Consider the following 72,089-nt stretch of genomic DNA (forward strand, 5'->3'; position numbering starts at 1 on the left):
GATAAGGGTTGAAGATGTGAAGGAGCAGTAATGGGTTTTTTGTACTAGCAAAACGCACTACTGAATTACAGCTTTACGAATGCATGAAAACATGTAATAGGAAACAACGGGTTAGTAAAGGGTAATGAATGGAAAACTGTATCAGTGAGTTGGAGAGTGAGTTAGTAAAGATATCTATACCACAATATGTCACAGTTAAAAATCACACACCAAATTATAATCCAACAGGTTTATTTGGAAGTACAAGCTTGTATCAGGTAACTCCTGGGACAGGATCACAGGACACAAAATTGATATTAAAAGATCAAAGGGTCATACAGTTGATGCGATGAACAGACCTCGATTGTTGTTAAGTCTTCCATCACTTAGAGTGGGGATGCAGGTTTTAATTGATTAATATGTAAATCCTAGAACTTCTGTCAAGTCACAGCCCTGAGATAACTTCAGGTTTATTAAAAAAAAGTGGCAGCTCAACTCAGACAATGCATCACGTGTGTGAGGTTAGAGACTTTCTATATCCCAATCTTGAGTCAGACTGGTTCTACTTCCAAAGTAGGAATTTATAAAGTGGCACATGACTGCCTACCTACAGAAGTGTACTTTTTGAACAAAATGGAATGTATCTCAATATTTCACAGTAGCCCAAACAGCTTGTTCTGTTCTACATTCATTGGCAACATCAGTATTTATCGCCCTGAAATAGGCAGTAACACACCATCAGCTTTATTGCTACAGTCCATTACATACAGGGAAGGAGTTCCAAAAATATTGATCCAGCAACAAAGGGACAGCAATCTTTGTCCTTTCCCCCAATTCCACTGTAATCACTGTAATGTGATGTTCTCAGCAATGTTTTATAAACCTGTGCAAGGAATTTACATAGTTGGACTTAAGTCTTCACCTGTTGCATCAGACAACTTGTCCCCAGTTACAAAAATCAAAATCAACAAGGGATTAATATAAACAGAAACTTCTGCATTAGTGGTGCTGGAAGAGCACAGCAGTTCAGGCAGCATCCAAGGAGCAGCGAAAAATCGACATTTCGGAGATGAAGGGCTTTTGCCCGAAACGTCGATTTCGCTGCTCCTTGGATGCTGCCTGAACTGCTGTGCTCTTCCTGCACCACTAATCCAGAATCTGGTTTCCAGCATCTGCAGTCATTGTTTTTACCTCGTTGATAAACAGAAACTTGGCAAGTCTCATCTGTTATGGACCAGGCCAGACGCCCCTCAAAACATTTCAAAAAAGTAGCTCAGACCCTAACTTTTAAGCAGGTATATAGTGGACATTCCAGGACTGATGCAGCTGGTCAAAACCCCTCAGTTTTAAACAAAACAAATTTAGAGTACCAAATAAAACACACACACACACAAAAAAAGACCAGAATACAGAACAACCTATCCGAAAACCCAGACCATCCCAACTTAAATGATGCTGCTCCGAATTGCTACAACAATCCCCATAAACACTACTTAGGAAAGAAAGTAAAAATCAAATACAGGGTCTCTCAGGAAGGAGAGAGACACAGCAGAAAGATTCAGCATGGAACACTTTCCACGTAGCTGCTTCTTTGACCAGCAGCCTCAAAAAACCTGACTGCTTTCTAAAAGCAAACCAAACCAAACCAAACCAGAGAAAAAGATGAGCTAGGAGAACTGACCACTCCCCTTTCCTTGTATGTGTTTTTTGTTTTTAAAAGGTAAAAGCTTTTTCAAGTCGATAAAAAGTGCAACAAAATGGACCCTCAGTCTTCACAATCCCTCTGGGAAAAAAAAATCCAAGGACAATATAACCTTGTTAAAGGAGCAGCACCATCACACTGGCAATAATGTTGCCTGATCTGCTGAGTCCAGAGTCCAACCTACAAACCTGCAGTCAGTCTCCCAGGACAGGAGCTGTCTGCCTCCAACCAATATGGTTCCCATACATGATCCTGATTTAAGACCAAAGGTGCTGACTTGCAGAGGACCAATGCCTGTCCAAGTACCATTTGTAAGTGTGTCTGGAACTAACCCCATGGTGAAGCCCTGGACTTCCTGCCTGGGTCTGCTACACTGACTGGCCAAGCCTTACACCTGTGTATCTAACTGGCTGGCTGTGTGGTTACAGGTGGCCACACTATTTCCCCCACAGGTAGAAATTCTGCTCACTTCTGCACACGTCAATGGGACTCCAGTGGCTGGAACTGAATGAATTCTGCCCATGGTCTTATTTAAGCTTTGTCTTCACCACACCCTCTTAACTCGAGCTAAATAACTTTAGGGTCACAGACTACACACTTCCCCAGACACGTTAATGATCTCATCCTTCCATCTATGAAAAAGATGAAGCATTCAAGTAGACTCAGGTGGGGTGGGGTGGGGGGGCAGGGGTCTCATCATTTTGTGTGCCTTTGCTGTGGCTGTGAAGGTGCCACAAGCATCATTTATAAAAGCTGCCAAGTAACACCATGAGCTATTGGTTTCAGTGCCGATGTCTGTTGCAGAGTTGCCACTTTCATCACGATGCATGCCAGCCCACGCTAGGTGTCACCATCTCCTTCTTTCACCAGTTGATAACCCCCAAGCACAATTCAGTTTAGGGCCTACACATCATTGTTGCAAAACATCCTTAAAGCAAAACTTAAAGCCCCACTGGCTATTTGGCTCCAGTAGGTCATGGTCACATACCCAAAGAATGTGCAGTCTTGCACCCGGAGGATGTTCCTGATTCACCAAAGGGATGGCATGATGCCTCAGTGGTCAGCACTTCTACGTCACAGCACCAGGGATGCCAGTTTGATTCAACCCTCTGACAATTTTCTGTGAGGAGTTTGCACATTCTCGCTGTGTCTGCGTGGGTTTCCTCCCACAGTCCAAAGATGTACAGGTTAGGTGGATTGACCATGCTAAGATGCCCATAATGTCAAGGGATGTGTAGGTTTGGTGCATTAGTCACAGGAAATGCAGGGATAGGGTGGGGTGGGGGCTGGGTGGGATGTTTTTCAGAGAGTCAGTGTGGACTCAAAAAAAAGGGCCAAATGGCCTGTTTCCACACTGTAGGGATTCTATCAAGTTGCTCCATTTGATTAGTACTAATAAACTTGAGAAGTATGCCTTGTAGAGGATTACTGCATCCACGATTTTGTCCTGCTGGAATAACCCATGTTACACCTATTCCACACATTAACTATTCCAACATACTTTTCCTGCCCATCATTGTGTAAGCAATTAGATCAAGCTTACTCTGGCTCGACAGAGCAACATCACAACTGAACATTTTTCAGAGACCCATCTCCCCATGTAATTAAGCCAAAAAGCCTTAAAAATAACTTTCACTCATCCCCAAGAGATCAGAATACAGTGACCAAGTATGAACCTCAAGATGCTTAGCGGTCTCATTTACATTAGCTTACCTAGTACAGTTTACTCATTTCTATACTAATAACCAGTTTTCACAACTCTTCACTTACAGAAGCTTTGTATTTTTAATTTGTCTTCCTCATAACTAATCATTCTACTATTAACAAAAAATATCCAGTTTTTTTAAAACTCACTGCAATTGATTTTTTGGTTTGAATGCTTAAATCGCACACTACAGCTACAAATGTAGGCAATGTCAAGACGAAAAGAATGAATTGCAAAGAGACTTGTAATTTCATCTGATCTATAAAATATCCCTGTGCAGAGAGAAGACTGATTACCACCTCACTCAAAGAACAGCCCTTTCACTTTAATTCAAATATTTCCTATAAAAAAGGTAGGATCCATAATGACTTTGTTAGTTTTTCTTCAAGAATATTTAATTAGAACTCCAGTATCTTCACTATACTGCTTGATAATAATTACTGGATGCCTCTCGGCTATTCCTAATTATCATGGCTCATATCGAAACTTAACTGCTTTGAAATCATTTTGTGGCCATTTTTTGAAGCCATTTTGTGGGAGACACCTTGTGACACAGTGATGTCCCACTATAGCGATAACAAGAATGGGGTCACAGCCAGTTGTTCTTTTTGCCAACTCAAATGGCAATAACATTTGCTTTCTCTTCTGTCTGTGAGTGAACTGTGCTTTTGCTAACCATGATTTCAGCCTTCTCCCAGATCTACTAGCACACCATGACACATACAGTTCAAACTTATTTAAAATCCAGCTTCCATGTTCTTTTTAAATTATTTTTTAATAGAATTCAGCAGTTAAAAAAATTTCGCAGCTTTCCCACAGGCAATAAAGCAACATGACACCAATATATGTTGGTATTTCTACAGAGTGCAATGAAATAGAAAAAAAAAATCATAAACATGGCCTCTTCGAGAGCTCAAACAAAATTCTACTAAAAACAGAAAGGCACTGCTTGGAGTCCCCATCCATACCGCCATTAGGAAATGCAGCATTTTCAACTTCTTGCACTCTTTGGTTTATAAGTGGCTGTATAAACAGAATTTTCACAGATCCAGCGACACTGTTTATCTGCAGAAGCTGTTGATCAGCTGGATCCAAGGCATGGATAAAAATATCTACTCCATCTTGCATTGTACGTGGATTATAAAAGGGACAAGACATTGAATGGCACAGGCTTTGCTCTGGAATTGGACATACATCCTACCAGAAACATCCAACTAAGTGATTTAAATGAGCTTTTCTTTTACACTGAGTTCGCTCTGGTTGAGAAAAACTAAATTAGGGCATCTAGAAACAGTGGCTTGGTCCATCTACAACACTTGCTTGAAATTGCTGGTGTCAATCTCCCCAGTGTAAATACTAGAATCTTCGAGTTACAGGATTAGAAATTACGCCAAAAGATTAAATACTATCTGATCCAGAATTTGACAAGTTAAAAACAAAAGCTCCTCTTCCCAGAGAAGAAAATCAAACATAGGCCTGGTTTGATTTCATTGCTTCTGGGGTTTTAGGAGGGAAGAGATTAGTTAAGTATAATATATAATTAAAGACTGAGCTATCTGAATATTAATCATTTGGATTTTCTTTGTTTGTAGCAGAGTTGTTTCCATTGCACGCATTAGTTGTTTTCAAATTTGGAGTAAGAATTTGGTTCCTTGAACAAACCTGGAATAAAAGCAAAAATCAAAGTTAAGATTCGCCAACCTTGCATATTTTAGTCAGTCAAGATACACTTTCACTTGTGATTGTGCTCCCTGAATGGGTGCATACAGTGGGCCATTATACAGTTGCACATGTGAATGGGCAATGGCCATGCCACTCAAAGTATTAGCAGGTGCCCATCAATTAAAATGACAAGTCCAAGATTTCCTGACTGGCATTGCCACTCAAGCTTGTACAATTGTACAAAGACAGGCACTGTTCTATTCCATGACTACCAATCTTACAGTTGAAAGAGTTGCATGTCTTAGATATAGTTCAGCCCACTTTGCTCTCCAGGTGGCCGACACAAACTCCCAGCTATATTCGCTTCCTTTCCAACTGTAACCACTTGCAGCTACTTTGATCTTCCTCAGGGAGTTCGGTTCCAGTCTGAGGCCCAATTGCCAACTGTATAAGGTATTCAAGTTAACCTTTCAATTGCATTACCTCGTCAATAAAAGGGGACAGAATACAGCATTACAAATGTGCTACAGCTCTATTCAATCCAATCTAAAGTTGTGCAGCTTTGATGGTTATCTGTAGAATGGAATGAACTCAACTTCCAAAGTGTAAATGAAATTTACAACAACGGACTGGATCCATTACAACATTAGAACTAATGAGTTGGAAATCTGGATGTTGGACCGGGGTGGACAAAGTTAAAAATCATAACACCAGGTTATAGTCCAACAGGTTTATTTGGAAGCACACTAGCTTTCAGAGCATCACTCCTTCATCAGGTAATATCCCTGGTTCTACCACCTGATGAAGGAGCGACGCTCCGAAAGCTAGTGCGCTTCCAAATAAACCTGTTGGACTACAACCTGGTGTTGTGATTTTTTTAACATTAGAACTAGATATGCAGAAGCTAGATAAGTACATGAGGGAGAATGGTATTGAATGGAGGTTTATGTTGAGAGGGTAAGATGAAATATAAAGGGAGAGGTTCACATGGAACATTAAGGCCAGAGCAGCTGAGCCCAATAGCCTGTATCTCTGCTGTAAAATCCAAAATTACTCTAGTCATTGCACTCACTGCTGCCAAATATCAGGATTTAAATGACTGTTCCAAACCAAAGGACAGCACAGCTTGGTTGAGCATTTTGTTGATGGAAGGACTGAAAAACAATTGCAAAACAAACTCTCCTCACCATATTTCTTCCGGATTTCATCATGGCGGACTTTCATTTCATTTTTCCTGAAATATAAACAAAAAAAAAGGAAAGGTGAAACAACCCCAAGTGATTAGACCCAAGAGCTTCAAACAAGACACCATAGTAACAGTCATAAGTGTCACAGATGTACAGCACGGAAACAAACCCTTCAGTCCAACTCATCCAGGCTGACCAGATATGCTAAATTAATTTAGTCCCATTTGCCAGCGTTTGGTCTATATTCCTCTAAACCCTTCCTATTCACATGTTTTTTAAAATGTTGTAATTGTACCAGCCTCCACCACTTCCTCTGACAGCTCATTCCATACACACACCACCCTCTGTTAAAAAGTTGTTCTTGCGGTCCTTTTTAAATCTTTCCCCTCTCACCTTAAACCTTTGCCCTCCAGTTTTGGATTGCCTCAAGAGAAAAGACCTCATCTATTTACCCTATCCGTGCCCCTCATGATTTTATAAACTTCCAAAAGGACACCCCTCAGCCTCCTATGCTCCAGGGAAAACAGCCCCAACCTATTCAGCCTCCCCCTATAGCTCAAGTCCTCCAACATCCTTGTAAATCTTTTCTGAACCTTTTCAAGTTTTACAACATCCTTCCTATAGCAGGGAGACCAGAATTGCATGCAACATCTAAAAAAGTGGCCTATCCAATATTCCATACAGCCGCAATATGACCTCCTAGCTCCTATAGTCAATGCACTGACCAAAGGCAAGAATACCAAACACCTTCTTCACCATCCTATGAGACTCCACTTTCAAAGAACTATGAACTTGCACTCCCAAGATCTTTGTTCAGCAACGTTCCCCAGGACCTTACCATTAAAGGGTGTACAAGTCCTGCTCTGGATTTGCCTTTCCAAAATGCAGCATCTCGCATTTATTTAAACTAAACTTCACCTGCCACTCCTCAGCCCACTAGCCCATCTGATCAAGATCCCAATGTACTCAGGAGGTAACCATTGTTGTCCACTACACTTCCAATTTTGGTGCCATTTTCAAACTTACTAACTATACCTCTTATGCTCACATCCAAGTCATTTAAATAAGTGTTGAAAAGTAATGGACCTAGCACCAACCCCTGTGACACTCCACTAGTCACAGGCCTCCATTCTGAAAAACCTCCACCATCACCACCCTGTCTTCTACCTTTGAGCCAGTTCTGTCTAAGTGGCCAGTTCTTCCTGTATTCCATGTGTTCTAACCTTGCTAACCAGTCTACCAAGAAGAATCTTTAATGCCTTATTAAGGCCAATATACATTTGTGTCCACTGCTCTGCCTTAAATCAATCCTCTTTGATATTTGAAAAAAAAACAACTCAATCAAGTTTTTGATACATGATTTCTCACACACTAAGCCATGTTGACTATCCCTAATTCTTAGGGTAGGGTAAAAGGTCAGCACTACATGGACAGCCAAAGGTTCTGTGTTGTAACCAGTCCTTCCCTTTCAAAATAACATGAGATTCCATAGCAGTGTGCAGCTGGTTGAGTTTTATTGTCACTTATTACGTTGTCAACTCTCTGCAGTCCATGCCCAAGATTTGCTGTGCTACTTTAGTAACCTTGGGTAATAGAGCAGATGTTTAGGACGCCATTAGGCTTTACAAAGGGTAAGCACTTGGTAAAGCAGCGAGGAAGAAGGTAGTTATCACTGGAGAGGGAGAATCTGTCATGCAGGCAGTGAGGCCTTTTGGGTAAGCATGTCAGGCGGTGAACACACCCCAGAACAGTGGAGATGTTTAGTCAAAATTGCAGAGAATTGATGATACATGCAGGGCACGGTGAATTAAGTACATGGGTTCATCTGGATCACACAAACAGATTAACATGCTTGAAAAGTTGGCCAAAAAGAAGTGATCCGCCTCAAACAATGACCAGCTACCTGTTTTATTCCACCTTTCTGTTCCCTACCTTTCTTCTTGCCGCATCCTCCTCTGCTCTTTTTCTCTTTCCATCTTCTGATCTATGCTGTTGTTTCTAAAAAGAAAATCAAAGAAATACAATTTAGAGAGAGAATCTTCTTACAAAACGTATAAGAGATGCTGATACTAGGAGTTGGAAATTGGACCGCAAAAGACTGGAAGAACACACGGAAGCCCAGATATCAGAGCAAGGATGTAAAAGTAGCTCCAAATGATGGTACTCTACCCATCCTTCATATTTGGAGAGAGATAGAAGCAGCAAGGCTACCCAAAACAGACTTCTCCACCTCCTGATGCTGCCTGGCTTGGTATGTTCTTCCAGCCTACCACCTTTCATATGCCTTTTCTGACTCCTCCTAATATGCCTAGAGATCATTCTTGTTCCACTTCACAAAAAAGTTACCAGACTGACCATGTATGTTGTTCAGACTGAAGTCTTCCAGCATGATGTGATAACTTAGGCCAGTGCTCGAAGGAGGCCATCATTGGGTCAATATGGGTAATGTGTTCCATGAAAACAAATTGCCAATAAATAGCAATTCCTGTTGGGTGATGCAACTCTACAATTTGCACCCTTCCTCAATTCCTGGAATGATCCAGAAACCAGGACTAATGATCTGCAGATGGGTATAAATTATGTAATTAAAAAAATTGATATCGGTAATAGTGACCAGAGTAGTATCACGCTTATAGAAAAATCTAGCTGGTTCATTATAAATTTGCGGCCCTTACCCTGTCTGGTTTCTATGTGTCTCCAGACCCACAGCAATATCTCTAAATTTTACATATCCTTTGAAATAGCTTGGCAAGTCAGTGAAACCCACAGCAAGAAAGGACTAATGCCATTCATGGCGACAGCTGGCGACCATCTTCTCAAGGATTATTAGACTCACGCAATAAGTGCTGGTCTTTGCAAAAAGAACTTGTGAATGGATTTTTAAAAAGAAAAAGAAAACATGCTTCTCATCCTTTCAACTGGACGAGCCAATTAACCAACATTTCTATACCAAAGTTTGGGAGAAGATTTGTAGCTCAGGTGCTTGTTGTTGTGGTTCTGTTCGCCGAGCTGGGAATTTGTCTTGCAAACGTTTCGTCCCCTGTCTAGGTGACATCCTCAGTGCTTGGGAGCCTCCTGTGAAGCTTCCTCCGGCATTTATAGTGGCCTGTCTCTGCCACTTCCGGTTGTCAGTTCGAGCTGTCTGCTGTAGTGGCCGGTATATTGGTTCCAGGTCGATGTGTTTGTTGATGGCACTCATCCACAGACGATCAACAAACACATCGACCTGGACCCAATATACCGGCCACTACAGCAGACAGCTCGAACTGACAACCGGAAGCGGCAGAGACAGGCCACTATAAATGCCGGAAGAAACAGCACAGAAGCGCTTCACAGGAGGCTCCCAAGCACTGAGGATGTCACCTAGACAGGGGACGAAACGTTTGCAAGACAAATACCCAGCTCGGCGAACAGAACCACAACAACATTTCTATACCATCCTTAAAGTAGTAAAGCATCTCAAACCACTTCCCAGAATTATAATAAATCAAAATCTGACATTAAGCCACAAATTAGTATAACAGATGACCACAAGTTTGGTCAAAGTTGGTTTCAGGGAGTGTCTTCAAATAGGTAGAAAAGATAGAGAAGTGCAAATGGGAATTCCAAGGTGATAGCAAGGACCCAAGGGTATAGCAATTACACTCAGATACTCTAGGGGTTTCCCCATAGCCATTCTATTCAGGTCTAAGTATTTGGTAAGTTTCAATCAGATCTTCTTCCACCCCACCCCATCTCCCTAGTGAATTGTATGTTGTGCCCTTATCTGCATCTTCTACTTACCAAATTTCCTTAATATGCACCCGATTTTGTTTAACCATTGCAGTTGGTAGAGAGTTTCACATTCTCTGCACTCTCCAGATAAAGAAACGTTTATTGAATTCTTTGTTGGATTGATTAGTAATTCCTTCATATTTAAGGCCCTTTCGTTTGAAATTCTGTACAAATTGAAATCTCTATCGACTCCCTCCGTAATATTAAAAATGTCAATCAGGTCACATCTTGGCCTTCTATTTTCCAGAGGGAAAAAAAAAAGGTCCAACACGGTCACTCCTCACTGCCTTGAGCAGAGCTAAAATTTTAATATTATTTTATTTTATCAACTAGCATATCTACATTGAACAAAAGCATTCTCAGTTTTATTCCTTTCAAAGAGGAACATTGTAAGTGTGAACTGAAGAGTCAGATATCCTATAGCACACTGATAGATGCAGCAAGTCAATGAGCTAAGATGGAAACCCATATGATTCAGTGCTGGCTCACTCTGGGCTTTAGATAAAAGACCAAACACTCACTTCCTGTTTTTGCGACTCCTGCAGCAGCAATAGCAGCAGATACACAGCGACAAGATAAGAACTCCACCAACCACTGACATAGCAATGATTAAAGCTTCAAAATTCACTGCAAAAAAGAAAAAAGGGTCTTGTTTAATATTCAGGACATTTGAAATATATATTTTATTCAACCTTTAAACAAGATTCTGGAAGATCAGAAGAGAACAGCTCAAATTTAAAAGAGTAAATTTTCCCCTCCTTGCCACCCACTAACATATAGCTGATGTAAGAGGCACAAATCACCTCACTTCAGGTGTCTGAGGAGTGCAGTGGCTCAGAAAAATCAATCCTTAATATAAATTCAAAAACCTGTTAAGGAAAACTGGCGAAAGGGGGCAGACAAAACAAGCTCCAATGTCTCAACTGGGAAATCCAGCTCAATTAAAAGGAAGTGAAACAATAAAGAGACTTGAGTGAGTTGTTACAGGGCTCATTCACACAAGATTATCTTTAAGTCCTACAAATTTCAGTAGGTTGCACATAGTAGGTCCACTGTTTGGCTCCAAGCCAAATCCGGTGACACTTGATGGAACAGAGCCTCATTCTGCCATTAGCAGTTTCAGATTTCTGCAATGGATAATTGCACTTTCAACAGCTCTCCTTGAAGTCCCCCCTTTACCACCATTCCTTTCTGAAGTTGATTTGCACAGGGGCATGATCCCACTGACACCCCCCTCCCCCCAAAAACAAAAAAAGAGAAAAGGTCCTTCACATCACGAGATAGATCAAAAACACACCCCAACACAGCCAAACTGGGAGTTCTCAAATATCACTGGAGCCACACTGACTTGACGATTTTCGATTTGGGGAACTGTGTTGAGTTGGTGCATCCCCAAGCTATTCAAGATCTTGCCTTCCTCCTGCATCTCCCCACCACTTTGTTTCCTTTGATTCTACACTAATACAACAGTTCTAAAGTTTAGCCAATTGCAAATTTTATACACAGCCGTGTATAAAAAAGCTACACCCTATTTATGTCTGCATTTTTAATTTTCATTTTAACCAAATAATTGTGTCAGGAACTGTGAAAAATAAGCAACCTGGACTAACAGTGAAAACAGAACTTTCATAGACCACAAAGAATAAGCACACAAAGCTAAGAATTTTCACTGCTTATTTTAAGTATGCAGTAACAAGTAAACCGCATGCTACAGGAAACAACCTGCATTTTTCACAAGTACGAATTGAACAATGCAATGTTTTATAATTACCAGGCATAAAGTAAACATTACCAATCAAAACTTTAAGCGAGTTGCTACATTCATTTGCCAGTTGAGGTTGACCAGTTGAGCAAGAATAGGAGAGTAAATCTTTTAGGGGTGGTCTTAAACTTCAAATGGAATTCAACCTCTCCCATGAGAAACTTCTTTTGCCCCTTTATTCTCCATCTTGCAACTGCTTCTTTCTTTGTGAACAATTAACCTCCTATGAAACCAACTTTGGAACTTTTGCTCGTGTTGTTTCATTTTAAAGTTATCAAGACACAGCTAAATGTGAGACCAATAGGATCCTTTGTGTTCAGCGTGATTTCTTTAGAGCAATGGGGAAGTTGCATCCTGTGTTTATATTGCTACATTAGAGAAGAAAGCATTAAGTTCTAAAGAGAATCATCGCCACATGGAGTCTGATTTTGGCAATGTTAACTTTTAAAAATCAATGCACAGATGCAATTTGTTGAGGTTTGAACTGGCAAAATGTAGGAATACTTCTGAAATAAGTTGCCCTTGGTGACAGAACCGGTTCTCATGAATGTGCATTGGATCAGCTTTAAAAGATCAAGGAAGAACATGTTTGTAATATATCATTTGGCTTTTTCTACCTGGTGGCATTATATTCATACCTCAAATGTTAATGATGCAAGCATTCCAAGTACCCAACACACCCAGTCTACTTGCTTCTAAAATCTGAATGCTGCCTGATTTCAGCACACTTAACAATTCTTTCACATAGAAAGTTAAGCAACAGATTAGCAGAGGGTAGACAGCTAAGTGCCTTCTTCCTGAAGGTGTCGGGGTGTGCGCATGTTTGGAGACATAGCATTTACACCTTGATTATCCAGGCTCACATGTGCACCAAGAAACAAGTGGAGAAATGGTTCAATTATCTACCTCTCAAATTTAGAAGCATTAGTTATATTTAGACTAGTTATGCTCACTTGATTGTTAATTTGACAATTAAAAACCCCTCAGTTTAAATTCTGAATATTTATTCTTCCACTATTATTCTCATCAACCAAACAACCATCTTTAGCTGCTTCAATGACTTTCCCTCCATCATTAAAATCAGAAATGGGGACATTCAATGATGACACAATGTTCAGTACCATTTAATTCCTCACTCAAATACTGAATAAACTTATGCCCAAACTTGGATCATATTTGCCATGGGCTGATAAATGGCAAGTAACATTAGCACCACAAAGTGCCAAGCAATGACCATCACCCCAGGACATTCAATGGCATAACCATCACTAAACCCTCCCCTTATCAATAATCGTGCAGGTGACTCTTGACCAAAACCTGAACTGAATGAGCCATATATGTGCTGTGGTTAAAAGAGCAGAGGCAAGGAATCTTTTAGCAAGTCACTTACCTCCTGACTCTCCAAAGCCTGTCCACCACCTACAAGTGTCAAGTCACAAATGTGATGGGATACTAAACTTTTCTGGATGAGTGCACCTCCAACACTCATGAAGCTTGATACCATCCAGAACAATTAACCTGTTTCATTGGCTCCACCTCCCAAATATTCAGTCACTTTAGAACATGCTAAGTAGCAGCAGCATGTAGTGTCTACAGAATGCACTATAGAAATTCATGAAGGCTTTTTAGAAAACACTTTCCAGACCTATGGCCATTACCACTGAGAAGGACAGGGTAGCAACTATGTGGAAACACCACCGTTGCAAAATCCCCAACTACCACTCACTAGCCATTCCAGCACTGTCACCATACCAAAATCATGGTGTTCCCTCCCTAGTGAACCTCCCAAGTGTACCTACACTAAATGGACTACAGTGGTTCAAGGGGGCAGTTCACTACCACCTTCTAAAGGCCAACTAGGAATAGACAATGCTGCCTGAACAAGTGATGGCCATATCCAATGAGTGAATTTTAAAAAAAAAAATCCAGTACCATCACCTCTCAGCAGCCTACATAAACATTTCAGATGTATTCTCCCAATCTTTAACTCAATTTGTGGTTCTAAGGGAGGTGTCATGTTTTGACTGAGATGATTATTAAACCAAAGCCTTCATTGCCCTCTTGGGGATACTGGAAAGATTCCAGAGTGTTAGGAGAGTACACTCTAGTGTTCCACCCAATACTCATCTCAACCAAAACCAAAATAAGATTATCCAGTCGAACTGTGGTTTGTAGGAGGTTATTCTACACAAATCAGCTGCCACGTTCCCTTATTGTCCTTTCAATAAACGAAGGTGATTGGTTGTAAATGCCCCAAAGATTTAAAAGATCATAAATTCAAGACTTTAATTTGCAACTTTGCAAGTAGCTTGGTATCGATGGATAAGGAGACCTGTACTAAGATTGCAATAGTACAACTGCAATAAACAATTATAGCTTATGATTAACAAATAAATTGTTATGAAACTATCCATATGCACACATTATGCCACATAGGAAAGAGCACAGAATGTCAAACACACTGTTCATGCAAGTTTCTGTTGATTGCCCTGAAAAGACTGGAACAGTTTGCTGGTGTAATGCAAATTATTGGAGAATGGCAAAAATGATTCAGTGAGATACATGGCTGATAAAAGGACTGAGGAGAAAGTGAGGACTGCAGATGCTGGAGATCAGAGCTGAAAATGTGTTGCTGGAAAAGAGCAGCAGGTCAGGCAGCATCCAAGGAGCAGGAGAATCGACGTTTCAGGCATGAGCCCTTCTTCAGGAATCCCTGAAACATCGATTCTCCTGCTCCTTCGATGCTGCCCGACCTGCTGCACTTTTCCAGCAACACATTTTCAGCTCTGATAAAAAAAAGGACTGAGTAAGTTATATAGAGTTAGTGGGGTTGATGTACTGCATCCATTTGCACTTGGTGATTCATAATAAAATGGTTCTGTGAATGGCTTTGGAATTAGAATTTATGAATTCTTATGTTCACATTTTCATCAACTGATATTGATTTTTTTGTGTCTCTTTTCTCCTGGGATCAACCACTCTTGGATCTCTGCTGACTTCCCTTTGAATCATTACTAGATGAGTGCTCGCATCTTCTTCCTTCATTTACCATTTCTACAGCTCCCCAATCTCCAGAAAGAGAGAAAGCCAAAAGTTGGAATTCAATTGAATCCTTGACAAAAATCATTAAAATGTCAAGTATTAGGACTGAAATCCAAGAAATAATTGCAGATTAATAGGGAATTCCAAGAGATTGGACAGCCACTGCTAAAGTTGCAAAAATAATAAACTAAGCAGCAACACAGGAGTGATTACAGCATCAATGCTGGAGTGAAGGAAAGCCCCCGAATCAACACTTTTCAGTCATCCCATAACAATGAACATTTAACACAAAAGGTTTCCTTTTCCTCAAAGGAAAAGTTCTTTGCCCAATTGCAATGCTACATCTCACTTCCCCATAACCCCAGGTGAAAATGTATGCCAGTATGAAGCTAACTTACAAATCCATTCCAAAAAAAATGAAGAGTTTTAAGAAACTCTGGCCAAAAACAAGGGCAGTCCTGCAATCCTTGCAGTTCCACCTTTTGTGAATTGGAGCTCTTGGTCACACTGTTAAACACTTCATTTGTGCAACTGAGAACATAGGCAATATCTCTCTTCTACAGCAGCAGCAGATTTAGTTTTGCTCCTCCCCGTCACTCCACAAATCATCCAAGAAGCATAACACATTAGGTCTTGGGTGGAAACTCAATATGACATTGTTCAGCTGCCTGCTGAACAAGAAAAGTTTTAAAAATTACTTGAGTCATTGCCCGAGAGAGAATGGGTCATTTTAACACCACTGCTTAGGAAGAACATCACATCAGATCTTAACCCCTCTGGTGCCCATACACAAACATTTCAGAGGTTACCAAAGATTAAGAGTTTGAGGTGAAGTGCAACATCTGGTCTGACATTAATCCTACATCAGTTAGCTTGCACAGGGAATCAAGGACAGAACCTAAAATATCCCCCATTACTGAAAACAAAAATGTGTCCTAAATTCTAAAACGTGTGCGCAGTTGTGTGGGGAAAGTTTCTCCAGCTCCTAGGGAGGGAATGGATTCTGTGGTAATGCCTCTTGCGGTAGAGGCAGGAGCCAGAGACAATAGCTTTGATCCTGACCAAAGGTTAATTGGAGGAAGCTAAATGTTACACTGAATGTTAAAAATATCTAGTTGACGACACTGAAATGGTGGAGAGCTAGAACTGGGTAGCATAAGCAAGCAGGTAGAAGTTGATACTGAGACTTTGGACAAAATTGCCTTCGGGATATAATCGATGTGAGAAAGCAAAAGGGTCTCAGCATAACTCCTTTCAAGAACATGAATGTTATGGTATGCGGTGAAAGGAAATGCCACTAGTGGAATCACATTGATTGCATTCAGATAGCTAGGGATGAAACCAAACCATGAGAAGTCCACTAAATGGCAGATAACATTAGTGAAAATATTAAAAGCTGTAGTGAGACCAAGGAACACCCCAAACATGGAGAAATTCGTTTGAGATTTTAGTTCGAGCCATTTAAGTATCACGGTGGGCAGAAAACAAACTGAAAAGATTTAGATAAGCAGCTGTCAGAAAGGGGAAATTTTAGGCAGAAGTCTGGAGGGGAAAACAATTTACATGGTCAGCTTCCATTGAAAGAAAACGAAATTAGATAGTCAGCAGTTTAATTGGAATAATGTCAAGAGTGCTATAGGTGGGTCTCATGAACAACTTGAACTTAGGAAGAGGTGAGAGGAACTAGACAAGAATGTGAAATCAGGTCATTACTGAGAAGCAACAGAGACAACTGAACAAGCAATCTCAATCTTGATGCACAAGATGCTCCTTACTCTAGTTATTGGAAAGGGAAGATGGAGCAGGGGCGAATGTCTTGAAGAGATATTCAGCAATGGGAGAGTGTTCTACGTTAGTGTCCTCTACTGAGCCTGGTAATTACAACCAATAGTTCTCAATATAAAGCTATTCAGTTCTGGTGACCTAATCAGTTGAACCTTTTGGATACAAAGTCTGTGTCCTTTGGATTTTCAGATACTAAAGACAGGGGCCACATGGGTGAACTTCAAGTTGGTTGGGAAAGAATAGTTTTTTTTTCCTGCAGAAGCAAATGCAGTGACGAGGTGAGGCAATGGTTGAATTAACCCACAGTGGAAGCAGTGACAAGACAATGACATGACAGTTTCCAGATTTGAAGTGCAGTTGGAGAGAGGGGAAAGAATAAAGAAAATTTGCTTCCTGTTGGCAAACCCAGAAGGAAATAGGTCAGAGGGACGTGGATGGCAAAAGCTCTTGAAGTTCACCTGGTTAATAATCAGGACTTTGGACATCATGTTGCAGGTCTCCAGGTCTTTGGTAAAGCCACTTTTGGAGTACTGTGTACAGTTCCAGTCACCCTGCTACAGGAAGATTATTATTAAACTGGAGAGGATGCAGAAAAGATTTATAAAGATGTCACCAGCACTGGAAGATTTAAGTTATAAACAGAGGCAGGGACTTTTTTCACCCCCCCACCCGCCGGAGCACAGGAGGTTGACGGGTGACCTTACAGAGGTTTATAAAAACCATGAGGGACGTAGATAAGGCAAATAGTAAAAAGTCTTTTCCCTAAGGTTGGGGAATTCAAAACAAGAGGGCATAATTTTAAGGTGCGAGGAGAAAGATTTGACAGAGACCTGGCTCATATGTGGAAAGAACTGCCAGAGGAAGTGGTAGACGCAGGTACAGTTACAACCGTTGAGACATTTGGACAGGTACATGAATATGAAAAGTTGAGAGGTATATGGGCCAAACAGAGGCAGATGGCCTAGTTTAGTTTGGAAAACTTAGTCAGCATGGACGAGTTGGCCTGAAGGGTCTGTTTCCACGCTGTATGATTCTATAAGTCTATGAAATAGTGAAGAAGCATTTCAAAAGACTGACAAGAAATAGGAGTAATAAATTCCTGGTCACTTACCCCAGCAGACACCCCATCGTGCTTCAGACAGTGAACACAACGACTTTGGTGGAAGGATTGTCCTCACTGGGTAGTCAACACATTTTTTGTTGGCATTACACCACAGACACTGTAAGATTTAATTAAGCTAGTTAAAATCTATGCACACACAGTATTGGTGTCAATGAACCTAGAGAATAAGTATTTGCACAAGTCAGTAATCCTTCAAAACTCAGCACCCCTCTGCTCTGAAACTGGAAAGCCTGTTCACTGTTCAAGTTAAGTTGAGTGTTGTAGTGTAAGAGCTTCCAGATTTAAAATCCTACTAATCACGTTGTGTTGCTAAGCATTCTGGGTAAGAAAATAGCTGCTCAGAACTTTGTATCCAACCAAATTCACTGAAGCTTCATTTCCCCTTGTTGGGATGCAGCCTACATACCAAGTCATTGAGGAGGATGATGTAAAATTTTGGCTAGAGATAAGATTTGCTTTACTCAATAGCTATTATTTTACATTGGATGAAAACAGGGATATCTTCCTGCACTGCACTTGAAATGCTATATCAAATTTTGTTGTTGTACTGTAAACTGCTTTATGCTCAGTTTTACAAACAAAAAAAGGGAGGTACTGAAGAGATTTGAGAAGATCAGAATTGAATGGTCACAGCTTCAGGAAAATTGAACAAGCTGGGGCTCTTTCCTTCGGAAGAGAGAAAGTAAAGATTGACCTGAAAGGAGTTTCTAAAATTAGAGATATAGAGAATGCCTTTCCAATCTAAAGATCAGAAATCAAAAGTAGTCACACATAAATTTTTAAAAATTCAAGAGAATTTCTTTGCCTAGAGGGTGGAGATGATGTAGAGCTTGTTCCCTAGGGAATAGCTGAGATGAATAACACATGTTTAAAAGGCAGCTAAACACTTGGGAGAAAAGAATAGAAGGGTCTATTGATAGCATTGGATTAAGTCAATGGAGTGGGAGAACACTTGGTGGGAAAAAATAAATACCAGCAAGGACTGGTTGAACCAAATGAACAGTTTCCATCTTATAAATTCTCTGTAATACACATGAAGCAGCACTGTGTGCACATACTGCTAACAAAGTACTAGATGAACACATGCCAGGGTGGTTTTGAAATATTAGATTTCTCAACACGAGCACCAATATCGATTCTGTTACAAATGCTGAATGCCAGGTTTTAGTCAGAAAAGACATACCCTAATCTGTTTAAAACTCGTCCAGCTTTGCAAATGGCAAGAGACCTTCAGTAGCATAATGCATTGTGGTTTAACTGCTTATCATTTCTGCTGTACTCCCACAATTAAGTACAGAGGGAGACTGGAGTAAAATTACTTATTTAAAATGAACAGAAGAATGAGGAATTGAGACATTCCTAGAGAGGGGACAACTGAAAGACCACAGAAAGATGTACCACTGCAATTGAATGAGTCACTGACAAGTGAATCTTTAATTGAAAATTTGAATAAACATTTCAAAAGAGGGATATGCAAGCTTTGGGGAGAGACAGCAAGGCAGTGTAATCAGTTTTAGACAGTTCTACAGACACAGTAGACAAAAATAGCCTATGGCATAAAATTTGTGGATCAATGGTAATTCTGCTCAGATTGCACCCTCATAACTGCTCTAGGCCAGTACTTAATTGCCACTCACACCTCCTCCCACCTCAGCCCGATGACACACTCTTCCAGCCCTGTATCCCTGCAGGTGTGCTCTTGATATCACATTCATTAGACAAAGTATGCAACTGGAATGCAATAATTAATCATGGTACTCACGGAAACATTTCTCAGACATTGCTCACAATTGATGTTACTGGAATCACTGCAACCTGAACCTGAAAAAGACATACATATTTAATTGCACTTTTTAAAATGAAATTCAGAATAGAGGACCTGCCTCATTTGCAAAGGATTAAGCCAACAATTAACCTATTCCTTCACCTCAACCCGTGGACATGTCTATTCCTCTTAATGCATCTTCAAACATTAACCATGTATGGTCATACCTTGCTTTCTTACCAGATTTTTTTGCTCATTCATGGAATTTGGGCATTGCTGGCAAGACTACCATTTATTGACCATACCGTAGGTAACAGTGAGCCTTCACCAACGGACATGAGTGGACTAAATGGGTGTTTAGTACAATCTGGCAATTCCACACTCAGCACCACAGACTATTTTAAATCACCTTAACAGAATTTAAATTAAATTTGGGAAGTCTGCTTTAAATCAGCAAAATGGAGACTTGTGTTATCAAATGGTAACTGGGACACCAAAATAAAAACTTGATTTTTTTCTCTTCTTCCCCCTTTGCCCAGACGTTCAATTTAATATATCAATGCATTCATTCACAGTTGTTTACTGGAAAGAAACACTCCAGAAGAAATCCTGAAGAATTTTACTTTTAGTTGTGCAATGAAACTAAACTTGAAGAGTTCAGGAACTCAGACAGCTGCATACAACATTACAAAAGTCTAAAATTGAGAGATTAGAGGTTTGTCACTTCCAATAATCAATCCAGTATCAGCTGTGACGGATCGGATCAAATTGAACTGAACGGCACGTGTACCGAGGCACAGTGAAAAGCTTTGTCTTGCGAGCAATACAGGCAGGTCACAGTTAAGTAGCATAGATAAGTAAATAACAGGTAAACAGTGGCAAAAACAAAAGCACAGGTACAGGTGAATGTTAAGAGTTTGAGTCCATTTAGTATTCTAACAAAAAGTACTAGATGAACACATTTCACGTGTGATAGCATTCTCACTCATGGGTTTAAGCCTCCCTTCCTAGGCTCAAGGGCAAAATTTAGCCTGTCAATCCAGTGCAGCTCTGAGAAAAGTGATGCAGTGCTGGGGGGGGGGGGGGGGGGGGAAAAAGAATGCCTTTCAGGTGATACAGTAAACCAAAGTCCTGTCTGTCCTCTCAAATGGACATCATCGACCTCGTGGCACTATTCTGAAGTCATATCTAGCATGGAGGATTACTATTTATCCCAAACATCAGAAGATCAAATAATCCAACCATTATCCTGTAATTGATTATGGATCATTGTTGTGTGCAAACTGGTTGCTGTTTCCTACATTATACTAATCACCATGCTTCAAGAGGGCTTCATTTCACTGCATAGCTCTTTAGGACGCAGTTTTGATTTTGACAATTCGTAATCACTGAGGATTGATTGCACAATCACTGGGAAACGCAAGAATGTCATCTGACCAGAAAAACTCGTAAAAGGAATCAGTGCAGTTTGCAACAGCAACCCAGTTATAGTTGCACACACAATTATCAAATTTCTTTGTAAGTTCCTTATGGTAGAAGGGGGAAGAAAGGAGAACCCAGAGTCATACAGCATGAACAGAGTGATACAGCATGGAAACAGACCCTTCGGTCCAATTCGTCCATGAAGAACAAATATCTCAATCTAATCTAGTCCCATTTGCCAACAATTGGCCCCATATCCCTTTAAACCCTTTCTTTTCATATACCTATCCAGATGCCTTTTAAATACTGTAACTGTAATACAGTCTTCACTATTTCCTCTGGCAGCTCGGTCCATATGTCCACCTCCCTTTGCCTGAAAAAGTTACCCCTCAGGTCCTATTTAAATCTTTCCCCTCTTACCTAAGACCTATGCCTTCTAGTTCTGGACTACCCCACCGCCACCGAAGGAAAGTGACCTTGCCTGCTCACCTTATCCATGCCCCTCATGATTTTATAAACCTTTATGAAAGCAAGTGTGCCAAACACCTACTTCACTCCCATCTACTCGCCACTCCACTTTCAAGGAACTACGCACCTGCACTCCTAAATCTCTGTTCAGCAACACAAAGCAGGGCCTTGCCATTAACTGTAGTCCTGCCCTAGTTTGTCTTTAACAAAAAACTCAATACCTCATTTATCAAAATTAAACTCCATCTGCCATTCCTCAGTCCAATGTCCCATGTGATCAAGATCCTATTGCACTCAAATGACCTTTCTTACTGTCCACTACCTACTTTGGGGTCATCTGCAAACTTACAAACCATGTCTCCTATATTCACATTCAAATCATTTGTATAAATGACAAAAAGCAGTGGACCCAACACCATTCTTTGTGGAACACCACTGGTTACAGGCCTCCAGTCTGAAAGACTACCTTCACCACCCCACCCTCCCTCCACCACCATCTTCAAGCCAATTTGACCTAACCTCACTAGCCAGTCTACCACGTGGAACCTTGTTGAACACTTTGGTGAACTCCATACAGACAATATCTAACGTGAGTGAGGTGGGCACACCAATGGGGTAAATAAGAATCAGGGAAACAGACCTGCTGGGCAAGCAAAAGACAGGGATAATACACTAAAAAGGAGCAAGAGAAGGTCAGGGAGGCATGTGAACACAACAAGGGAGGCATGCCAACAAAGTAAGAGCGTGTGTGTAGGGGTGTCACATTAACAAAACGGGAGAGAACAGGAGGGCAAATCAATACAGCAAGCGAAAGAGATTGAGAGCCCATCAACAGTATGAGCAAGTGGGGTGGGGGGGGGGGGGGGTTTGCACGTCAATGAAGTGTGAGGGCACGTCAAAACAGCGAGAGGAGGTCCATTAATAGAGCTACCTGAAAAAGTGTGGTATTAGGATATTGAGCTCAAGAATCAACCAGGATCATAATGAATGGTGGAGCTGGCTTAAGCAGTAGAATGGTCTACTCCCACTCCTATCTTCTACGCTTGCATGTCGACTGAAGGATATCGAGGGAGTGCATCAAATTAACAGATCGAGCGATAGTGAGAGAAGGCAGACCAATGTGATATGCAAGAGTCAGCCAGGCACACAAGGCAGGCAAGAAACATGAAGACAAGAGGACATGAGAGCGAGAGCAGGGCAAGAATAGAAACATACATTGAAATAAAGTGGATATATTATTGGATTAGAATGGGTTTAAACTTAATGATATTCTCTTTTCAACCACATTTGCACAAGAATTAAGGCCTTCAAGAAAAACCTACGACACTAAATACTCTAACACTAAAAGTAACTAAGTAACAATACCCAAACAAAATCAACAAAACAATACACAACAAAAAAAAAATGTACATCTGGCCTGAAGCAGAATGGCATCGCTGAAATCACAAAGACCAATGTTTCTGAAAGTTCCACATCCTACAAAATAAGCTTCTACAACATGATCTATAAAAATGAGAGATTATATACTTTAAAAGTAATGGAATCAGGACTGAACACATTTGTTGAACATGTCAAAATTAGTCTAATAGTCTCTCTGCATCATAATTTTCTACCAATAGCTAACTCTAGAACCAGTGAGAATAGAAGTTATAGACTAGTGAACATAATGCACCCTTAGAAAGGTCACATTTGGATACAGCACACCCAGTAACTTCTAACAAACAGGGGCATGACAATTTCTAAATATCAACATTTGCCTCTCATACTTAAATTACACAAGTTATGCTAATCCAAAATGAGAACCCAGTGAGAAATTGAATTCAGAGAGATCTGTGCAGACATTCTATGTTCACTCACTAGTTTTATGTAAATTTACAATATTCTATTTCTAAAACACATGCACTATATGAAGCCTTTGGTCATCAAAAGCAGCTACTCATTCCGATGAACCCAAATCAATTTCTCAGCTTCACATGGACTTGCAAAAATTACACACTATGTTAAGCCAACTCTTGAGATCCAACAGACAAAATCTTAAAGGTGTGTTGTATGAAGTGGAACTTGACAACAATCCAGTAGTAAAAAGGTGCAGAGGAAAAGTAGCAGACCCATAATGTTAACATTACAACTGGTGATGCAACAATTCAACTAGATTCAAAATGTTGCTCCTTTAGTGAATGCGGTATTCTGCTCAAATAACAACAAATTAATCAATGGTGCCATGTGGAATATCATATGTACCCAAGTAACAGTCAATATTATACAACAGTCAACACCCACCTTTGGCCTAAAATACCAATTTCTCATATTTAGATCAAACCCTCTTAGCCAAAAAAACCCAACATTTTATATTTCTCATCCAGGTGCAAACTTACTTGACTCAATCATAGAATAATACATCATTGAAGGCAACTGGTCATGTCTACACAGACACCTTTTACACAACCTTTGGAAGGTGCAGGTGTCAGGAATGGTATCCAATCAAACTCTGACAGCGAAGCAATAAGAGACCACGAACTTCAAACTCTCCAGGATGCTGGAGACAGAGTCACATAGGAGAAAAGTGAGGACTGCAGATGCTGGAAATCAGAATTGAGTGTGGGGTGGTGGAAAAGCACAGCAGGTCAGGCAGCATCTGAGGAGCAGGAGAATCAATGTTTTGGGCAAGGGCCTTATCCAGCACCACACTCTTGACAAGAGTCACATTGCATAGAACAGATCCTTTGGCCCACCAAGTCTACACAAACCTATACACACACCATGCATATTTTTCAACACTTGGCTCATAGCCTTGCTCATCCACATAACTTTTATAAAAAGGTTGTGAGGATTCCTGTCTCTACTGTCTTCCCAGGTACCCCCAACCCTTTGTGTGAAGTAAAATGTTCCTCTAATCTGCTCTAAACCACCTGCCCTTCACCTTATAATTACACCCCTTCAACTCAGGGGAACAGCTATTTCCTATCTACCCAGTCAGCCCCTCGATGTTATACACCTCAATCAGGTCTTTCCTCAGCCTTCTGTGTTCTAAAGGAAGCAACCTTAGCCGATCCAGCCTCTCTTCATTGCTAAAGTGATCCAATACATCGGCAACATCCTGGTGAATGTCCTCCACACTCCCTCCAGTGCAATCACACTTTTCCGAAAGTGTGGTCATGAAAAAAAAAATCAACCCCCAATTTATTGATTAAAAGCTTATCTTATAAACAATGATTATGGACTGTAATTTGGAGATACAGCAAAGTAGCAGATATTATTTAGCACAGTCAGATCCTGGTTTAAAAAAAGCTATGAATATAACAGAGCAAGAGTGTGTGTACACGCATGCATGTACCTATATAAATGTAGGTATGAGAGATCAACCAATTAAACTACACCTTTTAATCCAACACATCTTACCTGAACTTGGGATAGGTGTAATTTGGCCTAACACGCCAAGGTTCAATCCAAGAAGAATTCCAAGAATTCCTGGCAACCAAATCCTGAGTTTCATCTTGTTATCCAGCTGTGAATTCTCACCACAGCAACCTCAAGACCTATCATTCCAAAAGCAGAAATCAAGATCAAGAATTCTATACAAAAAAATCTAAAAGAACATGAACACAAAGTAACAACTACACAAGCAATTCTAAATCAAAAGCCTCAAGCCTCACTCGATTTAGGTTGACAACTGAGAATATTAAGTGATTGTTAAGGAAATATAATAAACTCTGGCCTCTTCATCCTAGGTTGCCTTTATTTCACAAACCATAGCTTTGTCTTCAGTTCCCAGGTCCGAAGCTTGCGATTTCACCCTGGTTGTCAACATATCTTTCTGCTTTTTTTTTAAAAAAAGAAAAAAAAAGCTCTTTAAAATCATATGACCAAGTTTTGGTCTATGTTCTATTATCTCTTTAATGTGGCTATGTCCAATTCTGTCCAACATTGCTCCTGCACATGCCTTGGGAAGGTGTGTGTTAAGGGACTTTTACAAATACAAGTTATATGTTGTTTAACTGGCCATGTCTATCATATTTGACCAAAACAGTAGTTTATTGCTCATAAAGTACTAGAAGTATCCAGAGAACAAGATTAAGTTTTTAATAAAATTTGCTCCTGTAGATTTACTGCTACTTTGTAAATGCTTAGATTCTTTCCACTGCATTCTAAGTGAACATACGTTATGTAATTTCAAAAGGCATAACATATTTTCCTGCATTTAATTGACTCCAACTTATTTTAACAAGTTCACACAGACTATTATTTGTGCAAATTAGAAGTGTATAAAGGCCTTGGCAGAAATAATGAAAGAATTTTTTTTAAAAGAAAAAGATTGTATTGACATGGCAAGTACTCTCACTAATGATTCAAACAAATAAAAATAGATCTCAAAGCCTAATACAGTTACTGAACTAAACAAGAGACCCTAATTTGGACACAGCAGGCTCCCATTAACAATAAAGATGATCAAATACAGTAGCCTGTTTTAGGCATTGATGAGATATAAATATTAGCCAAGAGACTGAGGATAACTCCCAAGTTCTGCATCATAATAGCAACAGTGTAATTTGAACAGATCCAACAGAACATGACAAAGCCTTGGTTTAACATTGACTAAAAAAAAACAGCACTACAGTGCATTTATTTTGCAGTTAGGTGACTGGGTGGAGCTCAAACTTGACTCAAAGTGAGAATATCACTTACTAAACACAAGATAACATTGCAAGAATAACCACATTATAAGGCAGCTCGATTGAGACACCACAACAATATCAGTTTTAAGGAAACAGGCCAATCACCACATTCAGCAGGTGACTGGATAAATACTGAAAAAAATAGGTTGGTTCTCCTGTTTGCTAATTGTACCTTCTAGCTGGAAAGATCACCTCCACAATTAATCAACAAGAAACCATACAACCACGATATGCTATTGAAATGGTTGTACCCTCAAAACACTCAGAGATGGTTTGATACCCAACAGACTAATTCTAAGCTGTTGTTAAATACCTCTTCAAGTTAAAGCACAACATTAAATTAACATTACTGAAAAAAACCTTCCTTGTGCCCTCAGCTTTTGAATTATACTTACAGCTCCCCATAAGAGATCAAGAAAAACCAAGTCAAACACAACCCCAAGGTCAGACACACTTTCTCTGAACTCTCAATCCCAAGGAAATCTCCACCTCTGCCCTTTGACACACTTACTCTATCCTAATCACCACCCACTTACACTCCCTCACTCTCCCCAAAATTCCACAACCTCCCCAACACCTATATCTCCAAAGCTGTCATGCCCCAGCTTCCCAAGATCTTCCTAACACCCCTCCACAAATTCTCTCTGTTCCAACTATGTATCTCCCTTGGGTGCCACGCTGACACTTGATCACTGGGTGCTTTTTCTCTATATCCCCATGTCTGCCTTTCTCTCTCCCCCTATCCTGCAGGTCCTTCTTGGTCTCCTGGGTCACTTTCTCCTTATGTAATTATTTATATTTCACTCAGTGAATGTTTATATTATTATTTCTTTACCACCCTCACTGTTGTATATTGTCCAACTTTTACATTTTCACTCTTGGTGTGCATAAATTATAGTCCTCATTTCTTCCTGCTCATGTTTATATGCAATCCCTCCCCACCCTTGTATATTTATATATTTCTCTCCAGCCTACTCTTCACTTCTCCCCCCTCAGTCAGTGTGTATTATCATCTCCCTCATCACACCTACTCAGGACATTATTGTATTGCATACCACTCTGTTTGCTCCATCACCCTGTACACCATGTTACACCTTCTCTATAATTTATATTTTACAGTTATAAGTCTCCCATATACACATTACTCTCTATGTACAAATATATTACTCACTGTCCCACTCTTATCCTTTTTCACTTCAATTATGTACACATCATCCCTCCCCCAAAAACAGTCCATGCCTGTACATTACCCCTCCCCACCCACCAGCAGCCCATGCCTGTACACTATCCCTCTCCTCTCCCTAGTCTGTATCAGTACAATACCCTCAACCCCAGCCTATATGAATGCATTACCTTCTGTGGTTCATACCTACACATTTCCCCATCTCATTTTATACTTCTACATTACCCCCACCCCTGCATGTCTACACACTCCCCTCTTCCAACCTATATCTACACCCCCATTCCCTATCAACACACTTACCCCCCCCCCCCGGGTCTATGTTTATACATTACTGCCAGCCTCTCTCTCTAACTCACTCCATATTTACACACGACCCCTCTCCCTCTGTACCACCCACACTCACACCCACACCCACACCCACACCCACACCCACACTCACACTCACACTCACACTCACACTCACACCCACACCCACACCCACACCCACACTCACACTCACACCCACACCCACACCCACACCCACACCCACACCCACACCCACACCCACACCCACACTCACACTCACACTCACACTCACACTCACACTCACACCCACACTCACACTCACACTCACACCCACACCCACACCCACACCCACACCCACACCCACACCCACACCCACACCCACACTCACACTCACACTCACACTCACACTCACACCCACACTCACACTCACACTCACACCCACACCCACACCCACACCCACACTCACACCCACACCCACACTCACACTCACACCCACACTCACACCCACACCCACACCCACACCCACACCCACACCCACACCCACACCCACACCCACACTCACACTCACACTCACACCCACACTCACACTCACACTCACACTCACACTCACACTCACACTCACACTCCCTACAAACACATTACAGCTTCCCACGGTACATATCTATACATTACCCTCATCCCTCTGCCCAGATATATCACACGTCTATAAGTTACTCACTCTGACGCGCCCCAGCCCCCCGCCGCCGTCTCCTCCTCAACAACAACAACGGAAGCTGCGCGAGCATTTACCTCATTCCGCAGCCAGGCGCCCCCCCCCCCTCGCGGCGCATGCGCACGTCGCCAATGGGCGGGTCCTCGCGTGAGGTGGTGGGCGGGGCGGGCGGGGAAAGCGCGCGCATGCGCAGGGAGCCTGCGGAGTGTCAGTGTCTGGGGACAATGACCTGACTGAGATCAGGTGGATTTGTTTCCCCTTTTAGAGAGAGAGAGAAAAAATGACATTTGGTGAAAGCTTTTCACCTTGCATTCTTCAGGACTATTGGCAAGAAAACAATTTCGAAAGAAAACAACAGCATTTATAACAAATGAGGGTTGTCACCATGACACTGGTCAATAGACCTGAGCCCTTGAAGAATGCACCATTTATGGATGATTAGCATTTACCTTTCCCAGTAACACTGAGGCTCTTTGCTACCAAGCAACTATTTTTATTATTGTTATTTTAATATTATTATTTCATTTTTCACTGGATTTTTTTTTCACATTCAGGAACTCCTTGCAGTTCACTATGAGTCAAGATTGTCCCTCCAGGCTTCCAGTCAATCTTTATCACTCAGAAAACACCGAGAAGACTGTACATAGTCATAAAAACTGAAAGAACTGCAGACGTAAATCAGAAACAAAAACAGAAATTGCTGTTAAAGCTCAGCAGGTTTGGCAGCATCTATGAAGAGAAAGTAGAGTTAACATTTCAAGTGACCCTTCCTCAGAACACACCATCATCATAGCCTTTTTGTGCAATCTCACTGTCCGCAAATTTGCTGCTCTTTTCTGGTGGATCTTTCACATCCTTCCTGGAGGGCAGATTATGGCTTGCTTTAGCCACCTGATCAGAATGTCAGCCCTTCTTTAACTGAGGTACTCCCTCAGAACTGCATTGGGGTGTTGGCCCTTCTAAATTTTGTACTCAAGTCTCTCTGGAATGGCATTTGAAACCAAAGCCTTCTGGTTTAGAGGTGAGAATGTCATTCTCTCTCAGCCGAGGTTTTGCATGTCTATCTTGCTGGTCGGTTTTACTTAAACAGTTTGGTTATTTTTCAAAACATGAATTAGACATCTGAAGTTTTTTCAGAAAGCTCAGTTATTGCATTTACCCGAATATGTAAAGTATAGGAAAGTTTTAAGTTACATTCTTTAAGATAAAAGCCATCAAAATTCAAGCCACAGTCCCTTATATCCATGTTAATAATAATCCACTCCTTGTCTGATTTTGGATTAGGCAGCAGGAGGTAATTCTGGAGCATATCAGAGAGACCACGTCAGTAGAGAGGATGACGTGCCCATGTCTTATTTGGCATGGGAGTGTGTAGCTACCAGGGATGTGCCAAGTTCATTTGGAAGAACAGGTAAGTATTCTTGGCAGACGTGAACATCTTAAAAGGTCTTGTTTTAAGTGATGTAGATATTATTCAATACTAACTAAATGACCCAGATCGGGAGAAAGAAGTTTATCATTTGTCACAGTCTAGATTATAGTGCAGTATTCCAAATTACCTGACCTATTACATTGCAGCATTTAATTGACTGTTTGATGGACATCCAAAAAGTTTATAGAACAGGTACAAATATACAGAAATGGAAATACAGGAAAAGCAGTATCCCATCAATACATGAGGGATATATTGAAGTTTAGATCAGAGACTCAATTTGGGAAGGACAATAAGGCCTTCCCACCATAGTACACTAAGGGGCTGGAACTGTGTAAAAACCCAAGAATTGTATACACCAGATAATGTTTGACATGAAAGGTAAGTGTAGATATTTTCAAATCAATTTGCTCAGAAATGTTATGACACACCTCTGGAGCACCTCTGAACCCAGGCTTCCTGGCCCAGAGGTAGGGGCACTACCTTTGTGCCGCAAGACTGTAAATCTAGCTGTGATTGCAGTGAGGCACCTCAGTACCACATGTTGTATTGAAAGAAATTTAACACTTTGCACATCAAGTGGTGTCAAATTTAAACTTTATTTAATGTATCTTTCAAATTATGAATATTTAAAAATATGGGGGCTGTTTAGCTCTATTGGCTGGGTGGTTGGTATGCAAAACTGAGTGATGCCAACAGTGTAGGTTTAGTTCCCAAGCCAGCTGACATCACTATGAAATTCTTGTCTTCTTGACATTGCCCCTCCCTTGACGCATCACCAGTTGTCTTTCTTTCTACGGTCCTCTGGGACTATGGCAACTTTTCAAATTTTATGAATAAGTATATTTTTAAAAAGTGTGAAAAGCTGTTTTACATTATTTGAAGTTGGGGTCTGGAAGGCAGTGTTCTATCAACACTCAAGAAGCTTGACAGCATCAAGGATAAATCAGCTTGCTAATTTGCACCACAGGCATAAACATTGAGTCACTCCACCCCAATGCTCAGTAGCATCAGTTTGCATCATGTTTAAGATGCATTGCAGATTTTCATCAACGATTCTTACACAGCAACTTCCAAAACCACAGTCACCACCATCTAGAAGGGCAAGTGCAGCACCACCATCTGAAAGTTCCTTTTCAAGCCAATCTGACCTTGTCACTGGGTCAAAATCCCAGAATTCCCTTCCTAATGGCATTGTGGGTCAACCAACAGCACGTAGACTGCATCAGTTTAAGAAGGCATCTCATCACCACCACTACTTCTCAAGGGCAAGTAGGGATGGGTAATAAATTCTGGCCCAGCCAGTGATACCCAGATCCCACTCAGAATACAATAAAAAAGCTTACTTTGTTTCTACCATTAAGTTCATTTTCTGAAACCCAAGGTAGATCATATGAAAAGAATAAAACTCCCGGAAGCGACGGCTTACCGGTCGAGATTTATTCCGCTCTTTGGGACTTGATCGGACAGGACCTGCTGGAGGTGTATGTCAGTATGCTTCGGGCAGGTACCATGAGTGAATCCATGAGGAAAGGCATCATCACCCTCGTCTACAAGCGGAAGGGGGAGAGGGAGGAAATTAGAAATTGGAGACCGATCTCACTGTTAAATGCAGACTACAAAATCTTGTCAAAGGTCATCGCCAACCGGGTCAGGTCTGCTCTGGGATCGATGATCCACCCGGACCAAACCTGTGCTGTACCAGGCAGGAAGATCTCTGAGAGTCTCGCACTCCTCAGGGATACGATCGCCTACGTGCAGGACAGGGGGGTGGACACCTGCCTCATCAGCCTGGACCAGGAGAAAGCCTTTGACAGGATATCACATACATATATGAGGGATGTCCTCTCCAAAATGGGCTTTGGGGAGGGAATCGGAAATTGGATCAGACTGCTCTACACCAACATTGTCAGTGCAGTCTCAATCAATGGGTGGAAATCAGATAGTTTCCATGTAAGATCTGGAGTCAGGCAGGGCTACACTCTCTCACCCGCCTTGTTTGTGTGTTGCATAGAGCCATTTGCCAAATCCATCAGGAAGGATGCGAGCCTGAGAGGGGTGACTATTCCTGGCAGCGGGGGCCTGCAGGTTAAGGCCTCCCTGTACATGGATGACGTCGCTGTTTTCTGCTCGGATCCGCTGTCCGTGCACAGACTCGTGTGCATCTGTGACCAGTTCGAACGGGCCTCGGGGGCCAAGGTAAACCGAGGCAAGAGCGAAGCCATGCTCTTCGGGAACTGGGCCGACCAATCCTCTATCCCCTTCACCGTCAGGACTGACCACCTGAAGGTGCTGGGTATTTGGTTCGGGGGGTGCTGGGGCGTGTGCCAAGATCTGGACGGAGCGGATCAGGAAGATGAGACAGAAACTAGGCAGATGGGGGCAACGGTCGCTCTCCATCACGGGAAAAAACCTGGTCATCAGGTGTGAGGTACTCTCAGTATTGCTATATGTGGCACAGGTCTGGCCTATCCCCAGGACCTGTGCCGCCGCAGTCACCCGGGCCATCTTCCAATTCATTTGGAGATCAAAGATGGACCGGGTCCGAAGAGACTCTATGTACAAAGACCGGTGCAATGGGGGAAAAAACACGCCCAATGCCACCCTCACCCTGATGGCCACCTTTGTGTGTGGCTGCATCAAGCTGTGCGTGGATCCCCGGTACGCAAACACCAAGTGTCACTACGTACTGAGGTTCTACCTGTCCCCGGTGTTGCGAAGGATGGGCCTGGCCTCGCTGCCGCGGAACGCTCCAAGTAGTTGGACCGTTCCGTATCACCTGTCCTTCGTGGAGAAATTTATGAGGAAAAACACCTTTGACCACAAGTCCATCAGGAAGTGGTCAGCACGTAGCGTCCTTGAGACCCTTCGGGAAAAGGAGAGGGCGGATCCTGTCGAGCGGTTCCCTGAGCAGACTGTCAAAGCCATTTGGCAGAATGCCTCATCGCCAGAACTTTCCAAGAAGCACAAAGACGTGGCTTGGCTGGTGGTGAGAAGGGCTCTGCCTGTGAGATCCTTTATGCATGCCTGGACTCTCTGCTGCACCGCACGCTGCTCTCGAAGTGGCTGCGGGGGGGACGAGACTGTCACACACCTCCTTCTGGAATGTGCCTATGCAGAGGAAGTCTGGAGAGGAATGCAGTGGTGCTTGTCGAGGTTCGTCCCGAGCAGCGCCGTGACGCGGGACTCCGTGCTCTACGGCCTGTTCCCCGGGACTCACACCGAGACGAACATTAACTGCGCCTGGAGGATCATCAACTCGGTGAAGGACGCTCTCTGGGTGGTCCAAAACCTGTTGATCTTCCAGCTGAAGGAGTTTACCCCGACCGAGTGTTGCAGCTTGGCACATTCCAAGGTCCAAGACTACGTGTTGAGGGACGCGCTGAAGCTTGGGGCAGCTGCCGCCAAGGCGCAGACCACCGTGTAAGATCGGCCTGCCTAAAGAAGAACAGGGGGCCCATGCGGACGTTGTTTGGGCTCTGCTAATGCCTCAGCCAAATATATGCATAAGATTGAGAAATGCACAGACCTGTATATGACAAGGATAAATTCGAATCTGTGTTTGTAAATGTGGACATATGTATGGCATGACCAAATGTACAGACCATCAAATCATTTTATGAATAAAGTATATTTTTGAAATAAAAAAAATGCATAAAAGCAATGTACTGTGAATGTGTCTATTTCTGTTTACTCTGGACAAGGATTGTCTCCTCAACTGACATTATCAAAGAGAAAACAGTCTGTTGCACACACCGGAATGCACCTTCCCTAATCTGTGAAACCAATTTAATGCACATACTGCACACACCAAAACCATGGCAATAACTAACCACTGGCATACCACTCTGCAAATCACAGTGCAAATCACAGTTTGAAAACAAAACCCTTTTCACTGAACACTCCACCACTCCTGCAACAATACGACTCAGAAGCAGCCCCATTTCCACACCAGGACTTAGAGATTGAAGAAATAAGAGCAGGTAATCAATCACGATAGTCCTGGGAGAGTTGGAGCCAAAGGAGTGCCATCCTTGTGGAGTGTAACTGCTGTGGTTTAGAGTGATACAATGTTCGATTGTCAATGCATGATGTTGAGAAATTCCCACTTCAACAGGGACAAACGCAAAGCGCAATTGCTGACAATGTTAATAGAGGAGACTGATCATGTTCAGAGCACAGACAAATGGGCATCCAAACTGTCACATGCACTCTTAGAGGGTTGGGTCGCTGTGAATCTGATGAGCTGGTCATGTGGAATGTCAATATAGTGTTTCCTTGTTGTGAGCTGTTAATGCCTTTGTGACCAAGATCCTTCAGTCATGGAGTTTGGCTGAGAGTCAGTTATAAGTGCTGGGGCCTGACTGCTATCCCTGTCACAACAACCAATGAGGGAAACACAGTGAGGCTATTCAATCTGACTTGTCCTGAGCAGAATGCAAAAGCACAGAAACATTTTGAGAGGTTTGCTTTGTTCCAATTAAATTTCTCTTGGGCAATCAAAACCGGTCCTGTCAATCAAATGGGGTCAAGTGTTATCTCCGCTTACAAACATTTACATTTGCAGTTTGGCAGCCAAAAATGAACACTCCTCAATGTGCACATCATCCAAACACACATGAATAAAATACGCAGCCACACGGAACAGAAAAAAAAAATATTGTGAGGATAAGTGGGTTGTGGGTGCAGCACAGACTGGACAAAAACGGAAGTTGCTGGAAATGCTCTGTAACTTCTGTTTTTTGTTTGTGATTTACAGCATCTGCAGTTCTTTTGGTTTTTATTCAGCTCAGTCTGGAGTTGTCCATCGGGACTGTGGGGAATCCTGATCGAGCTGATGCACTGAAACTGAACATTACAATCCAAAACTCCCCTGTGTTTAGAAGCCTCTCAAGACGTCCATTAAAGTTGGAGAATTCCGACAGTTTCTATGTAGTTTAGCTAATGATTAGACAGGGTATTGAGAAAGCTACTGTAACTCCTGTGTAACCATCAAACGGAACACCAGACTTGTTGATCAACCCCATAACTATACCCCACCAATCTTCCTGGAACCCTGATCACAACACCAGCCTTGGTCTGATGCCCCACCCAACACAATCCCATTACATACCCCCTCCCCCTAGACACAGCCACACACACCGGGGACAGCACACTCTCTACCACAAGACCAAACACCCAACACCACTGGTTTGACACCGCCACCCTGCAACTCCAATAAATCCCCCACACCAGTCACACCATCATCTGACTGAACGTCCCTGCTGCTGGCCTGACAACCCCACCCAGAGATGACAACTTCTTGTCAAACCTGACCCAACAACCCACCAATCTGACACACACATTCACCCCTCCCCCCACCCCCAGATTCTATTGAAGGTAGCCATGCAGTTGGAGGCACCATTACTTTCCCCAACCCAACTTGCCCAAAAGGCTTCATCACCTTCGTATCACCCTTGTTAGCCAACACAAAGGCCACCTCTTTCCCAGCATCCTACTCACCTACCATTTTCTTTGCTTGGCTCCTTGGCAGACTATTTACTCAATATCCAACTATCTGCACATTATGAACCAGGTACCCCACACAACTTGGTATCTTGGCAAGACAACTAGCACACTGGCACTCTGTTTACCTGACACCCTATCCACTCTCATCTTTGCTCTCTTGTTTTGAACTCCCCTCCCCTTGGGAAAAGACCTTGGCTATTCACCTTATCTACTCTCCTCAAGATTTTATAAACCTCTATAAGATCACCCTTCAGCCTCCTACACTCCAGGGAAAAAAAGTCCCAGCCTATCCAACCTTCCAGTTTGGGTAACATCATTGTAAGTCATTTTTGCACCCTTTTTAGTTTAATAACATCCTTCCTACAGCAGGGAGACCAGAATTGTATGCAGTACTCTAAAAGTGGCCTCACAAATGTGTTGTACAGCTGTAACATGATGTCCCAACTCCTGTACTCGGTGCTCTGAACGATGATTGCAACTCACTCAGCTACTTTCAAACATCTGCAAACCTTGTTGCGAAAGAGTCACTGAAATCACATAGTGTTGAGCCCAGATTCAGTGCAGATCAGTCAAAAGTAAGGCAAATACTGATGCCCTTGGTTGGAAGGCTGAGCACGAGAGGTAAACTACCCTGCCCAGCTGGAGGAGAGAGCTGTGGCTGATGCTATGCTCATGCTGCAAGTCAAAGGCAGCATTCCCACCCCAATTCCCTCTGGTATCCAGACTAATGTTCACCGAAGCACTTCAGAGTGAGATCCAAACCAGGCCCAGCCAGACACAGCCAGGTGTGGTTTCATCTTTACTCGAAGGAGGACCTCAGACAATTGATGCGGGCAGTTGCGAACTGCCATATTAATGGAAAGTTCAACATCCACCAACCAAGCACCACTTGATGAGAGAGTCCCAACAGGCACAGAAACTGTTGAGGTGCCGGAGCAGGGTCAGGGAGGAGGACAGACTCATTCTTCAGATGGTTCATGACAAGGAGAGAAAGAGAGAAGTGAAGCAATTCCCTCCAGGTGCACCACCCACTCCAGGATGAGGGAACTGTCATTGAGCACTCACAGGAAGAAGAAACGACAGCCAGGCACCCAACAGTTGTCATCTCTGGGCATTCCCAAGGTACCAGGCTGCACCCCGCCCCTCGGAGAGGGAGACAGATACTTCTAGCAGGTTAGGCTGAGGTGGTTGCACCTACACAGGAGATCTCTAGGCCCTGGACCTTATCATCTGAGGCAAGGCACTACAGCAGTCAGCAAGTTCCTCAAGCTCAGGTAGAACTCAGGATATGGTGATAGGAAACTAAAAACCGGGTGGTCTCTAATTTGCAGTCCTCTAATCTATCAAGACTTCTGACTATTTCTGTTTCCTTTATAGATGGTCTTGAGGGACAATGATCACTGTATACCCTCACATGTACATTGCATGGAGCACTGAGACCCTTGTTCACCATTGATGTCTGAGAAAAAACATTGTCACTGGAAAGCTGGAACCTAAGACTGATGTTTGGGTTTTGGGAGTTAATCAGAACAGTTTAGTGCCTCTACATCTGTTTAATAAATGAGTACTCCTTTGAAAACCCAGGTTTGAAACATATGAGCACAGCGTCATATTGATGCTCTGCCCAGAAAACTAAACAGGTTATTGATGCAAAAGATTACATTTTATGCTAAACAAAGTGCTGGTTTTAACGATATGACCTGCAGCATTCCCTTGAGGGTGCCAAAATTGGTGCATAGCTTTGATTGTTCACATATGTTATTGCAAAGTCATTTGCTCTCAAATCTTACCACTTTCAGGTTGTCTCCGGACTGGTTATCTTGTCTCACACCTGCCCTTGGCATCATCACGATCATCACCATCAGAACTGGCTCCGCCATCATCTCTGTCAGACTCCCCTTCTTCCTCATCTGAGGAGACAGGTAGCTGCTCCATCTCAGAAATTCTCAGCCCATTCTGGGACTACGTTGAACAGACATAGGAGAAAAGTGACTATTCTGAGATTGTGCCTGGTGAGTATCTGAGGTGCATCTTTATAATATGACCTGTTCAATGTCTGTCAATGGCAGTCCTGGTGTGCACCTGGACTGTATCGTAGAGTTTAGATCAGAGTGGTGCTGGAAAAGCACAGCAGGTCAGGCAGCATCCAAGGAGCAGGAAAATCGATGTTTCGGGCAAAAGCCCTTCATCAGGATTTTCCAGCAGTTCACAATTGCCCGCATCAATTGTCTGAGGTCCTCCTTCGAGTAAAGGTGAAACCACACCTGGCTGTGTCTGGCTGGGCCTGGTTTGGATCTCACTCTGAAGTGCTTCAGTGAATATTAGTCTGAATACCATAGGGAATTGGGGTGGGAATGCTGCCTTTGACTTGCAGCATGAGCATAGCATCAGCCACAGCTCTCTCCTCCAGCTGGGCAGGGTAGTTTACCTCTCATGCTCAGCCTTCCAACCAAGGGCATCAGTATTTGCCTTACTTTTGACTGATCTGCACTGAATCTGGGCTCAACACTATGTGAATTCAGTGACTCTTTTGCAACAAGGTTTGCAGATGTTTGAAAGCAGCTGAGTGAGTTGCCTGAGGGCTTTTGCCCGAAATGTCGATTTTCCTGCTCCTCGGATGCTGCCTGACCTGCTGTGCTTTTCCAGCACCACTCTGATCTAAACTCTGGTTTCCAGCATCTGCAGTCCTCACTTTTGCCCTGTATCATAGATTCGTTCACCATCAATCTGAGAGTCTCACATTGGATCACTAACTATGCCTTCTGGGGTACCGCTGAGTATGCATGTGTGATTCACAGAAACCAGGAGTTGTACGGCATGTAAGTGTTTTGATATCGCCTTGGATAGTTTGAGAACACAGCAGGAAATTTTGCATGTTCCAGAATCTAGGAGAATTATACCATGGAGGTCTGAAGGCCACATGGGTGTTGTCGCTGGCCCCTGGTACTTGACAGAACCCAATGAAGGCTGCAAATCCACCAGTTTGGGCACATTGGCTCTCCGCCTCTATGCTGAAAATGTGTTGCTGGAAAAGCGCAGCAGGTCAGGCAGCATCCAAGGAGCAGGAGAATCGACGTTTCGGGCCTCAGCCCTTCTTCAGGAATGAGGAAAGTGTGTCCAGCAGGCTAAGATAAAAGGTAGGGAGGAGGGACTTGGGGGAGGGCCGCCTCTATGGTAAACTGCACAAACTGCAGTGTTTTAACATAAAGGATATCAGTGAACTCAGGTATACATTAGTGGTCCACTGACTGAGAGGTGGTACACTTGTTCTCAGATGATTTCCAAACTCTGGTTGTAGATGATGGACAGGCATTGGGGAGACAGGAGATGAGTTATTCATTGAAGGATTCTGATACTCTGACCTGCAGTTATTGCTACTGTTTTTACTATGGCTAATCCAGTTCAGTGTCTAGGTTAGAGTGGTGCTGGAAAAGCACACCTCTCAGGCAGCATCCGAGGAGCAAGAAGATCAACATTTCGGGCAAAAGCCCTTCATCAGGAATTAAGGCAGGTAGCCTCCGGAGTGGAGAGATAAGTGGGAGGGGGTGGGGCTGGGGAGAAGGTAGCCAAGCGTGGATGGGGGTGGGGATGAAGGTGATAAGTCAGAGAGGAGGGTGGAGCGGATAGGTGGAAAGGAAGATTGGCAGGTAGGACAGGTCACGAGGATAGTGCTAAGCTGGCAGGTTCGAACTGGGGTAAGGTGGGAGGAGGAAACGGTGAAGTCCACATTGATGCCCTGGGGTTGAAGTGTTCCGAGGCGGAAGATGAGGCGTTCTTCCTCCAGGCGTCTGGTGGTGAGGGAGCAGCGGTGAAGGAGGCCCAGGACCTCCATGTCCTTGGCAGAGTGGGAGGGGGAGTTGAAATGTTGGGCCTTGGGGCGGTGGGGTTGATTGGTGCGGGTGTCCCGGAGATGTTCCCTAAAGCGCTCTGCGAGGAGGCGTTCAGTCTCCCCAATGTAGAGGAGACCGCATCGGGAGCAACAGATACAATAAATGACATTGGTGGATGTGCAGGTGAAACTTGATGGATGTAGAGGGCTCCTTTGGGGCCTTGGATGGAGGTGAGGGGGGGAGGTGTGGGCACATGTTTTGCAGTTCCTGCGGTGGCAGGGGAGGGTGCCAGGATAGGAGGGTGGATTGATGGGAGGCATGGACCTGACCAGGTAGTCACAGAGGGAATGGTCTTTGTGGAAAGTGGAAAGGGGTGGGGATGGAAATATATCCCTGGTGGTGGGGTCCGTTTGGTGGTGGCGGAAATGTCAGCAGATGATGCGGTTATGCAGAGATTGGTGGGGTGGAAGGTGAGGACCGGGGGGAGTCTGTCCTGGTTGCGGTTGGAGGGGTGGGGTCTTGAGGGCGGAGGTGCGGGATGTGGATGAGATGCGTTGGAGGGCATCTTTAACCACGTGGGAAGGGAAATTGTGGTCTTGAAAGAAGGAGGTTATCTGGTCTGTTCTGTGGTGGAACTGGTCTTCCTGGGAGCAGATACGGTGGAGGCGGAGGAATTGGGAATACGGGATGGCATTTTTGCAAGAGGTAGGGTGGGAGTCGGTGAGTTTGTAAAAAATGTCAGTGTCAAGTCGGTTGGCATTGATGGAGATGGAGAGGTCCAGGAAGTAGAGGGAGGTGTCAGAGATAGTCCAGGTGAATTTAAGGTCAGGGTGGAATGTGTTGGTGAAGTTGATGAACTGCTCAACCTCCTTGCGGGAGCACGAGGTGGCGCCAATGCAGTCATCAATGTAGCGGAGGAAGAGGTGGGGAGTGGTGCCGGTGTAACTACAGACGATGGACTGTTCTTCGTAGCCGACAAAGAGACAGGCATAGCTGGGGCCCATGCAGGAACCCACGACTACACCTTTCATCTGGAGGAAGTGGGATGATTCGAAGAAGAAATTGTTGAGGTTGAGGACCAGTTCAGCCAAACGAATGAGAGTGTCAGTGGAAGGATACTGTTGGGGATGTCAGGAGAGGAAGGAAAGGGATGGCTTGGAGGCCCTGGTCATGGCGGATGGAGGTGTAGAGGGATTGGTTGTTCGTGGTGAAGATGAGGCATTGGGGGCCGGGGAAACAGAAGTCTTGGAGGAGGTGGAGGGTGTGGATGGTGTCTCAAACATATGTGGGGAGTTCCTGGACTAGGGGGGATGGACAGTATCGAGGTAGGTGGAGATGAGTTCGGTGGGGCAGGAGTAGGCTGAGACAATGGGTCGGCCGGGATGGTCAGGCTTGTGGATCTTGGGAAGGAGGTAGAATCGGGCAGTGCGGGGTTCCCGGACTGTGAGGTTGGAAGCTGTGGGTGGGAGATCTCCTGAGGTGATGAGGTTCTGTATGGTCTGGGAGATGATGGTTTGGTGATGGGGTGTGGGGTCATGGTCGGGGCGGGGGGGGGGGGGGGGTGTAGGAGGAGGTGTCTTTGAGTTGGCATCTGGCTTCAGCAGTGTAGAGATCTCCTTCTTTCAAGACCACAATTTCTCTTCCCACGTGGTTGAAGATGCCCTCCACCATATCTCATCCACGTCCCGCACCTCTGCCCTCAAGCCCCACCCCTCCAACCGCAACAAGGACAGAACCCCCTGGTCCTCCCCATTCTCATGACCTGTCCTACCTGCCAATCTTCCTTCCCATGTATCTGTTCCAACCTCTGACTTATCACCTTCATCCCCACCTCCATCCACTTATTGTACTCTTGGCTACCTTCTCCCCAGGTAAAGCCCGAAATGTCAATTTTCCTGCTCCTCGGATGCTGCCTGTACTGCTGTGCTTTTCCAACACCACTAATCCAGTACCTTCTCCCCACAACCCACCCCCTTCCCATTTATCTCTCCACCCCGAGGCTCTCTGCCACCATTCCTGATGAAGGGCTTTTGCCCGAAGCGTCGATTTTCCTGCTCCTCGGATGCTACCTGACCTGCTGTGCTTTTCCAGCACTACTCTAATCTAGACACTGATCTCCAGCATCTGCAATCCTCACTTTTGCCTAATCCAGTTCAGTTTCTGCTCAATATTCACCACCTAGATGTTGAAAGGAGAGATGGTTAGATTCGCTCTTGTTGGATGTGCTCATCACCTTGTGCAGTGTGCATCTTATTTGCTACTTATTTGCCCAAGTCTGGATATTGTCCAGGTCCTGCTGCATGTGGACATGGACAGTTTCAATATCTAAGGAGTTGTGAAAGGTACTGAACATTGTGCAATCATCAGTGAACACCCCCACTTCTGACCTTATGTTGGAGGGAAGGTCATTGATAAAGCAGCTGAAAATGGCTGCCGAGGACACTACCCTAAGGAATTCCTGCAGAGACGTCCGGGAGCTGAAATGACTGTCATCCAACAACCGCAGGCATCTTTCTTTGCGCGAGGGATGGCTCCATACAATGGAGAGATTATCCCTGATTCCCTTTGACTCCAGTTTTGCAATGGTGATTTGGTTCCATACTCAGCTTGATGTCAGGGGCAGACACTATCACCTCTGGAGTTCAGCTCTTTCTTTTCATGTTTAGACCAAGTTTGTAATGAGGCCAGGAGCCAACTAACCTGGCCCAACCCAAACCGAGTATCCTCTAATCTAACTTTAAAGTCCACAGGTTATTGACTCAGTGTTCTTGTTTTTGGAGACAGTGTACAGTCATGGCAGCGCAGGCGGTGGAATGTTCCTCCTGCAGGATGTTTGAGGTAGGGGTGACCACCGATACTCCTGCCGACTTCGTGTGCAGGAAATGCAGTCAGATCCTGATCCTCACCGAACGAGTTAGGGAACTGGAACTGGAGCTGGATGAGCTGAGGATTATTCGAGAGGCTGAGAGGGTGATCGATAGAAGCTACAGGGACATAGTTACGCCGGAGAACAGAGGTAGCTGGGTAACAGTTAGAGGTGGGAAGGGGAAGAAGCAGGCAGTGCAGGGTTCCCCTGTGGTCGTTCCCCTAAAAAATAAGTATGCAGCTTTGGAAACTGTTGGGGGGGACAGCCTTGCAGGTGTAAGCTGCAGTGAAGGGGTCTGTGGCTCTGAGATTCAGAAGGGAAAGGGGGAGAAGAGGAGAGCGCTAGTTATAGGGGACTCTCTAGTTAGAGGGACGGACAGGCGGTTCTGTGGACATGGGCGAGACTCTCGGATGGTTTGTTGCCTCCCGGGTGCTAGGGTCCGAGACGTCTCGGACCGTGTCTTCAGAATCCTTAAGGGGGAGGGTGTGCAGCCAGAGGTCGTGGTACACATTGGCACCAACGACATAGGTAGGAAGAGGGGTGGGGAGGTCATTCAAGAGCTCAAGGAGTTAGGCTGGAAGCTAAAAGCTAGGACAGACAGAGTCGTCATCTCTGGGTTGTTGCCGGTGCCACGTGACAGAGAGGCAAAGAATAGGGAGAGAGTGCAGTTGAACACGTGGCTGCAAGGATGGTGTAGGAGGGAGGGCTTCAGATATTTGGACAATTGGACTGCATTCTGGGGAAGGTGGGACCTATATAAACAGGACGGGTTGCACCTGAACCAGAAGGGCACCAATATCCTGGGGGGTAGGTTTGCTAGCACTCTTCGGGGGGGTTTAAACTAATTTGGCAGGGGGATGGGATCCGGACTTGTAGTCCAGCAAGTAAGCTAGCTGTGTGTCAGGATGTCCAAGACTGTAGGGAGGCTGTGGAGAAGGTAGCACTGACAGGGACTACTTGCGGACACAGAGATGGGCTCAAGTGCGTATACTTCAATGCAAGGAGTATCAGAAATAAGGTGGGTGAACTTAAGGCGTGGATCGGTACCTGGGATTACGATGTTGTGGCCATCACGGAAACATGGATAGATGAGGGACAGGAATGGCTGTTGGAGGTTCCTGGTTACAGATGTTTCAGTAAGATTAGGGAGGGTGGTAAAAAAGGAGGGGGGGGTGGCATTGCTAATTAGAAATGGTATAACGGCTGCAGAAAGGAAGTTTGAGGGGGATCTGCCTCTGGAGGTAGTATGGGCTGAAGTCAGAAATAGGAAAGGTGCAGTCACCTTGTTGGGTGTTTATTATAGGCCCCCCAATAGCAGCAGAGATGTGGAGAAACAGATTGGGAAACAGATTTTGGAAAGGTGCAGAAGCCACAGGGTCGTAGTCATGGGCGACTTCAACTTCCCAAATATTGATTGGAAGCTCTTTAGATCAAGTAGATTGGATGGGGCGGTGTTTGTGCAGTGTGTCCAGGAAGCTTTTCTAACGCAGTATGTAGATTGTCCAACCAGAGGGGAGGCCATATTGGATTTGGTACTCGGTAATGAACCGGGACAAGTGGTGGGCTTGTTAGTGGGTGAACATTTTGGTGATGGTGACCACAATTCTGTGACTTTCACCTTGGTTGTGGAGAGAGATAGGTGCGCACAACAAGGAAGTTTTTACAATTGGGGGAAGGGAAATTACGATGCTGTAAGACAGGATTTGAGGAGCATACGTTGGGAGCATAGGCTGTCAGGGAAGGATGTGGTGGAAATGTGGAACTTTTTCAAGGAGCAGATACGACGTGTCCTTGATATGTATGTACCGATCAGGCAGGAAAGAAATGGTCGTGTGAGAGAGCCTTGGTTGACGAGGGAGGTTGAATGTCTAGTAAAGAGGAAGAAGGAGGCTTACATAAGGTTGAGGAAACAAGGTTCAGACAGAGCAGTGGAGGGATACAGGATAGCCAGAAGGGACCTGAAGAAAGGGATTAGGAGAGCTAAGAGAGGGCATGAAAAACCCCAAGGCATTCTATGCGTATGTGAGAAACCTGAGAATGACGAGAATGAGGGTAGGTCCGATCAAGGACAGTGGTGGGAGACTGTGTATTGAGTCGGAAGAGATAGGAGAGGTCTTGAATAAGTACTTCTCTTCAGTATTTATGAACGAGAGGGACCGTATTGTTGAAGAGGAGAGTGTGAAACGGACTGATAAGCTAGAAGAGATACCTGTTAGGAAGGAAGATGTGTTGGACATTTTGAACAACTTGAGGATAGACAAGTCCCCCGGGCCTGACGGGATATATCCTAGGATTATGTGGGAAGCAAGAGAGGAAATTGCAATACCGTTGGCAATGATCTTCTCGTCTTCACTGGCAACTGGGGTGGTACCAGGGGACTGGAGAGTAGCGAATGTTGTGCCCCTGTTCAAAAAAGGGAATAGGGATAACCCCGGGAATTACAGGCCAGTTAGTCTTACTTCTGTGGTAGGCAAAGTAATGGAAAGGGTACTGAGGGATAGGATTTACGAGTATCTGGAAAGACACTGCTTGATTAGGGACAGCCAGCACGGATTTGTGAAGGGTAGGTCTTGCCTTACAAGTCTTATTGAATTCTTCGAGGAGGTGACCAAGCATGTGGATGAGGGTAGAGCAGTGGATGTAGTGTACATGGATTTTAGTAAGGCATTTGATAAGGTTCCCCATAGTAGGCTTATGCGGAAAGTCAGGAGGCATGGGATAGAGGGAAATTTGGCCAATTGGATAGAAAACTGGCTAACCGGTCGAAGTCAGAGAGTGGTGGTAGATGGTAAATATTCAGCATGGAGTCCAGTTACAAGTGGAGTTCTGCAGGGATCAGTTCTGGGTCCTCTGCTGTTTGTAATTTTTATTAATGACTTAGATGAGGGAGTTGAAGGGTGGGTCAGTAAATTTGCAGATGATACAAAGATAGGTGGAGTTGTGGACAGTGAGGAGGGCTGTTGTCGGCTGCAGAGGGACTTAGATATGATGCAGAGCTGGGCTGAGGGGTGGCAGATGGAGTTCAACCCTGCCAAGTGTGAGGTTGTCCATTTTGGAAGAACAAATAAGAATGCGGAATACAGGGTTAATGGTAGGGTTCTTGGTCAGGTGGAGGAACAGAGGGATCTTGGGGTCTATGTACATAGATCTTTGAAGGTTGCCACTCAGGTGGATAGAGTTTGTAAGAAGGCCTATGGTGTATTATCGTTCATTAGCAGAGGGATTGAATTCAAGAGTCGTGAGGTGATGTTGCAGCTGTACAGGACTTTGGTTAGGCCACATTTGGAGTACTGTGTGCAGTTCTGGTCGCCTCACTTTAGGAAAGATGTGGAAGCTTTGGAGAGGGTGCAGAGAAGATTTACCAGGATGTTGCCTGGAATGGAGAGTAGGTCGTACGAGGATAGGTTGAGAGTTCTCGGCCTTTTCTCGTTGGAACGGCGAAGGATGAGGGGTGACTTGATCGAGGTTTATAAGATGATCAGAGGAATAGATAGAGTAGACAGTCAGAAACTTTTTCCCCGGGTACAACAGAGTGTTACAAGGGGACATAAATTTAAGGTGAAGGGTGGAAGGTATAGGGGAGATGTCAGGGGTGGGTTCTTTACCCAGAGAGTGGTGGAGGCATGGAATGCGCTGCCCGTGGGAGTGGTAGAGTCAGATTCATTGGCGACCTTTAAGCGGCATTTGGATAGGTACATGGATGGGTGCTTAATCTAGGATAGAAGTTCGGCACAACATCGTGGGCCGAAGGGCCTGTTCTGTCCTGTATTGTTCTATGTTCTATTGATCAGGTTAATCCTTTACAATTGCCACCTAATAGCACTGTCTGTGACCCCATTCATTATTTCACTAATGATCCAAAGTTAACTGATGGGGTGGTAATTGGCCAGGTTGGATTTGTCCTGCTCTTTGTGTGCAGGATATGCCTGGGCAATTTTCCACCTTGTCTGGTTGATGCCATCGTTGTATCTCTACTGAATCAGCTTGGCCAAACGCTTGGCTAGCTCTGGAGCACATGCATTCAGTTCTATTGCCACAATGTTACAGTATCCAGTGAGTTCAGTCATTTCTTAATATCACTCGGAGTGAATCAAACTGGCTGAAGACTGTCACCTGTAATGCTGGGGACCTCAGGAGGAGGCCGAGAGAGGTCAACCATTCAGCCCTTCTGGCTGAAGATGGGTGCAAGTACTTCAGCACTGATGTGCTCAGTATTGAGGATGGGGATGTTGGTGGATGCTTGTTGGTTGTTTAATTGTCCTCCAACATTCAGGTGGCATAACTGCGGATCTTAAATCGAATCCATTGGTTGTAGGATTGCTTAACCTTGTCTACTGCATGCTATGTCTGCTGTTAGTGTGAACATAATTCTGCGTTTTAGCCTCACCAGATTGATACCTGACTTTCAGGCGTGCCTGATGCTACGCCTGGCATGTGGTAACATCTGGTCAACCTGACTCTTGGTGGCCTTCACCATCCCCTGCGATAGAGCCCTGCCACCTTGGAAACTACAGCTTGCACAATGCTTTTATCCACTTGTCCTGACCTTTCCCATACACTGTGACTGTTTCTACATGGCTTCATGTGTAATAGCTCCAATCCCAGCAGCAGCACCACTGCTGATGACTCTTAGGTTCTTGTCAAAGGTTAGTGAATGACAGGACAGGTGTGGGATTTTGGCGTTTGGAGGGCTAATAGCTTATTTGCCATTATTCAGTCATGAATGCTTCCCTTCAGACCGAAGGTCGAATACTAATGTATTTGGACAATAGTATTTTTCACTTTCAGGGGAACAGACAGGGAAAACTGTTGGATCAGGATCAAGAGGATACATATTTAAAATGATTTGCAAAAAGTAAACATTATGTGAAAATGAACTTTTTCACAAAGCAAGTGTGGGCGGCACGGTGGCACAGTGGTTAGCACTGCTGCCTCACAGCGCCAGAGACCCGGGTTCAGTTCCCGCCTCAAGCAACTGACTGTGTGGAGTTTGCACATTCTCCCTGTGTCTGTGTGGGTTTCCTCCGGGTGCTCCGGTTTCCTCCCACAGTCCAAAGATGTGCAGGCCATGCTAAATTGTCCGTAGCATTAGGTAAGGGGTAGATGTAGGGGTATGGGTGGGTTGCGCTTCGGTGTGGACTTGTTGGGCCGAAGGGCCTGTTTCCACACTGTAAGTAATCTAATCTAGTTTGGGTCTGCCTAGGAAGTATGTCAGAGGCTGGTTCAATGGAGGTATTTCAGAGGGCATTTGATGATTATTTAAATAGAAATGATGTACACAGTTATAGGGAAAGGGCAGGAGAATGACACTAGGTCATGGTACATATTTGGAGAGTCAGTGCACATACAGTGGGCTGGGTGACTTCTTTCTGCACCTCAATAAATCTGTGTCTCTGTGAGGGAAAGTTGCTGGGGTGGTGATTTTTTTTTCTTTGAGTTGTTCACTCTCTATCCTCTCACATTAGAATGCTCATTTATCCCCATAACTACAGAAAGCCTTCTCCTTCCTTCTATCATTACCCCATCCTTCTTCAATCTCCCCGAGTTGGTCAATTGGAGAGAGTTGGTCATTTCATTGTCTCACTCTAAATTCTTGCTCTTCTTGCTGATCTCACTCCCATTGAGTCCTCCTCATGCCCAACGCTAGACTTACACTCCCTCTTATTCAGTTCTACTGCTTGTTCTTCATCCCTAGTATAGGTACACAATCTTTTATCTGAAATTCCGAAATCCAAAAAGCTCTGAAATCTGAAATGGTTTTGGTGGAGTGTGGAGTGTCAGTTTGGCGTGTGAAAAGGTGACCAAACTCTACACCCACTCGAACCACGTCACTCAGATGTGACATGGCAGTTTGGCCTAGCACTGGCAGACATCAATTGTGTCTCAGCGTTCATACTATTCACACGTTGTTAGGTAACTTTTTTTTATTTCGCTGTGAAAATGTAATTTATTCCGAAATCTGAAAAATTCCGAATTCTGAAAAGCAACTGGCCCCGAGGATTTCGGATAAAGGGTTGTGTACCTGTACACCTAATTGCCCCATTGTGTTCCCCACGATAAATATCCAACATATCCTTGTTAGCCTTGCCCCATCACTGTGACTCTCCTCTCTGCATATTAGTTTCCTCCCTCCTTTCCCAGGATTCTTGACAATCACATCCTTGAGGTTCCACATCCACCCCACCCAAACACATCGTTTCTGTTGAACCTCCTTTTCTGTAGATACTTCTTTCCATTTTTGATCCCCTTTGAATCCTGTCGACCTGCACCGGTTAGGTTTGCTGACGGTCGATTGTGTGGCTTCCTTTCCTGAGCCTTCTCAATTCTCTCATCTCTCATGGGATGTGTGCACCACATGCCCGGGCCAGTATTTATTCCCATCCCCGGTTCTCCTCGAGAGAGAGGCACCAAGCAAGATCCCGTATGACTGAGACGTTTCGTGAGCTGGTTGACATGGTGAGGCTTCATTCCTCACACTGCAGGTGTTTTCCGTAACGAGACAGCCAGCTTATGGAGCAGGAGAAAGTGAGGACTGCAGATGCTGGAGATCAGAGTCGAAAAGTGTAGCGCTGGAAAAGCACAGCTGGTCAGGCAGCATCCAAAGAGCAGGAGAGTTGACATTTTGGGCATAAGTCCTTCACCGGGAATGTGGCAGAAAGAAGGGGGCTGAGAGATAAAGAGGATAGGGGTGTGGCTGGGGGCAAGGTAACTGGGAAGGCGATAGGTAGATGTGGGTGGGGTGCAATGGATAGGTGGGAAGGAAGATGGACAGGTAGGATAGTTCAAGAGAGCGATGCCGAGTTGGAGGGTTGGATCTGGGTTGAAGTGGTGGGAGGGAAGATGAGGAAACTGGTGAAGTCGATATTGATGATGTGTGGTTGGGGGGTCCCAAGGCGGAAGACGAGGCGTTCATCCTCCAGACATCAGGTGGCATGGATTTGATGGTGGAGGAGACCCAGAACTTGCTTGTCCTTGGGGGAGTGGGAGGGAGAGTTGAAGTGGTGCAGTCAAGTTGGTCAAGAAGTTTTTACTCGCTGGAGCTGGGAGGAAAATCGTTCTCCCGCCAGATAAATGCTTTCTGAATAGAATCGGGTTTGTGCACACTTGTTTTTGGCTGACATGATTGAAGTCGTCAATGTAATTCCAACCAACTCAGGGGAGTGGGGGTGGTGGGGGTTAATGAGTATTCATTACATGCTAATGAAAGCAAAAATGGTTCTCGATCTGCTCAGGAAAGCTGACGCACCAACACAGTAAATACCATCAAGCAAGTGAACCTTTGCCTCCTACCCAATGAAACTCCGTTGCTCAGCCACCCTTCGCAGAGCTCCAGACAGGCATGGAAGATTCCCCCCGGTCTAATCATTGCCTTCGCTCTTATTGCAAAGCACTGCTGCGAGTGGGAACTCCCTGGTGAAGGTGTCAGCTTACCTTTGGACCCATCTATGTTTTCTTTACTGGCAAAATCATCTGGAAACACTGTACCAGTCTTCACTTCGACACTGACAATAACTACTCGAACTCACCATCGCCTCTCCTAGCCCTCCACCCTCTATAGGGTAAAAACAATGACTGCAGATGCTGAAAACCAAATACTGGATTAGTGGTGCTGGAAGAGCACAGCAGTTCAGGCAGCATCCAACGAGCAGCGAAATCGACATTTCGGCCTAATGAAGGGCTTTTGCCCGAAACGTCGATTTCGCTCCACCCTCTATAGTCCAACATCAAGTTCGAAACGAGCAGACATTTTCTCCATTAAAACAAAATGAAGATTGAGGCTATGGTCATTGGCACCCACTACAAACTCTGTTCACTACTTACTGACTCTGTCCATTCCTTTAAAAACTCCCCAAGGTTAAGCCACACTGTTTACAACCTATCTTCATGATTGATCAAGAGATAAGCTTCTGACCATATATCCACACAGACACTCAGACTGACTGTTTCCACCGCTGTAATATCGAATGATTCCGTCCTTGCCTCTGCTTATCTGCTGCTTACACCTTCCTTGTTAACTCTAGACTTGACTGTTCAGACACACCATTGGAAGGCTTCCGCATCATCCAACCACCATAAACTTAAGGCCATACAAAAATCTGCCGCCTCTATCCTTACTTGCAACAGGTTCCCAATCATCAATCACTCCTGTACTTGCTAACCTTTATTGGCTACCAGTTATAGAGTCATACAGCATGGAAACAGACTCTTCAGTCCAACTTGTCCACACCAACCAGACATCCCAATCTGACCTAGTCCCATTTGCCAGTATTTGGCCCATATCCCTCTAAACCCTTCCTAGTCATATATACATCCAGATGCCTTTTAAATGTTGTTATCATATTTTGGTGTCATCTGCAAATTTACTAACCGTCCCTCCCATATTCATATCCAAATCCCCTCAAGGTCTCAACCCTCCCTAATTCTGTAACCTCCTGTAGCCTCACAACCCTCTCTATCTCAGCTTCCACCACTCCCTCTGGCAGCTCGTTCCAGACACATACCACCCTCTGTGTGAAAAGATTACCCCTCAGGTCCTTTTTAAATCTTTCTCCTCTCACCTTAAACCTATGCCCTCCTATGTTTTGGACTCTCCCACTCTTGAAAAAAGACCTTGGCTATTCACCCTATCTATGTCACTCGTGAATTTAGAAACCTCGATAAAGTCATCCCTCAGCCTCTAATACTCCAGGGAAAATAGCCCGAACTTATTCAGCCTCTCCCTATAGCTCAAATCCTCCAGTCCCAGAAACATCCTTGTTAATCTTGTCTATACCCTCTCAAGTTTAACAACATTCCTCCTATAGTAGGGTGACCAGAATTGTACACGGTATTCCAAAAGTGTCCTCACCAATGTCCAGTAGAGCTGCAACGTGATGTCCCAATTCCTATACTCCATGCATTGATCAATGAAGGCAAGTGGGCCTATTGCCGTCTTCACCACATTGTCTACCTGTGATTCCACTTATAAGGAATTATGGACATGTACCCCAAGGTCTCTGTGTTAGGCAACACTCCCCAGGGCCCTACTGTGAGTGTACAAGTCCTGCCCTGGTTTGCCACACTAAAAAGCAACAGCTCACATTTATCTAAATTAATTGCATCTGCCACTCCTTGACCTAATGACCTATCTAATCAAGGTGCCCGTGTCCTCTGAGATAATCTTCACTGCCCACTACATCATCAATTTTGTTGTAATCTGAAAACTTACTAACCGTCCCTCCGATATTCATATCGAAATCCCTGCATGGTCTCAACCTTCCCTAATTCTGTAACCTCCTGTACCCTTACAACCCTCTCTACGTCTGTAACCTCCTGTACCCTTACAACCCTCTCTATCTCTGTAACCTCCTGTACTCTTACAGCCTTCTCTATCTCTGTAACCTCCTGTACCCTTACAACCCTCTCTATGTCTGTAACCTCCTGTACGCTTACAACCCCCACTACCTCTGTAACCTCCTGTACCCTTACAACCCTCTCTATCTCTGTAATCTCCTGTACCCTTACAACCCTCTCTATCTCTGTAACCTCCTGTACCCTTACAACCTTCTCTATCTCTGTAACCTCCTGTACCCTTACAACCCTCTCTATCTCTGTAACCTCCTGTACCCTTACAATCCTCTCTATCTCTGTAACCTCCTGTACCCTTACAACCCTCTCTATCTCTGTAATCTCCTGTACCCTTACAACCCTCTCTATCTCTGTAATCTCCTGTACCCTTACAACCCTCTCTATCTCTGTAATCTCCTGTACCCTTACAACCCTCTCTATCTCTGTAATCTCCTGTACTCATACAACCCTCTCTATCTCTGTAACCTCCTGTACCCTTACAACCCTCTCTATCTCTGTAACCTCCTGTACCCTTACAACCCTCTCTATCTCTGTAATCTCCTGTACTCATACAACCCTCTCTATCTCTGTAACCTCCTGTACCCTTACAATCCTCTCTATCTCTGTAATCTCCTGTACCCTTACAACCCTCTCTATCTCTGTAACCTCCTGTACTCATACAACCCTCTCTATCTCTGTAACCTCCTGTACTCATACAACCCTCTCTATCTCTGTAACCTCCTGTACCCTTACAACCCTCTCTATCTCTGTAACCTCCTGTACCCTTACAACCCTCTCTATCTCTGTAATCTCCTGTACCCTTACAACCCTCTCTATCTCTGTAACCTCCTGTACTCATACAACCCTCTCTATCTCTGTAACCTCCTGTACCCTTACAACCCTCTTTATCTCTGTAACCTCCTGTACCCTTACCACCCTCTCTATCTCTGTAACCTCCTGTACCCTTACAACCCTCTCTATCTCTGTAACCTCCTGTACCCTTACAACCCTCTCTATCTCTGTAACCTCCTGTACCCTTAGCACCCTCTCTATCTCTGTAACCTCCTGTACCCTTAGCACCCTCTCTATCTCTGTAACCTCCTGTACCCTTACAACCCTCTCTATCTCTGTAACCTCCTGTACCCTTACAACCCGCTGCGATCTCTGTGCTCCTTCAATTCTAGCTTCTTGCATTTTAATCAGGCCTTCACAATTTCATTCCCTTAAATTCTCTGCTAAACCTTCTTCTTTAAGAACCCCTTAAAGGATGGGGAGGTGATAGTCTAGTGGTATTATACTAGATCTTTAAACCAGAAACTCAGGTTAATATTGTGGGTACCTGGTTTCAAATCCTGCCACGGCAGATGGCGGAAATTAAATTCAACTAAAAATAATCTCGGATTAAGAATCTACTGATGACCATGAAGTCGTTGTCGATTGTCAGAAATACCCATCTGGCTCACTAATGTCCTTCAGGGAAGGAAATCTGCCACCCGCACCTGGTCTGTCCGACAGGTGACTCCAGACCTACAGCAATGTGGTTGACTCTCAACTGTCCTCTGAAATGGCCTATTTAGCCATTCAGTTGTGTCAATCATTACAAAGTCTCAAAAATGATCACCTGGCATTGACCTAGGTACTGGAAAAGACAACAGTAGAAACGGCCCTGTGACCCTGAAAAGTCCTCTTTAATAAAATCTGGGGGTTAGTACCAACATTGGCAGAGCTGTCTCACAGTCTCATCAAGCAACGGCCTGACATAATCATACTCATGGAATCATACCTTACAGATAATGTCCCAGACACCACCATCACCATCCCTGGATATATCGTAACTCACTGGCAGGACAGACTGAGCAGAGGTGGCAATACTGTGGTATAGGGTCAGGAGGGAATCCTCAACATTGACTCCACACCCCTATGTGGCTTCAGGTTAAACACGGGCAAAGAAACCTCCTGCTTATAACCACGTACCGTCCTCCCTCAACTGATGAATCAGTGCTCCTCCATGTGAAATAACACTTAGAGGAAGCACAGAGGTTGGCAAGGGCACAGAATGTACTCTGGGTGGGGGATTTCTATGCACACCACCAAGAGTGGCTCAGCAATAGTACAGCTGATTGAGCTGGTCGGGTCCTAAAGGACATAACTGCTAGACTGGGTTTGTGGCAGGTGGTGAGGGAACCAACAAGAGGGAAAACATACTTGACCTCATCCTTACTAATCTGCCAGCTGCAGAATCATTTGTCAGTGACAGTATCAGTAAGAGTGACCACCGCATAGTCCTTGTGGAGACAAAGTCCTGCCTTCACATTGAGGAGAACCTCCATCATGTTGTGGCTCTATCACTGTGCTAAATGGGACAGATCTAGCAACTCAAGACTGGGCCTCTATGAGGCGCTGTGGGTCATTGACAGCAGCAGAATCGTACTCCAGCACAATCTGCAACCTTATGGCCTGGCATCTCCCCCAGTCAACCATTACCATCAAGCCAGGGGATCAACCCTGGTTCAATGGGGTGTGCAGGAGGGCATGCCAGGAGCAGCATCAGGCATACTTAAAAATGAGGTGCCAACCTGGTGAAGCTACCAAACAGGGCTACTTGTGTGCCAAACAGCATAAGAAGCAAGTGATAGACAGAGCTAAGCTATCCCACAACCAACGAATCCTGCCACATTCAGTCATGAATGGTGATGGGCTATTAAGCAACTCATTGGAGGAGGAGGCTTCACAAATATCCCCATCCTCGATGATGGAGGAGCCGAGCACATCAGTGCAAAAGATAAAACTGAAACTTTCGCAGCAATCTTCAGTCAGAGATGCCAAGTGGATGATCCATCTTGGACTCTTCCAGTGGTCCCCAGCATCACAGATACCAGTCTTGAGCAAATTTGATTCACTCCATGTGGTATCAAGAAACAACTAGAGGCAGTGGATACTGCAAAGGCAATGGGCCCTAACAACATTCCCGCAATAGTACTGAAGACCTGTGGTCCAGAATTTGTCACTCCCCTAGCCAAGCTGTTCCAATACAGTTACAACAGTAGCATCAACCACCCATGTGGAAAATTGCCCAGGTACGTCCTGTACATAAAAGGGAGGACAAATCCAACCCGGCCAATTACTGTCCCATCAGTCTACTTGCGATCATCAGTAAAGTGATGGAAAGTGTCATCAACAGTGTTATCAAGCAGCATCTGCTCAGCAATAACCTGCTCAGTGACACCCAGTTTGGGTTCTGCCAGGACCACTCAGGTCCCGATCTCATTATAGCTTTGGCTCAAACATGGTCGAAAGAGCTGAATTCCAGAGGTGAAGTGAAAGTGACAGCACTTGACATCAAGGCTGCGTCCGACCAGGCATGGCATAAAGGAACCCAAACAAAACTGGAATCAATGGGAATCGGGAGCCACCTCTCCGGTGGTTGGACTCATACCTGACACCCAGGAAGTTGGTCATAGCTGTTGGACGTCAGTCATCTCAGCCCCAGGACATGGAGTCATAGAGTCATAGAGATGTACAGCATGGAAACAGACCCTTTGGTCCAACCTGTTCCACACCGACCAGGTATCCCAACCCAATCTAGTCCCACCTGCCAGCACCTGGCCCATATCCCTCCAAACCCTTCCTATTCATATACCCATCCAGATGCCTCTTAAATGTTGCAATTGTACCAGCCTCCACCACTTCCTCTGGCAGCTCATTCCATACACGTACCACCCTCTGTGTGAAAAAGTTGCCCCTTTAGGACTCTTTTATATCTTTCCCCTCTCACCCTAAACCTATGCCCTCTAGTTCTGGACTCCCTGACCCCAGTGAAAATACTTTGTCTATTTATCCTATCCATGCCCCTCAGAATTTTGTAAACCTCTATAAGGTCACCCTTCAGCCTCCGACGCTCCAGGGAAAACAGCCCCAGCCTGTTCAGCCTCTCCCTATAGCTCAAATCCTCCAACCCTGGCAACATCCTTGTAAATCTTTTCTGAACCCTTTCAAGTTTCACAGCATCTTTCCGATAGGAAGGAGACCAGAACTGCACACAATATTCCAACAGTGGCCTAACCAATGTCCTGTATAGCCGCAACATGATCTCCCAACTCCTGTACTCAATACTCTGACCAAGAAAGGAAAGCATACCAAACGCCTTCTTCACTATCCTATCTACCTGCGACTCCACTTTCAAGGAGCTATGAACCAGGATTCCAAGGTGTCTTTGTTCAGCAACACTCCCTAGGACCTTACCATTAAGTGTATACGTCCTGCTAAGATTTGCTTTCCCAAAATGCAGCACCTCGCATTTATCTGAATTAAACTCCATCTGCTGCTTCTCAGCCCATTAGCCCATCTGGTCCAGATCCTGTTGTAATCTGAGGTAACCCTCTTTGCTCTCCACTACACCTCCAATTTTGGTGTCATCTGCAAACTTCTAACTGTACCTCTTATGCTCGCATCCAAATCATTTCTGTAAATGACAAAAAGTAGAGGGCCCAGCACTGATCCTTGTGGCACTCCACTGGTCACAGGCCTCCAGTCTGAAAAAACAACCCTCCACCACCACACTCTGTCTTCTACCTTTGAGCCTGTTCTGTATCCAAATGGCTAGTTTTCCCTGTATTCCATGAGATCTAACCTTGAGAATCAGTCTCCCATGGGGAACCTTGTCGAACGCTTTACTGAAGTCCATATAGATCACAGCTACTGCTCTGCCCTCATCAATCTTCTTTGTTACTTTTTCAAAAAACTCAATTAAGTTTGTGAGACATGATTTCCCACGCACAAAGCCATGTTGACTATCCCTAGTAAGTCCTTGTCTTTCCAAATACATGTACATCCTGTCCCTCAGGATTCCCTCCAACAACTTGCCCACCACTGAGGTCAGGCTCACTGGTCTATAGTCCCCTGGCTTGTCTTTACCGCCCTTCTTAAACAGTGGCACCACATTTACTAACCTCCAGTCTTCCGGCACCTCACCTGTGACTATCAGTGATACAAATATCTCAGCAAGAGGCCCAACAATCACTTCTCTAGCTTCCCACAGAGTTCTCGGGTACACCTGATCAGGTCCTGGGGATTTATCCACCTTTAACTGTTTCAAGACATCCATCACTTTCTCCTCTGTAATCTGGACATTTTGCAAGATGTCACCATCTATTTCCCTACACTCTATATCTTCCATATCTTTTTCCACAGTAAATACTGATGCAAATTATTAATTTAGTATCTCCTCCATTTTCTGTGACTCCACACAAAGGCTGCCTTGCTGATCTTCGAGGGGCCCTATTCTCTCCCTTGTTATCCTTTTGTCCTTAATATATTTGTAAAAACCCTTTGGATTCTCCTTAATACTATTTGCCAAAGCTATCACATGTCCCCGTTTTGCCTTCCTGATTTCCCTCTTAAGTATACTCCTACTTCCTTTATACTCTTCTAAGGATTCACTCGATCTATCCTGTCTATACCTTACATATGCTTCCCTCTTTTCTTAACCAAACCCTCAATTTCTTTAGTCATCCAGCATTCCCTATACCTACCCGCCTTCCCTTTCACCCTGACAGGAATATACTTTCTCTGGATTCTCGTTATCTCATTTCTGAAGGCTTCCCATTTTCCAGCCGTTCCTTTACCTGCGAACATCTGCCTCCAATCAGCTTTCGAAAGTTCTTGCCTAATACCATCAAAATTAGCCTTTGTCCAATTTAGAACTTCAACTTTTGATCTGGTCTATCCTTTTCCATCACTATTTTAAAACTAATAGAATTATGGTCGCTGGCCCCAAAGTGCTCCCCCACTGACACCTCAGTCACCTGCCCTGCCTTATTTCCCAAGAGTAGGTCAAGTTTTGCACCTTCTCTAGTAGGTACATCCACATACTGAATCAGAAAATTGTTTTGTACGCACTTAAGAAATTCCTCTCCATCTAAACCTTTAACACTATGGTACCCCCAGTCGATGTTTGGAAAGTTAAAGTCCCCTACCATAACCACCCTATTATTCTTACAGATAGCTGAGATCTCCTTACAAACTTGTTTCTCAATTTCCCTCTGATTATTGGGGGGTCTATAATACAATCCCAATAAGGTGATCATCCCTTTCTTATTTCTCAGTTCCACCCAAATAACTTCCCTGGATGTATTTCCAGGAATATCCTCCCTCAGCACAGCTGTAATGCTATCCCTTATCAAAAATGCCACTCTCCCTCCTCTCTTCCCTCCCTTTCTATCCTTCCTGTAGCATTTGTATCCTGGAACATTAAGCTGCCAGTCCTGTCCATCCCTGAGCCATGTTTCTGTAATTGCTATGATATCCCAGTCCCATGTTCCTAACCATGCATGAGTTCATCTGCCTTCCCTGTTAGGCCCCTTGCATTGAAATAAATGCAGTTTAATTTATTAGTCCTACCTTGTCCCTGCCTGCCCTAACTGTTTGATTCACTTCTGTTCTCAACTATATCAGTCTCAGATTGATCTCTTTCCTCACTATCTCCCTGGGTCCCCCCCCCAACCCCTGCACCTTACTAGCTTAAAGCCTCCCAAGCAAGTCTAGCAAATTTCCCTGCCAGTATATTAGTCCCCTTCTTGTACAGGTCACCTCTACCCCCAAAGAGATTCCAATGATTCAAAAACGTGAATCCTTCTCCCATACACCAGCTCCTCAGCCATGGCATAAATCTGCTCTATCCTCCTATTCCTGCCCTCACTAGCTCGTAGCACTGGGAGTAATCCAGATATTACTACCCTTGAGAACCTCCTTTTAAAATTTCTGCCTAACTCTCTGTAATCTACCTTCAGAATCTCAACCTTTTCCTTTCCGATGTCGTTGGTTCCAATGTGGACAATGACCTCCTGCTGGCCCCTCTCCCCCGTGAGAACATTCTGCACCCTCTCTGAGACATCTTTGATCCTGGCACCAGGGAAACAACACACCATTCTGCTTTTTCTCTGCTGGCCACAGAAATGTCTGTCTGTACCTCGGACTACAGAATCCCCTAACACAATTGATCTCTTGGAAGCCGACGTACCCCTTGTTGCATTAGAGCCAGTCTCAATACCAGAAACTCGGCTGTTCGTACTATGTTCCCCTGAGAATCCATCATTTTTCAAAACAGCATACCTGTCTGAAATGGGTATATCCACAACAGACTCCTGCCCTAGGTGCCTACCTCTCTTACCCTTCCTGGAGCTAACCCATCTATGTGACTGTATCTGAGACTTCCTCCCTTTCTATAACTGCCATCCATCACATACTGTTGCTGTTGCAAATTCCTCATCACTTCTATCTGTCTCTCCAACCGATCCACTCGATTTGATAAGATTCGCATCCAACAGCATTTATGGCAGATATAATCTGCAGTAACCCTTAAACTCTCTTTAAACTCCCACATCTGACAAGAAGTACATATCACAGCAAAGGCCATTTTTGCTCCTTCACAATCTACAGACCCAGAAAATAACACTGTCTTGTTCCTCTACAAAACATTGCACCAGATTAAATTAATAGCTATGGCTTATATTTTAAGTTTAATCAAGAGATTTATCTCCAATCAAGAAAGAACCCACTGTAGTCACTAATACAGCCTTTCTCTTGGACAGACTTAAAACAACAACTAACTTATCTGATTCTGTGTTGTGAACTTTGCCCAAACCGGTTCCTCCAAGATTAGTTGTGAAATTCACTGTTTGTTAAATTTTCCCAGATGCACTCCGATGTCCAGCGACACATGAATTCAAAAACAGCAAAGGCAGTAAATATGCAGGTTCTCTCTCTCTCTCTCTCTCTCTCTCTCTCTCTCCTGCACTGTCCTCACCATGTGCTTCCTTTGTCTGCTCTTCTCCCTTTTAAAACTGCTGTTGTTTTGACTTTTCTTTTCCAAAGTTCCAAAACAATGCAACAGCATATAAGACAGTAATTGCTGCTCCTGGAATTCAAGGAAATCACCTCCAGCACCTAAAATACTTCATAAAAAGGAGCAGCTCTTACAGCCAGAAATTTTTCCCGTCCTCCATCTTGGATTACCATCTTTGCAGGAGTTCCACAGCATAGTGTCCTAGGCCCAAACATCTACAGTAGCTTCAGCAATGACCTTCCCTCCATCATAAGGTCAGAAGTGGGGATGTTTGCTGTTGATTGCACAACGTTCAGCACTATTTGCGACTCCCCAGACACTGAAGCAGTCCATGTTCATATGCAGCAGGATCTCGACAATGTACAGGCTTGGGCTGACAAATGGCATGTAACCAGCCACACAAATGTCAGGTTGTGACTATCACCAATAAGACACAATCTAATCATTGCTCCTTGACATATCTACAGGATGCACTGCAGAAATTCACCAAAGATCCTTAGACAGCACCTTCCAAATCCACAACCACTACCATCTAGAAGGACAAAGGCAGCAGATGTATGGGAACACCACCATTGTCAAGTTCAACTTTAAGCCTCTCACCATCCTGATTTGGAAATATATCGCCGTTCAGTCACTGTCACTGGGTCAAAATCCTGGAACTCCCTCTCTGATGGCATTGTGGGTCAACCCACAGCAGATGGACTGCAGTGTTTCAAAAAGACAACTCACCACCACCTTCTCAAGGGCAACTAGGGATGGGCAATAAATGCCGGCCCAGCTAGTGACACCCATATCCCACAAATGAATAAAGAAGCTACCTCTTTGGCTAATAAGCCGTTGGTCGAAATATCTTATGACGTATTCCAGTGTCAACCTTATAATACTTTAAAAGTGCTACATATTGTAAATTGTTATCCTCTCGGACTGAAAAGTGCTTAGTTTCCTATGGCTGGATGAGGAAGGGATAATAGATGTTGGAGACTTTTTTGGGCTGCTGGACGTTTTTCATATTGCTAGCTCTAAGTGAAGGAAATACCAGTGCAAGTAATTCAAAAACTTCCTGCCAACCAATATGGCAACTCAAAACTTCCACGAGGAAAGCCTGATTGTTTCTTGTGGATGAATTAAACAAGTTTCAAACATGTTTCTTGCTCCCCAGAAGTAAATCATTTGACCTTTGCGATAACCTTAAGTATTTAACTGTACTTTCTAAAGACTTCAGTGAAGCAAAATTCTACGGAAACAGGTTACAAAATTAAATTGCTATCAATATGACCTTCAAAGACTTTGAAAGACTCTCGATAAAGGTTAAGCTGTAAGAACAGGATGTGTTTTCATCAAGTACAAAAATGAGGAAGCGACATTGAGCCATAATTCATACAGTGACTAACTCTCATTTGGAGCATTTCATGAAGTTCTGGACACTTTAGTGCCAAGGCCTCAGTGAATGTACAAAGTAGCTTGACCAGAATGACACCAAGGATGAGGGACTGTCGTTGCAGGGAGCGACTGGAGAAGCTAGAATTGTTTGAGGAAAGAACATGAAAGATTTCATGGAAATATTCAAAGTTATGAAGGAGTTTTACAAGAAAATAAAGAACATTTACTAAAAAGAGGGTATAGATTTAAGTTGACTAGCAGAAGAACAGAAAGGGAAATGACAAGTGATATAAATGCCAGAGGGTAAATATCATTTAAAGAGTTCAGGCAGTCTGAGTTTTATGCCAATTCACACATCAAATTTCCACCATTGTTTTGTTCCCCATATATTAACTTGTTCATAGCCACTAAGACTTCCTGATCAAATGGCTTCTGCTCCTGGGTGGCCTTCATCGTCAGATTTCTGATCTTGTTAAGTTACATCCTCGACCTTGCCTTTTGTGTCATTCTAAACTGTTACTGTTGTATCTTCCACCATCCTAATAATTGGACTCCTTTGTGATCTCTTTCCAAAGACATGTTCACTCCCGGATCCACAGTTTGAGCTTAGGCTGTGTTTCCTTGCCTTCCATTTTTGTACTTTGTGCTCCCAAACTATCGGCCTGACTTCTTGCCCTTCCTTTATATTCAACCAATTGTTACACTTTTCCAGTGGCCCTCTCCACTCGACTTACGATAGTGACATTTCTCCACGGATTCACCCCTTCGGGTGAACGCTTGACTTCAGAACCAATTTTTGGTAGTTTGGGAGCAATAGCCTCATTGTAATCGTCATAACTGACCTCTCAGAGGAGCAGATTTTGCCATATATCTCACAGTCCACTCACTTACAGGGTTTCTCAGACTCACAGTTAACGCTCAATTACAGGAATTACAGCATGTCCACATCATGTGGTCTGCCTGTAAGTCCATCATAAACAGAACTTGTGGGGCTACTGCAGGTTTCCCAAATAGGAAACATCAAAACTAATTTGATGAGAATGACCAGGACATCCAGGAGCTACTAAATTGCAATCACAAGGCATTCCTGAACTGGGTAAAAACAATGACTGCAGATGCTGGAAACCAGAGTCTAGATTAGAGTGGTGCTGGAAAAGCACAGCAGTTCAGGCAGACATCCGAGGAGCAGAAAAATCTAAACTGGAACCACTGTCAATACACAATTGAAAGCAGCAGGTCTCCAGATAAATGAAAGTGAAGGTCCAACAAGAAAGAAAATTGCCTGAAGAACAAATATAGGCGGAAAGAATGCAGGGGATCCAGCAAATCACTGATAGCCATAACGTGTGGGGATTCTTAAGAGCAGCAAGCATACAAGGACCTACCCACTGCAAACTACAAACTGACTGGCACTCATCAGAGACAGACAGACAGTCAGCATTTATTGGAAGGAGCATTTCGAGAATCTCCTCAATCATGATTCAGTCCTTAATTTGACCTCATCCCACAGCGCATTATCCTTCATCACCTCAGCGCAACGTGATCAACGAAACTAACCTGAGAGTTGAGAAGTACCAAGGCCCCTAGCGCAGACAAAATCCCTGTCAAAGTACTAAAGTATGGTAGAGAAGTATCCTTGGATCAAACACACAACCCCATCCTCCACATCTAGAAGGACGAGAACATGCCAGGGAATCTCCAACATGTTGTAGTCATGACCGTCTTTGAGAAAGGAGATAAAACCGATTGTGGTAAGTTTACAGGGGAGTGTCTGTGCTGTTGCCACAGGAGGTGGGGAAGTCGACGTTTCGTGTGTAACCCTTCTTCAGGGGGTGGGTGTAGGGAGAGCTGAAGATAAAGGGGGTGGAGGAAGTAGGGTTGTGAAGTGGGGGATAGGTGAAGACAGGTAGAGGGTATGACTTGATTGGTCAATGGGAGGAATAAATCTGGTTGATGGCTGGGAGGAGTGGAAGGGAGAGGGGAGGGCTGGGAAGGGAGTTGGGGAATGGGAAAGGAGGTTACTTGAAATTGAGTCCTCTGAGCTGTAGGCTGCCCAGGTGGAAGATAATGTGTTGTTCATCGACTTTGTCCACAACTTCCACCCCGCCCTCAAATTCACTTGGTCCATCTCGGACACCTCCCTCCCATTTCCCCATTTCTTGACTTCTCCATTTCCACCTCCGGTGACAGTTTCCAGACGGACATTTACTCCAAACCCACAGACTCCCATAATTACCTAGAGTGCAAGTATCCCGCAAGAACTCCATCCTGTTCTCCCAATTCCTCCGCCTCCGCCGTAAATGCTTGGACGGGGAGACATTCCACTCATGAGCATCCCAGATGTCCACCTATTTCAAACATGACTTTCCTTCCTCTGTCATCCAGACAGCCCTCCACCGCACTACCTCCATTCCCCATTCCACTGCTTTAAACGCCCCCCCCAACGCAATAAAGACAGAGTCCCCCTTCTCACCTACTACCCCACCAGTCTCCACATCCAACACATCATCCTTAAACACTTCCATCAACTCCAACCAGACCCCACCACCAAGAACATCTTCCCCTCCCCAGCCCTCTCTTGCCTTCCACAAGTACCATTCCCTTTGACAGTCCTTGGTTTGCGCCACTCTCCCCACCAACCCCCGATCCCCCAGGTACCTTCCCCTGCAGCTGTAAAAGATGCAAAACTGGCGGGATCCCCCCCCCCCCCCCCCCCCCCCCCGCTCATCCAGGGCTCCAAACAGTTCTTCCAGGTGAGACAGAGGTTCACCTGCCTCTCTTCCAACTGAGGTTACTGCATCAGGTGCTCCTGATGTTGGTTCCTCTACATCGGGGAGACCCAACATAAACTTAGGGAACGGTTCACTGAGCATCTCAACCAGGCCTGCAGGAGCCGACCGGACCTCCCAGTCACTGCCCATTTTAATTCTTCCAACCCCACTCTTTTCTGACATGACCATCCTTGGTATCCTCCTCCATTGCCACAACAATCCAAACCACAAATTGGAGGAACAACACCTCATCTTCTGCCTGGACAACCCACAGCCCAGAGGACTCAACATTGAGTTCTCCAATTTCAAATAACCTCCCTTCCCTTCCCCCAACTCTCTTCCCAGCCCCACCCCTCCCTTCCATCCTCCATGTGATCAACTGGATTAATTCCTCCCATTGACCAACCAGGTTGTACCACCTACCTGCCTTCACCGATCCCCACTTCACCATCCTGCCGCAGCCACCCCCTTTATCTCCAGCTTCCCCTACACTCCCTCCCAGTCCTGAAGAAGGGTTACACTCAAAGTGTTCTCCAACTCTGGATGCTGCCTGGCTTGCTGTGTTCTTCCAGCCTCCTGCCTGTCTACTTTGGATTCCAGCATCTGCAGTTCTTTGGTCTCTAACAGGAAGGTTCATTAAAGACATCCTCCTCAACCATCTGCTTCCAGTGGCTGAACAGCTGCTGCAGGAGTAGAGTGCAGTTTCCATCCATTAATAGACATGGTCCTCACAGCCAGACAAATCCGAGCAGCAAGAACCTCTCTGTATTGCTGTATGTGACCTCACAAAGGTTTCTGACTCTGTCATCCAGGAGAGACTCTGGTGCACTCTCTTCAAAGTTCTGCACTAGTTCATCACCATTTCCACCTGCTGCACAATGGCACAAGGCATGATCCTCACGAAGAGATCCACCACAGACCCAATTGGGATCCATCATAACACCAGCAGGATTCCCCATCAGCCTCATGGCAACACTCCACCCCACATTGATCCAGCTTCCTGCTGATGTAGAGCTTATCCATGAGTGGGAAACTGTTCGACCTGTGTCACCTCCAGTCCAGAGGCAAGACCACCCCAACTTCGGTCATCAAGCTGTGGTATGTAGATGGTGTTTGCCTGTGCGCACACTCTGGGCACGAGCGCCAAACGATTTTCATTTCATTCATGGAGGCACATGAAAGAAATGTGCCTTAGATTAATCACTGTAAACACCCAGGTAACAAAAGTCTTATCCCAGCCTGTCCCTGCCCCTCAACATTGCCCATTGGCTATCAAGATCCACAGACAGCCGCTGGACAATGTGGATCAACTCCCTAGAGCTTGGGAGGCTCGTTTCAATGAAGGTAGGTATTGACAATGAAGTTCATCACAAGAACATAAGGACATAATAAAGTAGGAGCGGGAGTAGGCCATCCGACCCCTCAAGCCAGCTCCGCCATTCAGTAAGGTATGTTTGTGGCCTCAGCTCCACTTACCCGCCTGCCCACCATAATCCTTAATTCCTTTACTGTTCAAAAATCTGTCCATCTTTGCCTTAAAAACATTTAATGAGGTAGCCTCAACTGCTTTGCTGGGCAGGGAATTTGACAGATTCACAACGTGTTGGGTGAAGAAGTTCCTTCTCAACTCAGTCCCTGACCTGCTCCCCCTTATTTTGAGACTATGGCCCCTTGTTCTAGTTTCATCCACCAGTGGAAACAACCTCCCTGCTTCTATCTTATCTAACCCCTTCATCATTTTATATGGTTTGAAAAGATTCCTCTCCCCCGCCTCACCATTCTTCTATATTCCAGTGAGTATAGTCCCAATCAGTATAATCTTCACCTCAAGTGTGTCAGTGCGGCCTTTAACTGACTGAAGAACAGTGTGATGGATGACACAGACCTCAAACCCAATACCAAGCTCACGGTCTACAGGGCAGCTCTGTACATATCATAGACTCTGTACAATCGACACTTTAAATCCCTCGAGAAATATCACCAGCAATGCTCCAGTGAAATCCTGCAAACGCACTGGCAGATTGGTGCTCCAGTATCAATGTCCCCTCTCAGGCCACCATCGCCCAGTATGGAGGCACTAACTGCAGTCAATCAGTTGCATTGTGGGTGGCCACATCTTGCCCCACCTGACACAAGACTCCCCAAAAACCAACTCTCTACTCTGAGCCCTGTCTCAGCAAGCAGTTACCAGGAGGGCAGCGGAAACGCTTCAAGGACATCCTGTTAAAAAAAGGTGTTATCCCCACTGACTCGTGAGGATCTCCAGCCTGAGACCACCCCAAACTGGAGCAGCAACACCCGACAATTTCAAACCTCTCCAACAGGTCCAGGTGGAGGCTGAGCTCAAACCGTAGATGAAGCATTCCACCTTCCACCCACTTCTTCCAACACTACATGTCCCACTTGTGGCAGGGTGCGTGGATCCAACATCAGATTGTTTAGTCAACTAGGGATTCACAACTCCAGAGTGGAAGAAAGTCATTCTGTATCCTGAGGAACTACCTAAGAGGAAGGAGACTTAGTTACAATAACTTTGACTAATACCAGTAAAAAGGATTAGTAACAATGAATCTATCAAAGGCATCTCAGTTGGTCCTGGTGAACATATACCATGTTGACAGTGCCGTATATGCCACAGCCCCCTCCCTTTATTTGTTTGCCCATTCTATGTTCCTGAGCCACTTGCTTCAATTATGGGTTCAGTACCATTTGCAAATTTGACCCATTTCCAACAGGTATCTGAGTCCAAGCCAATGATGTAATCGAAAATCAGACAAGGGAGTCAAAGTGCATTAAGTGTACAGGAAAGGAGAGGTCCACAAGCAGATTAGCCACGGCATCTTGTCAAATGGCACAGCAGGCTTGAGAGGCCGAATGGCCTGCTCCTGCTTCTAACTTTTAGTAATGTTGAAAATCTAACTCAAAACTAGAAAATGTTTGAAATACTCAGCAGGTCTAGCAGCATCTGTGACGGAGAAACAGTGTTAATGTTTCAGATTGAGACTTTCCATCAGAGATCATCACAGATGCGAATTGGATACTAGATACTGGGCAGAGGAGGAGGAGTGGTATACTCTTACCTTCCTCGCCCATTATCCCTTGACCATACCCACTGTCTTCTAACCTTTAACTGAAGTATAAATGTTTGTTCATTAAAAGGCAGAGAAAGAGATGCAACCCAATCTGACAACGACTTCAAGGTGAAGGAACAAGTTACATTAATAATTGCAAGAGATGTTAACTATTTAATCAAGAACAATTGTCCTGATTGCAATCTAATTATAGTAAAGCTGAAATGTGGTGAAGACATTATCAAACCTTGTATAAACCTCTGCATTTACAAAGTTTCTGCATATAGAAACTAGTTTTATTGCTGTATTCTCTTAGATATAAAATATAACATCAAATACAATTATGAAAAGTTTCAGTAGAACACATATTGTAAAGAGAAGGTCACTGAGGCTAAGATGATAAATAATTTCCCCACCTTTTCTCCACTCAGCTCTGCCTGCCTCTTTGTCGGGTACTTGGAACAGTCAATCTTCCGCAGCTACACCAGCACTATTCGCCATCTTTTCCTCCACTACATCGATTATTGTATTGGCACCACCTCGTGCTGCCACAAGAAGGTTGAACTTCGCAAACACCTTCCACCCCAACCTCAAGTTTACCTGGACCATCTCGGACACCTCCCTCCCCTTCCTGGATGATTTCAACTCCATTTCCGGCAACCAACTCAACGCGGACTTCTACTACAAACCCACCGAACCCCACAGCTACCTGGACTGCACCTCCTCCCACCCTGCCTCCTTATTCTCAATTCCTCCACCTCATCACATCTGCTCCCAAGAGGACCAATTGCACCACAGGACATCCAAGATGGCCTCCTTATTCAAAGACTGCAATTTCCCCTCTCATGTGGTCTATGATGACCTCCAGCACATCTCTCCACTTCCCACACATCTGCCTTTGAATCCCATACATCCAATCGCAACAAAGACAGAACCCCCCCCTCACCACCGGTCCTCACCTTCCACCCCAACAACCTCCTCGATGATACATCGCATCATCCTCCGCCATTTCTGCCACCTACAAATAGACCCCACCACCAGGGACATATTTCCCTGCCACCCCTATCTGCATTCCAGAGAAACCATTCCCTCTGCAACTCATTTGTTAGGTCCACGCCCCCCCCCCCCACCAACCCACCCTCCACTCCCGGCACCTTCCCCTGCCACTGCAAAAAGGGCAAAACCTGCACCCACACCTCCTCCCTTACCTCCGTCCAAGGCCGCAAAGAATCCTTCGACATTCGACAGAGATTTACCTGTACTTCCACACACATCATCGACTGTATCCATTGCTCCCAATGTGGTCTCCTCTACATCGGGGAGGCCGCCAACTTGTGGAATGTTTCAGAGGACATCTCTGGGACACATGCACTAAACAACCCCACGCCCGTGGCCAAACACTCTAACTCCCCCTCCCATTCCACCAAGGACATGCAAGTCCTGGGCCTCCTCCACAGCCAAACCCTAGCCTGATGCCTGGAGGAAGAACGCCTCATCTTCCACCTGGGACCCTCCAACCATACGGCATCAATGTGGATTTCACCAGTTTCCTCATTTCCCCTCCCCCCACCTTAACCCAGATGCAACCCTCCAACTCGGCACCACCCTCTTGAACTGTCCTACCTGTCTATCTTCCTTCCCACCTATCTGCTCCACCCTCCACTCCAACCTATCACCTTCACCCCCATCTTCAGTTACCTACCACATTCCCAGCTATCTTCCCCCCAGCACCACCCCCCGCCCATTTACCTCTCAGACCCCTTAGGCCACAAGCCTCATTCCTGATGAAGGGCTTATGCTCAAAACGTCGATTCTTCTGCCCCTCCGATGCTGCCCGACCGGCTGCGCTTTTCCAGCACCACATCTTGTGACTCTGATCTCCAGTATCTGCAGTCCTCACTTTCTCCTAAGATAATAAGTAAGTCAATTTGCTTTGCCTGAAAGCTTTGTATCAATAATTGTAATAGCCTGATCCACAAAATAGTTATAGAGAGTATAATAACTTGAATTGCTAAAAATTTCAAAGTATCAATGCAAACAAATATCCCTGTTACTATTTTAGATGGCTTTGAAATGTTTCTCCTTATCCAGATTTAATATTACCTTTTGAAAGGAGAGAAATTGTGATTTATGTCCTGTATTAAAACAGGTATTTATGATTAATGTATTGCATTAAAACCATTGTGGATGATCTATTGGTGTTGCCAAAATCTGTGTTTGATGTGTGATGACAGTGATGACGCTTTACCCATGTCACGTTTTCCTGTGCTTGGTTTGGCGCTATGCCCTTTGCTGGAGTATTGTCACCCAAGTTTGGATCAATACTCTGCTGCTGAGAATCCTGATTTGAAGAAATTTCTGGAATAACTGTTGGAATAGCTTAACTTACGTAGCAACTTCAAGTATCATTTCCCACCTCGCCCTTCCATGAAGTGGATGGCATTCAGGAGGAATTTTTTTGAACGGTGGCCTTTTCTGTTCCTGCCAATAGTCTTTCACAGCCGATGTTCATTGGCTCATGTTGAGACTTCAGTTCCCATGTGGGTAGGTTTGGATTGGCCAGCATTCCTATTGTCCCAGCAGCGCCAAGTGGGAGTGTGGCCTTTACTGGTACTACAGCCAGTCCCCAAAGTAGACAAGGTCATGGGGGCGGGACCAAGTCAACTTCGAAGTATTGACAGAGAGGGGGCTGAGGGCACTAGGTGACCAGCTTTGGGGGTTAAAGGTCAAAACCCATGCTGTGGAGTTTGCCATCAACGGGCATAAGCCATCCCAAAGAGGTCCTTCACACTCTTATCTGACACCGGCTTGCCCATTGCAGGGAGTGGCACAGTAGGGATGAAAGACTTATGTGACCATCGATGGACCAGAAAAAGGCCTCACTGCCCAAGATGTCTGATGCATCCATTAGCCCCTGCAGAATGGGAGACAGGTCAGGGCAAGCAAGTAGATGGCAGCCAGGCTGCATGCTGCATTTCACAAATACCTCACCAGGGGGAGTAAAATTCACCCCCATTGAGTCTCTGCTGAAATATGGTTCCATACCTTGAGGCACCTTGTTTAACGGATCTTCAATCACATACGACTCTTTACAATAACTGACACCCAATTCTAGGGTACAGGCTCAAAGGGCCAAATAGCCTAGTCTTGCACCGACTTTCTATGTTTCTATCATGACTTAATCTCTGCTTCTTTTAGCAGCAGAGATAGCAGGTATGAGTTTACATCCTGCATTGCCTCATGTGAACCGACTATAACATACCTTTCATTGTTAGGATGGATTTGTAAAGGGTAGGTCATGTCTGACATGGCAAATCAAATTTTGTGAAGAGTTGAGCAAAGTAGAGGATGGGGGAATGCTTATATATGTCGTTTATATGGACTGCATGTTTATAAGGAAGAATAGAAAAGCAGCAAGTTACTTCAGTTGGGAGGGATTGAGGAACTGTGATACTGTGGGATCTTGGTGTCCCGGTACAAAAATCACAGAGCATTACCCTGCAGGTTACAGCTAGTGATCAGCAAAAGTAATGGAATGATGTCATTTATTGCAAGGGGAATGGACCATAAAAGTAGTGAGGTTTTGCAATCCTTGCATGACATGTTGCTGGGGCTACCATTTGGTGTTCCAGTTATTTGGTTTTGGGTTCCTTATTTAGGAAAGAATGTAACTGTGTGAGAGGCAATTCAGAGAAGGTCAGGGTGACACAGTGGCTCAGTGGTTAGTACTGCAGCCTCACAGCACCAGGGACCCAGGTTCGATTCCAGCCTCGGGTGACTGTCTGTGTGGAGTTTGCACATTCACCCTGTTACCCTGCATGGGTTTCCTCCCACAATCCAAAGATGTGCAGGTCAGATGAATTGGCCATGCTTAATTGCCCATAGTGTTAGGGGTATTATTCAGAGGGAAATGGGTCTGGGTGGGTTACTCTTTAGAGGGTCAGTGTGGACTTGTTGGGCCAAATGGCCTGTTTCCACACTGTAGGGAATCGAATAATAAATAATTCACTGATACCTGGGATAGGAGTGGAGGCGATTATTTTGAATGGGCAGATTGGGCTGCTTTCCAATAGAGTTTGGAAGAATGAGATTTGATCTTATTGACACATATAAGGAAACTTGACACGGTGGATTTGGAAAGGATGTTTCCTCTCGTGTGAAAAGCTATAACTTGGGGGCACAGTTTAAAAGTCAAGAGTCTCCCATTTATTCTTGAGATGAAGAGGATTTCCTTTCTCTTGGAGAATTGCGGGTTTTTGGAACTCTGTTCTTCAGAAACCAGTGAAAGCAGGGTCACTCAATTGCTCTAAGACCAAGGTTGGTAGATTCTCGACCAAAAACAGCCAGGAGCCCCCTCCCGCTGCAGGTGCACCCACCTCGGCCAGTGCACACCTCCACCCTGCACCAGTGCCCTCTCCCTTCCTCCACTGCTCAAGGTGAGCGGGTTCACTTCATTCTGCCGAGAGAGAGTTCAGGCAGGTTCCCCAGCTGAGGGACGCACACACGCATAAAAAAAGAAGCCAGGTACCACAGGTAACCACAATGGAGTGTTGACCCTTTATTTCCAAGGGGTTACATTCAATTATGAGGAAGTACCGTCCCTGCCCCTCCTGCCCCTATTATACACCAGCAGAAATCAATTAACTCTGCAGAGAAGAAGGTTCCATATAGGAAACCCTCTGGCCATTGACTCTGGAGAAATATCTCGTGGCATCAGAAAGCACACCGAAAGATGCTGAAAGCAAATGAGCAAGTAAGCTGTTCTGAGATGGTGACAGTCCACCACACTGTGAACCAGTCTGCCAAGAAATCCCACAAACTGTTCACCACACATTAACCAAACTGACAAGGGCATAGCATTGCATCATAGAATGCTATAGCAATGGGATGAGGCCATTCAGCCCATCATGCTGAGTCCAATGCATTTCATCCTATATATAAATGACTTGGACGTGAATATAGGAGGCATAGTTAATAAGTTTGCAAATGACACCAAAATATGTGGTGGAGTGGACAGTGAAGAAGATTATCTGAAGCACAATGGGACCTTAATCAGCTGGGCCATTGGCCAAGGAGTGGCAGAGGGAGTTTAGATTAGATTTAGATTTTTTTTTAGATTACATTACAGTGTGGAAACAGGCCCTTTGGCCCAACAAGTCCACACCGACCCACCGAAGCGTAACCCACCCATACCCCTACATCTACATCTACCCCTTACCTAACACTACGGGCAATTTAGCATGGCCAATTCACCTGACCTGCACATTTTTGGACTGTGGGAGGAAACCGGAGCACCCGGAGGAAACCCACGCAGACACGGGGAGAATGTGCAAACTCCACACAGTCAGTCGCCTGAGGCGGGAATTGAACCCGGGTCTCTGGCGCTGTGAGGCAGCAGTGCTAACCACTGTGCCCACATTTAATTTACATAAATGTCAGATGTTGCATTTTGGTCAGACAAACTAGGGCAAATTGTATATCTGGATGGGTATATGAATAGGAAGGGTTCAGAGAGATATGGGTCACATGTTGGGAAATGGGCCAAGGTCAGATTGGGATGTCTGATCAGTATGAATGCGTTGGACCGAAGGGTCTGTTTCTGTGCTGTATGACTCTATTATATCTTATTCAATTGGATATCAATTATTCCCATTTGCCCTTCTACCTAATCAGGCAAACATTTCCACTTAACAATCCAACTTGGTTTAAAATTTCCTACTGAATCAGTTTCCAGCAGGTAGTACTTTTCAAATCCTAATTAGGCCAATCTTGTGGATGCAAGTGCAGAGTCCTGGCATCCTTCTCTTTGAAATGTTGAGATTGGTGTGGGGT

At 44.5% G+C, this 72,089-nt stretch overlaps 1 protein-coding gene across 3 annotated transcripts; it reads right to left on the reverse strand.

Annotated features, from left to right (window-relative positions):
• Positions 1–4,345: 4,345 nt before the first annotated feature.
• Positions 4,346–28,325, reverse strand: LOC140481878 (pituitary tumor-transforming gene 1 protein-interacting protein-like). 3 transcript variants are annotated; one of them, XM_072578494.1, is made up of 8 exons: positions 28,307–28,325; positions 24,776–24,912; positions 19,484–19,542; positions 17,710–17,818; positions 10,531–10,636; positions 8,168–8,233; positions 6,236–6,282; positions 4,346–5,048 (listed from the first exon to the last, which is right to left on the reverse strand). In XM_072578494.1, exons 2-8 carry the CDS (start codon positions 24,867–24,869, stop codon positions 5,002–5,004), a joined length of 528 nt encoding a protein of 175 aa, XP_072434595.1. In that variant the 5' UTR covers positions 24,870–24,912; positions 28,307–28,325; the 3' UTR covers positions 4,346–5,001. The 3 variants fall into 3 exon arrangements, with proteins under 3 accessions (XP_072434595.1, XP_072434594.1, XP_072434596.1); XM_072578493.1 differs by having other exon boundaries at positions 28,236–28,322; XM_072578495.1 differs by lacking the exon at positions 28,307–28,325 and adding an exon at positions 28,190–28,208.
• Between the last annotated feature and the right edge of the window lie 43,764 nt (positions 28,326–72,089).

This window comes from Chiloscyllium punctatum, chromosome 10 (assembly GCF_047496795.1).
Source record: "Chiloscyllium punctatum isolate Juve2018m chromosome 10, sChiPun1.3, whole genome shotgun sequence".
Classification (NCBI taxonomy): Eukaryota; Metazoa; Chordata; class Chondrichthyes; order Orectolobiformes; family Hemiscylliidae; genus Chiloscyllium; species Chiloscyllium punctatum.

What these genes read in the sequence shown, in the direction of transcription:
- LOC140481878 (XM_072578494.1), bottom strand. Translation starts at nt 24,869, where the DNA reads ATGAAACTCAGGATTTGGTTGCCAGGAATTCTTGGAATTCTTCTTGGA. An exon ending in TACACCTATCCCAAGTTCAG is followed by an intron (nt 19,543 to 24,775) that starts GTAAGATGTGTT and finishes TGTCTTTTTCAG; the next exon opens with GTTCAGGTTGCAGTGATTCC. An exon ending in AATGTCTGAGAAATGTTTCC is followed by an intron (nt 17,819 to 19,483) that starts GTGAGTACCATG and finishes TAAATCTTACAG; the next exon opens with TGTCTGTGGTGTAATGCCAA.